We start from the raw sequence: 72,089 nt of genomic DNA, 5'->3' as shown, positions 1-72,089 counted from the left end.
CGACCTGAGGGCTTGCAATGGCCGTCTCCCGTCGGATATATCTAAAAGACCTACTTTTGCAAGAAACAACTCAAAAAGTAATTTAGACTTTATAATTGTGTCTTTGGATATTTGGCAACACATGATTGATCTAGAGGTCAGGGATAGATCAGAGAGTGATCATCGCCCATTGGATTTATTATTTGAATCATGTATGGTCAATGGGATTGGTAGTGCTAATATAACAGATGACCAAAGCGATTCCCGTGATGAAATTCTGGTTAACAATAATAGGCGCACCTTGAAATGGTCTCACCTATTGGAGCACGGTGAAACTCTTGTAGAGATTTATTTATTATTTTTCTGCCTTTGCGAATTCACCGGTGGAGGCTGACAACCCCGATAATTTTATTAAATTACACAATGAGTTCTTTAAAACTTTAAAACTCCTGGTCACTAAAATGCCAAAAAAGAGCCATCAAAAGTTAAATAACTTGTCCCATAGTAAGCCATGGTATGGCAAGACTTGCAGGCAGTCCAAAGAGCGCCTACTGTTGTCACTAAAAATGAAGTCCCCAAAAGATGCCAGATTGGCACGGAAAGAATATAATCATACTCAGGCGGTTGCTAGAAAAGCCTGGGAGGAAGATAGCTGGGCCGACCTGTTGGCAGCTGCAAAGGCAAAAGATAATGTAGGGTTTTGGAGATTAGTGGCAAATGGGAACCACGTAGGAAGAGTAGTCAAGGACGTTTACCTTGACGAACTCACGTGGGTTAACCATTTTACCACCTTGTATAAAAAATATGAAACCAAAAACGTTATTAGTGAAGACGCACCATGGCTTATTCCCTCTAGTGCTAAACTGGAATTTACTGTAGAGGAAACGGAAATGGCCATTAATGCCGTTAAAAATGGCAAAGCACCTGGCCTAGATAAAATCCCTGGTGACCTCTACAAACATGAGCTAAACATTTGGGCACCATACATAAACTATTTGTGTAATGTATTGGCGTCTGGTGCAGATTTCCCAGAAAGCTGGCGGGGAGCAGAGAACGTTTTAATATTTAAAAAGGGTGATCGGTTTGATCCTTCAAACTATCGCCCAATTAGCCTAATGGATATTCTCCCAAAAATGTATTCTAGGCATATTTTAGCTCGGGTAAACCTGTGGATGGAAGATAATTCGGTCCTCACTAAGTTCCAAGCAGGGTTTAGGAGCAAAGTGAGCACCATAGACCAAGTCTTCAGATTATGCTGCCTCTATTGGAAATATGTCCACATTAAAAAGGGACATCTTTATGTCGCTTTTGTAGATCTGAGAGCGGCGTTCGATCTTGTGCCACGAGATTTGTTATGGAAGTCCCTTTATATGATGGGGTTACCTAGTTGCTTGTTGTACCAGATAATTGGGCTACATGCAAACATTTTTGCTAGAGTGAGATGGGGCCCAAATGGGGAATTATCCGAGAATATACCAATAGAGCGCGGGGTCCATCAGGGCTGCGTGCTCGCCCCCACTTTATTTTCACTGTTCGTGAACGATATTCCTACCCATTTGGCTGGCTGTAACAATGACTCCCCTAAACTGAATGGGGCGAGGGTACCCGCGTTACTATTCGCGGATGATACCATTCTAATTTCCCAAACTACCAGAGGTTTACAGGCACTCCTTCATTCGTTCTATGGCTATTGTAACCAAAAGGGATTAGAAATAAATACAAAGAAAACCAAATGCATGGCTCTAAATCCCTATAAATCACAAAAAGTTTGTCTAACATTAAATGGCCAGAAATTAGAAGAGTAAGTTAATATTTACCCAGAATGCTATACCGATTCTAAAAAAGCACAGTGCAAGTACTAGTAAAGCTGTCTCACCAGCGTTAGAGCTATTTAAGTTCAAGGTTCAGTCCGCAGCATTGTATGGCGCGGAAATTTGGGGGCCCATGACCAAGAATGCTTTCTCAATTAGTGAGAACAAATTTCTGAGAAGTATTGCAAGGGCTCCAAAAGGCACTCCTTTAGTACCACTATTGCTGGACTTAAATGTTAAAAGAACAGACTACTACACCAGCTTGCGGCCCCTAATGTTTTGGGTGAGACTTTGGCTGACACCAGAATTGCTAGACTATAAGAATGGGCTAATAGAAGTAATGTGTCTTGACGTATTAAAATCCAACTTATGGTTAAAACATGTTCGATTCTGGTTAACCAAAAAAGGCTTGCCCCAGTTTTGGGATAACCCGGAATCTTTACAGCATAATTCAAAACATTTGGTAAAGCTCGCTTTCTGGGGCTACATTAAAAGTACATTGTTCAATGAAAATAGAGGTGGAACTTTAACAAATAACTTCTTGACCTTCAAGGATGAGCCCAGTTTTGAGAATTTCCTCGATGAAGTCGAGCCTTCCCTAGCCAAAACATTATTCATGAAACTAAGGTACGGCAATCTCGTGACTAACTCAACCTTGGCATGCTGGTCTAGGAGGGTCAGAGATGACCAAACGACTAGCGAAATTTGTACTATGTGCCAGGGAAATTTTAAAGAGGACGACCAGCATATCCTTTTCTTCTGTACGGCCTATGTGAAGGATAGAAGAAAGTGGATCAAACCTCTTTGTACTCTTTTGGGCATAAGATCATGTAAGGAGGCATTGAGAATTATTAAATCTGACACAATTAGAACAATAGTATTCAGTGTCAGTAGATTTCTGCTTTCTATCTACTTTGTACGCATGAAGAAAGGCTTAAAATTATAAGGAAAATCTTAAAATGATCTAATCCTCACTGTAATCCTATATTTTTCCATTTTTAAAGTTGATCTCAAGTGTTTCTTATTCTGTATGTTAAATGGAAGACTGATAGATAGGCTTATTTTATCTGTATATATATGACTTTTTAATCTCTCAGTTCCCTGTCCAATCGTCTTCCTGGGATTAGTTTTGTAACTCTTAATCCAAATGTTTATCCCTTATTAGCACTGTACTTCTTTTTAACCATGTTTATATACCTTGTATCAAAAATGGTTTATGATTTATGAATGTATTATTGTTCTGTAAATCTTTTCTGGCCAAGTTGTGCCGAAATAAAGATGAATGATGACGAATAATCAAAATATTATCCATCACAGGCAACCAGATTGAAAGAAAACACAGAGTTAGTGGGTTTTTATATGATTATATCTTTATAACTAGAAAGACTGAGAAGAGACTACAACCATGGCACAACAAAGAAGACTTGATATAACAAAAACTAAGAACAGTAACGTCTTCTGAGCAATGGGGATATAGTTTTTTAAACTAAAGTACTAAACTTACAAAATCTTTGAGTAAGGAGGAGTTGAGTCAGAGTCAATTGTGGACAACATTAATCATTCACGCAACACAAGGCCTGAATGCTTATGTTGACAAATGATGTTCTTCTATATCTAAAATATGGATCACCTTTATACCTGGGTGAGTAAAATAAAATGGGGCAAGTGGGCTATTGCTCAGGTAATAGAAGATCCTGCAGTGAGTAGGTGTTGCTTATATCTCATCCACCCAGCCAAGTATGTGATCTATTTATGGTATAAATTAAGTAACACCTCAATCAACCACACAGCCCGGGGAAGAGAGTTAGGCATCTGATGACGGCTGAGTAGCCAGAAACCGGTCCCAGGAGTCTTGTTTCCAGTCCAGGGAAGTCATGGCTTGGCAGTTCAGGCTGGACTGTTCCCATGAAGCACAGGGTCAGACTGATTTACACATGGCCATCTTTGAACTGGGGTTGCGGAGTGAGCTAAAGAATGATGATGGATTAAACCCAGATGCGTTGACTGGGGATGAATGCTTGCAATGTTCAACACTCCATCCATCATCCCCTTTGGTTTTGCTTTGTTCACACTAAGTTGGCAAGGTATGCCCAGACGTGGGTCCTTTGCTCACTTTGCCACTGGATTCAAGCTAGCCTGGCTGATGATGGCTGATTAACCAGAAACCGATCCCAGGATGCTTATTTCCGGTCCAGGGAAGACATGGCTTGGCAGTTCGGGCTGGACTGCTCCCCTGAGGCACAGGGTCAGGCTGATTTGCACATGGTCATGTCTGAACTGGGGTGGCGGAGTGAGCTGAAGAATGATGATGGATTATACTCAGATCAGTTGACTGGGAATGAGTGCTTGCAATGTTCGCCACTCCGTCCATCATCCACTTTGGTTTTGCTTTACTTGCTTTCATCTACCATGAATTAAGTGTGTCAAACGCCAGGCCCAGATAGCAAAAACTCATGACTTCCCTAAGCTGTTAGTCTCTCAATGTTAGTACTGATAATGCTTTCTTTCCAGGACCACATGCAATTATATGAGATTTCTCATTATTGGTTTTCATATCTAATATATTCATGAAGGACACAAATGAGTCAACCAAACTATGCAAGGCGTCTGGTGTTCTAGCCATCAATACCGCATCATCAGCATATAACAAAGTCGGGATGGCTACGTTATCAATTTTGGGCATATCTTTAGCTGACTCTGCTAAACAAGCTCCCAAATTATGTATATACAAGATAAATAGCAATGGTGCCAAAACACACCCTTGGCGCTCATGGCTCGCTAAAATAAACTTCTCAGAGACTTCTACTGACTAGCCTTAGCGTGCATATTTTCATGGAGGTCATACAAAAAATTCACCAGCACGAAATCCACTCCCGATTCCCTCAACATCAGCCATAATTTAGTTCTATTTATGCAATAAAATGCAATGGAGAGGTCCATAAAGGCCAGGTATAGTAGACAGCACCTGGTGACAGTATACTTACTTACTATCAGATGTATGTTCAGGCACAGATCCACTGTACCCAGCCCAGGATGAAAAGTGAGCTATCCACCAATGAGATCGGCATGTAGCATTTTGGGGACCCCATCTCCTTTCTTCAAACAGGCACTATTATAGACTTGGTCCAAAACTCTGTGATTTTGTAACACAGAGAATTGTTAAAGATGTTTACCAAAAGGGGACCCCACATGTCGGGATTACATATAAATAGGTCCATGGGAATCCTGTTGGGACCTGGTGCCTTACCAGCTTGCTCGAATGGCGATGCCTACTTCCTGAAAGATGAACTGCAAAGGAGTAAGTGCAATAAAAGACTACTTCCATATAACCTCTTACTAGCTGTCACAGTCTAAAGAGTAAATGCCATTGAAATGCTCCACCCAGTCCTAACCAGAAATATTACAAGTTAAGAGGGTGTTCAGGGTAGGTATCGTGCAGGGAAACCGTATGTGCTGTTTCCAAAAACACCTTAGTACAATTACGCTGAGCATCCTGCTCTAAGACCTCCCAGTCCTTGACAGTGAATGCCTCCTTTCTATAAAGTTGGTCCTAAAGAGCTGTCTAGCCTCCCGGATCACCCATATATCTCTGGGGAAATCTACTAACACCTTTCTTAGGCTGTAGGACAATTCTTATCAAACCATTGTGGATGGACTATCACTGATGATTTAAGGGGTTTTAATAGGAAGTTCCTTTTAATACTACACACTTGCTGATAGTGATCGAAAACGTCTGCAATGGTTCCATAAGACAAAAAATTAAAAACTGGGAGATACTTCTTTAGCAAATCATTTAATGTGGCTAAGAGTTTTTTAAGATGCCAAACCACCCTTAGTCCATTCTTAGAGTGGTTATTAATACCATCAAATGATAAAGGACCTCTGTCCCTTTCTAATAGGAGAACAAACTCCTTCAGCAAATAGGGTGGTATGGTCACCCCACGGAGTTTCTAATACAGATATGCATCAACACCACTGCAGGAAATGTTTTGAGGCAAACACATAATTGTGAATTGAGGCTTGCCACCCCACCTCTATATGTTGGTTTAGCAGGACAATCAACCTGAAGACAGTCTACCACATTTTCAAGGTCTAATCGGACTATTAGGTCCCTTGAGTCTCCAATAGCATTGTCTGTGCCAAAACATTGAATGCCTGAGTAAAATCCTCACTAAAGACACATTCAATGCCCCTTGTGGTTTTAAAGCCACTACAAAATCAAATAACTCATAACATAAATTAATATGGGACTTAGTAAAATCATACCTATAAAAATTAAGTAAAAAAAAACTGAAATGACTCCGACGATCTTTAATTAGCAAGACCTGGAATGCAGGATTACCTGTGTTTATTGTTGATACATTTAGTCTGAGGTTAAGCTTAACCGAGATGGCAAGACCTCCTGTGGCTCTTCCAGAGTGGGATTCCATAGCCGGGCATGAATAACATGAAAAACCATTTCATATTATGAGGGATCCTGCCCAGGTTTCCTGGAGAACAAAAACATTGAACCGGTTTATAATCAGGCCTGGGTGTAGTTTTGCTAAGCAGAATTCCGCTCAGTTACAAAAAAATCCATGGAGTTCCGCAAGTGGCGGAGTGCAGTGCGAATTGCAGTTTGTGCTGTATTCCTGCTGCTCAGATAAAAATGTTACCCGAGCAGCAGCTCGCGCTCGCAAACTTACCGTTCGCGATCGTAAATTTACCGTTCGCGAACGCTTGCTGGGAAAAAACTGCGCTGCACATCGCGAAGTAGAGTTTTCTGCACTCCGCAAGCTCCGTGGAGTGCGGAGTGCAGAAAACTCTGCAAACTCCGCAATTGGAGCGAAGTTCACCGCCTATGCCTATTTATATTGGCAAACCACTCTGGGTTTGTTATCTTATTTTTAAGCCCAGTCTCGATCCAACTAATCACAGTGTAACAGTTGTAATCACGTGGAACAGCCACCTGCGATTCCCTGGATGATGCTGAAATAGTGTCAGGGTTTAACAGGCTGGTATCATTCATTGCATCCATGGTACCCTTTATAACTAGGGCAGGGGTACTTACCGTACTTCTCTTGGGCTGGGCAACCAATTCATCAAAACCCAGAGATAGTTCACTAACAATGACTTACCTCTGTCATCTGGGAGACTGCAGGTTCTCAATCCTGTTCATCCAGGCTGGCTAGTGGAGCAAATCAATTTGCCCATCTAATGCAATTCTTGGGGCAATTCTAAAAATGATGGTCTGTGAAAGAAGTTAAGTGGAAATATATGAACATCACCGCTTGTAGGGGACTGTAAATGCCCTACAAAATTCTCCTCGCAACTATTGGGTGCCTAAAATTCACTATGATGAAATCCCCTCAGATTGTCTTGGGGAAGGTCCAACCCAGGCCACACAACACGTCATTAAAATGTTATGATAATCCTGCACATTAAAATTTGAATTTGTAGCCAGTCAATGACAAACCTAATTTTGAAGCTGGTTGGGAGACTCTTGGGAAGGATTCAACACTGGGGGAATACCCACTCAATCAATAACATAGGGACAACTTGCAGCAAGTAGATTAATAAGTTACACATCATCGACATTTACACTCTTAGACAAAAAAGAGATCCCCTTTTGAGGGGCTTTCTGTTGCACTAGGCAACTTTCTTATTCTGACTGCTGTTGAAGTGGTCCCTTCCTTGGTACTTCCATTAACCTCAAGACTCCAAGTAATAACAAATCTGTCCAACTCCTAACAAGAATGAGAGAGATTAACCTATAGTGCACTGCTATTGATGAACAAGAAGAGAAACACTGAGTAATATTTTGTGTAGCTTTTTGTTTGTTAATAAATGGTCTAGAAGGTCTCTGAAGATGAATTTGTCATCCAGTTACTTGAACAAAAAAAACCAGAGTAGACCCAGCAAGCAAATTTTGCTAAGTGCGAAGGGGAAAGGCCAATCACCTATAGGAAAAATGTTCACCCATCATTTGACAAACATTTGCAAATCATCACAATCAAGCTTAGAATTATATTTGGACACCTTTCTAAACTATCAGCCACCACATAAATAATTCATGACTCACAATCACTCATGGGTACAATATATACCTGTTCCAATCCAAGCACGTTGGTACACAATTGTTGTTCCTCTTTGATGCATGCAAAACCAAAACACATTGGAGCAGTCTTCGTTAATCAAAGGTACTGGGGCAGTCAAGTAGGGTAAACAATCTCTCAGAATGATTGTAAGTTTGTTCAGCATTGAGTTCCAAGAGGAGTTCTGTGTGGCACCTGTGTCGTTTGTAGCGCCTTGACTAGGCTCCAAAGACAGAGGTGGGGAAATCCATTCTGTCATTAGCCTGAACTTTTGCTTTTGTTTCAAAGCTGGTGGGTTTACTACTGGTGTGATGGGCTAGGATTTCTCACTTAGATAATGGACAGCACCTCTGCCTTAGTCCTTGCTCTGAGATGGAGTCTCAGAGACTAACCCATCTATCACATGCAGAGCCAGGCTCACAATTTCCCTCACCTGTGCGACTTGGTCTGGAGACGAAATTACTTCAGTACTCCTCAGTGACAGATTCTCAGCTAAGTTGATCTCTGCTGGGCTGATCAATCTCGCAACTGTCATCGAAACGTTAAGCCAAGTGCGTACATAATGTGATGAGATCACATGTCTGTCTTCAGTTACTTACAACAACAGGCCCCTACCTGACCCAATCGCATAATAGAGGAGTTTCAAAATTGAACCAGCACACACAGTCAGCAGCATTGTATTTCCCAAATTAATGCATTTCCCAACAGACCACAGCAAGTAGTCCTTATAGATTCCTCATCATGTTGGTTTCCCAGAATTTGATAACTTCCTTCTTCTGGATGTTGTTGAAGTAGACCCTCCTTTAGTCCTTCCATTATCCTCAAGATTCCTAGTAATGATGAATCTGTCCAACTCCCAACACAAATAAGAGAGCTCGACCTGTAGTGCACTGCTGTTGATGAACAAGAAGAGAAACAATAAGTAATTTCTTGTGCAGATTTGTGTTTGTCATTAAGTTGTCTAGAAAGGTCTCTGAAGATCATTTTGTGATCCAGTTACTAGAGCAAAGAAAAACAGAGTAGACCCGGTAAGCAAATCTTGCTAAGTGTGAAAGGTGAAGGGCCAATCACCTACAGGTAAAATGTTTACTCATCATTCCACAAACATTTGCAAATCATCACAATCAAGCTTACAAATTATATTTGGACACCTTCTTAAACTGTCAGCCACTCAATAAATCATTCATCATTCACAATCACTCATTGGTACAATATATACTTGTTCCAATCCAAGCACGTTGGTACACAATTGTCGATCCTCTTTGATGCATGCAAAACACATTGAGCAATCTTTGTTAATCAAAGGTTCTGGAGCAGTCCTGCTAGGGGATTAAAGTAAGATTGGCACGAGACAGAGACAGGCATTTTTCTCCAATATCCTTCAAAGAAATGGAGGGACGTCTTCATTGCACACTGGTCCAACTCCAATCCGGCCATACATGAGCCTAAAATGGTGGGGCTACATCTCAGTCGCACACAAAAAAGCAAAATAACTATTATAATGTTCGCTTAGCTATATCATTTTTTTTGCTTATCAATTCTGAAATAAAGGTTCTATGGTGGGCTTTTCAGTCAGGGAGGAAGAATTTGTCCTAAAACTCAGGCGGTTAACCCAAAATTTGGCAAGCTAATACACCCCGATCTGAGTGTAAACAATCACCCTCATCCTCCTCCTGTGGTGTATCAGGAACTGTATGATTTAGTAGTATAAATTGTTGGTTCATTTTAATAATGGTCAAACTCTCAACGTTTTTGAGGCAAGAGACTGGTCCTTCTCACTGTGAAGACTCTGCCAGCTGCATTCAACACACACTCAGAAGGCACACTAGCTACTGAACAGACAAAATACTTTATTGTCAGCTTGCTGAGCTATGTCCATTGGATCATCTTCGCATACCATACACCAAGGGGATTTGATCTACAACAACCTCTCCTGGGCCATCCAGATACTCATTGAACACCTTCTCAATTCTCACTGATAATGCCAATTACTTAACTTGTTTTGCCTTCACCTCTGCACTGCATTTAAGCCCTACCAATCTATAACAAGCCAATGCAGAGATTGTGGACAATTCTTGTGTTCCTGTTGGTTTTGTTGCTGCCAGTGTTCTTGTTGCAGGTGTTGGCTTCTGTGAGACAACAGTACTGCCCTGCCTGCAAGTTAAAGGCAGCACCCCAGAACGTCTTTCAGTGAATTGGACTCTATGACCCAGCCATTCTTTTTCCAGGACTCTGGCTCGCTCACCAATCCACTCCTTGTATTCTGAAACATCCCATTCTCAAAAAAGGCAGGAAAGTGGCCATTATTCTTTTGTAAAGTGGATCCAGTATTGTGGCAGAGATGTACTTTTTGGATGACACAATGCCTCTTTGCTGCCTTATATTCTCAGTGAAGTGAAGGATTAAGCTCTGAATAAAGTCATACACATCTTCATATTCATCGCCCACAGCTGAGAAACTGTTAGCCATATTTTTAAACTGCTCCTTTAACAGCTACAACAATGGGACAGCTTGGCCCATCATACCGTCCTCCTTGCTGATTTCCCGAGTAAACTCCTTAAAAGGAATAAGCATCTCTGTCAGGCATTTGATTAGTTTCTATTTGTCCATACCAAAAGTCAAGCTTTTACCTACATCCCCTCCTCTTTGCATGACATCTTCACAGATTGGTTTGTACTGCTCAAACGGATGTTGTAACATGTAAGAGCATTTTTCTAAAACTTTATTAGCATTTAAAACACACAACAACATGGCCCAGCACTCCCAAACAAACAACAAAAAAATGGGGAGAGCAAGAAGACTGGAAATGGGGAAATAGGGGAATAGGGGAAAGGGAGCGATGGCAGGACTCCTCATCAATGTTATCACTGTATCATAAAAGAGCAACCCCTGAAATATCAATGTGACAGCAGCACTCCATCAAGCAATTAATGACAGGACTTAATGAATCTCGTGCCCCATCAGAACACAGCGGTGTGCGACATTGTGCCAAGGTAGGGTCATAGAGGACAGGATGCTGTGCTCTCCTTGAGCATGCAAGCACACTTAGGCTGTGGTCACTTTAAGCTTGGAATCTCGTTGTCGTAAGTGCAGCAGCAATGGTTCCCACATGTCCTTCTGGTGAGGTATTTGTGGCATTAGTTCCCAATAGGTGGCAAATTGCTTTTACCAGTGTCTCGCATCCAGCAGCCACGCCTTGACCCTGGGCGGAGATCGCCTCCTCCAGTGCATAGCAACTCAGTGCATAGCCAATAGCTGGAGCAGAGCAATGAGTTGCTGATTGTCAGGGGGATGTCTCTGACATTTCCTAGTAGGCCCACCAGTGGTATCTGTGGTATGGGGTGCTCAGTAATCTGCTGAAGGGTGTGGCATACCAACTGCCAATAGCTCTCCACCTATGGGCAGTTCCAAGCAAGGTGCTCAAAGGCAGCCTGGTGCAGCTGACACCTCACATAGCTGGCCTCTGCCAGTAGTGCCATGCACTGCAAATGCATAGGTGTGCAGTACAATTGGTGGAGAAACTTCTGGTGGATGAGTCTCATTCTATGGTTAGTCAAAAGAGCTGCTGTCTGTTCACAGCAGTATGACCACTGTTCATCTGTGATGAGAGACAAAATGGCGACTTGTCACCAAGGAGGCTCTAAATGACATGTAGTGCTTCCTCTTTGGTGAATGGATAGTCTAAAAATAGGTGGTGGGTGCCGTCCATCCAAAACAACTGCATAGTGTTCAAGTAAGTCTTGAGTTCCTCCTCACTAGATATGACTATGGCCCGGTAGAGGTGAGCAAAGAAGGTCATTGTGGATAGCAGTGCTGTGGGATCAATTTGTCTCACCTTCTGATTATCAAGCAGTTCCACTATATAGTCTGAGGCTTGCGGCTTACGGAGCATAACTGCAAGTGTTTGGCCAGGGCACTTGCCCTTGCCATAGCGCCACAGGGTAAGAAGTTTAACTCGCACATTACCTCATCATCATATTCAGTGAGTTTTTTGGCTGAAAGGTACCATAACGGCTGAAGCTTTAGATTCACACTACTCCAGGTCGAGGGCTCGGAGTTTGCACTCTAGCACCGCCAGCTGTGTTCTAATCACCTTCAGCACTTGTGTTTACATCACAATGCACTCACCTCGGATCACAGCTTAAAGGCTTCCCATAAAATCAATGGCAAGGAAACAGAGCCCTCATTTGTGGTAAAGTACTGGATGATCATTGTCCGGATCTTGGTTCTAAAGACTTAATCCAAGAGGGCCATGGCAGGCAATCGCTGCATGACTCCCCCAGGGAATGTCAATGGTAGTGATAGTTCCAGAAGTACATGAGTGTGGTCCGACAGTGTACAGGAGAGGTGTGTCACAGCAATGGTCCATTTGAGACATCTCAGCTAATCAACCAATAATTAACATGCGACCATGCGCCACTCGCCATCATAATGCAAGTGCCCTCCTCATCGCAACCGCTAAGTAATGTGTGTAGTTGTGTCGCTGTGTTAGGGTGCGGGTGACGGGAGGTGCCTGAGCGATCAGCTCTTGGGTCAAGCACTATATTAAAATCCCCTCCCCATATGAAAGCTCCTGTTCTCATTCCAGTTATTTTTCTCCATACGAACTCTGGGCAGTTGGGATTGGAACCATAAATAGATGCTGGTATGACCGGGTGCCTGTGAAATTCACCAGCCAGGAGGACATATCCTTTATTGTTGCATATGGCCTCAGTTACATGGCAAGGGAGACCTTTGCATATAAGTATGGCCGTCCCTTGTACATAGTTGTAGTAGAGCAATACATGCACTTAAATCCACCCAAAGGTGGGAGCATGTCAATGGCATGAGGTGAAGTTCCTGAGGGAGACAGATATAAACGTGATGTCTAGTAAGATAAGCATGTGCTAAGCAGGCCGTACTCTGATCATGTAGCCCATGGACATTCCAAGTCAGGCACTTAGTTGCTTGCATCATGGCATCTGGGTCACAGGAGCCTGCGGTTAGGGGCATTGTACAATAAAGCCCAGACCAATATTGTGGGTAGTGGATGAAAGAGGCATCCCATCCGATATTTGAATGAGGATATAGTAAAGAGTGTGCTGTGAGTCACTGACTGAAGGTGCCAGACTGAAAGTAAGTGCTGCGTGGGGGACCTGCCCTAAGGAGAAAAAAACAACAAGCAAAAACTTATACAGAGCAACCCGCCACAACCCATTTGAACCCACAAAAGCAATTTACCTGGTACCTCACCCCAATTACCACCCCAAAAATAATCAATGAGACTGGGAATCACCCTGAGGGCAGTATCAGATCAGGCAAACGCCACGGCCAAGAACATGCTGGGTGGCCAAAAGGGCACAAGACACCCAGAGTAGTGACCAAGTGCTCCAATGTCTAGCTAAGGGAATCTAGTGTTATGGCAGCTAATAGGGCTGTTTTTCAGGTGGCAGTGTTGCTGCTCAGAGATATCATAGCGAACCCAATCTCAGGTGGGATGAATCCACTTTAGAGGTGAGGGTCAAGGCTTGAACAGTGAGTCGTTATCATCAAGGTGAGCTCCCTCCTGACACTGCGTAGATGTCAGAGGGTATTTCACTCTACCATGATACTCCTGGCAAATTAAAGAGTGGTCTTTGAGTGAGTAAAGTGGTGAGATTTCCATTCATGAGGGACGCACAATTTTGTGGGATAGAGAAGAGCATAGTTGATATTAGCCTTCTGCAGGAGTCTCTTGGTGGGTTAAAATTATCTTCCAGTTGCCTGTACTGCCAGGGTAAAGTCAGGGTAAAAGGAGATTGTATTGCCGTGATGTCGTATTTTGCAGCTCTCCTGGGCCCAGGGAAGGACCCTGTCCCAGTCCTTTTAGTTTAGGAGTAATCGACTACAGGGCAGGCAGGGGCACTCGGAGTTGGCCACGGCCCCAGAGAGTGATCGGCCCGCTATTTGACGAAGACTGAGGCTAGGACCTCCCTGAATAGCTCTTGCAGCAAACATTCAACAGAGTTCTCCATTCTAACTATGGTCGTGGATTCAGGAACTCCTGCAATTGAAAGATTATTGTGCAGCAAGCACGCTTTCAGATGTTTGTTTTTGGCTTTGATAAGTTTGAGGACCCTATATATTGGTAGGCGGTTTTCACTTGTCGTGGTTTGTGGGTCATCTGCATCTGAGATCCTTGTTTCGAGATGGCCCAGACAATCCTTGTGTTTATCAACTTGCTCCTTCACGTGGTATAATCGAGTAGCCATAAGATCTAATTTGGCATCAATTGCACAGAGGCTGTACTTGACATCCTTGGGAATTTCTTTGAGGTAATTGTCAGGTACCTGGAAAGGGAGTTCCTGGTCCGCCTGGTGGGTATGTGGCTTGCTCTCAAATGGGAACTCTAATTGACATACATCTTATTTTCCCATTATGAACTGTGGACAGTGGTGCTAGAGTCATCTGGGGGCTAACTCAGTGTCTATTGATTGTAAGGCCTAGCTGGGCAATTGCTGGTGTGTTGATCCGCAGGGGTAAGATATCTGTAATGAATAGTGAAGAGCTTGTGCACCCAGGTCCCGCCTCACCCCAAGTTATGTGCCAGCTGTGGGAAACACGAACAAACCCAGTGTTGAGGAGGGGCCTGTCCAGTGAATGGCTCCAGTCCCAACAGCTCCAGCAGAAGTGCATGTCTGTAACAGATATTCAGCACTGTCAAAATGCCGATCTCTGATTGGAGTCTTTTGTGCCAATCTAGCTGAGGATGAAGGACTATCTCATCAGGGAAATGTGATTGATGTAAAAAAATAACAATAAGAGAGGAAGTGCTAGACACTGAACATGTGTGGTTGGGTCTGGGGACCTTGGTCACTCTCCTGGGAAGGCAGCTGCAGACGAGAGACCGATATCACATCCGGAGGCCCCATCACACCCAGGGGTGGCCTCCAACACCTGGGGGGCTTAAGCAGGTCTATTATCAGGGCACAGATGAGCTAGAGGGGGGGGCTTGGACCAGGGTACTGACAAAGCAGGAACCAGTGTATTGGCAGTCTTAAGGCTTAGAAATAGAGTGAGAGTTCAGTCCTGCCTTGGTAGGCAGTAATGGATGGCCTGCAGTCGTCCAGTCCTTGGTGGGGAAGGTCAAAGATAACAGTCTGCGTGGCAGCAGTCAGCCTGCAGGAACAGGCCAGGCCCAGTCACAGCAGTGCGCCCATAAGGGAAGGCCCTCAGACTATGCCCAGCAATCAGGCTTGGAAAGCTGGTCCCGCACCACTCCCACAGTTGCAGCTCCTGTGGCAACATCCATACAGCAGCCACCATATTCTCTATCCCAGCGCAGGCCAACATAAGGACTCCCCAGTTAAGGAACACTGCGCTGGATCTGCATCGCTGGCTGACAAGCCTGATCTGATATGTAGCACCAGGAGATATTTGCTGGGGAACTCTGGCAGCGGCTACATCCCGCCTACAGCCAATCGGGTGCAATGGGGTTGGCTCAGTCCAGTCAGTGCAGGTAGGTGTCAGACAAGCCGCCACTCAAGGTTAGTAGTTCTGATTTGTGCGGTCTAGGCGTCAGCAAGGCCAATTGTGGCACAAGAGTCTATATTATAGCAGAAGCCCGTTCAAAAATACATAAGGATTCCCTGCAACACTAGGGGTGAAATCAATGGACTTGCTGCCAATTTGGAGCACAATGACATAGGATAGGGGTTGGATCGTGCTTTTGGATGCAGAGCCCCTCTACAGAATGGCCATCTTGCTGGCCGTTTTGGCTCCGCACCCCAACATGTAATAGGTTGAGTTTGGCACCTCCTGTATGAGAGCTTTAACTGTTAGTCTAATAGCACAATGCATGATCCTCAACTGCTTCCGGGATTTAATGGCTGAAATGAGTGCAGACTCTTCTGCAGATGGTCAATAAGTTGCCGACTAGGACTTCTTTTTTGAGAAAGTACTGCACAATGCACCAAACGCAGGACCCAGCCACCATTTGTTATGGCTTTGACTACATTACTGCCATTATCTGTGGCACCAAATCCAATTCAAAGACCTCTGGGTCACAACCATTCAAACACCTTGCTGTTAAAGTCTTACAAAATGTTTGAAGTTGTACGGGATTTCTCCATGGTAAACATGGCTACTGCAGCATGTTGCACAAATCCCTTAAAAGTGTCTTCACTGCTGAGACCTGTGGATAGTTGTTGCCTAACCCCCACATAAGAGATCAAGTGTGCAGTAATACAAATGTAATCTGCGGCTTCATAACTGGCCCACAAGTCTGTTGTCGGGTGGACAGTATGAACACCATTCTGCTGCAAAGCTTTTCCAACCTGTTTGCTTTGTGTCCAATGCATGTACTAAGGGAGAAACCTGTGGCAGTAAGGGAGGTGCAGAGGAAAATGGAATACTTAAACAATGAATACTGGTGTGTGTTGTGCACCTATGGCAGGCAGGGTGTCCCAGGGAAAATAGAGTAATCCTTAAAAAATGAATGATGGTGTGTGTTGTATGCCTTTGGCAGGCAGGGTGTCTCGGGTAAAATGGAAAAGTACTTAAAAATGTAATGCTGGTGTGTGCTGAAGGTCCGGGGGAAAAAGGAATAATTATTAAAAAATGAATGGCGTGCCTATGCTGGTTAGGTGGTGGATGGATGGTGGAAAATCTTTAAACAAAATATTAATTGTAAATGTAAATAAAAAATAAATAAATTAAGAAAAAACAAATAAAACGTCTACATAAAAAAATTACAATAATTAATTACTGGTGTACTAGGGGACTGGACTATGAGAAACCCATTGGGAGGCAACAGGGTGCAGGTAAAAAGTGCAAAAAGCATGTGATATAAAACTGTTTATAAATATACAAATATTACACATTGATCCTGAAACGAAATATAAACTCTTAGGGAAAAGTAAAAAAATTAAATACCAAATACAAATAGGCATAGCCCTCTCCTATCAATCTCTCTATGAAACCTTGAAAAAAGGATTGCTGCACAGAATGGCCGCCAACCACATGGTTACAACAATAACCAGTAAGGAGGCATGCAACAACAAAGAACACTTGCAGGCCATAGCAAAAGAACACTAGCTGGCTTGGTCAAGCAACAACAACCAGCGAGAAAGAGGCATGACCACCACATGGAACACATGCATTCCTATGGCTAAAGGACACTTGTTGGTAGTGGCTACAAAGAAATAGTCATATGGTCGAAAAACAACAATCAGTGTGGAGGCATGGCCACAACAAAGAACCAGCAGGCCTATGGCAAAAGCCCACTGGTTGACAGTGACTAAACAAAAAGGTAACCAGCCAAATGGTCAAACACCAACAACCAGCAAGGATTCATGGCCACAACAAAGAACACATGCAGGGCTACGGCAAACCCCCAGTGGTTGGTCTAGGTTATACAAAATGGCCACCGGCGACATTGTAAAAAAACAACCAGCAACGATGCATGTCCAGAACAAAGAACACATGCAGGCCTAAGGCAAATACACACTGACTGCCTACACAAAATGGCAGACAACCATATAGTCAAACAAGCAAGGAGGCATGAAAAACAAAGATCACATGCAGACCTATGGACACTGACTCTACAAAATGGTCTCTGTTCACATGGCAATGGAAACAAAGACAAATGGAGGCCTATGGAAAACACACTCATACACTTACCAGACAAAGGAGACATTGTAGCACAGGAGAAAACAACATTCATTCAGCGATACCAATAACTAAAGCCAACTGGGCTGTTGAATTTACATTAACACACATCCTCCAAAGGCTTAAAATATATATTACCCCACCTACAAACGTTTACAGAAAAAAGTGTGAAATACTCTCAAGAAACACATTTTGTAATTTACTCCAATGCCATCCATGGCCAAAATTATGTTTCCGTTCAACAGACACCACAGAAACATTTGTTTCATGCACCCATGACAAGTACTGGACTTAGTGAATTGAAGGCCCATTGGCAGTCTAGGCCACATAGGGAATTGAATTAATAATGCAAATGTATCAAAAAAACATAGAGAAAATCTACTGAAATGTCCAGCAATTTTCCTTTATAAAACAAGAAAAAATGAAATGCAAAAAAATAACTAGGGCCCTACTAAAACTGCAGGCCAACTACCACAATACATTTTAAAAATTAAATAAAAGTAGAAATAAATCCTGGTGAATGCCCTCTATCAAACAAACAACACCCTTCAACAAAATGTTTTGTTTTTACTCAAATACAAAGTCCTTAAATATATATGCAGCAGCCAAAGAGAGTGGTCCTTCCAGGTCCAAATCCAATGGAAAAGTAATCAGGAAATGGCAACGCAGTGGGAGGAGCCTACTGGACAGGTTGAAGAAGTTGTAGTCTCTGAGGCGCTTTATCCTTGTTGAAAAATAAAAGCAAAATAAAGAAAGGCTCCTTGCACTAAAAACAACTAGAGGAGAATTTTAGCTCAAAAACATCTTTTCAGGTAGATTTAGTAGCTTCTTGAGTAGAAAATCTGCTCGAGGATGGAACTGCAGTTAGTGGCTCTCTTGCACTTGCTATTGTCAGAAAAAAGGTACAGGATGTCCTCAGCGTAGCCTAAAGGCACACTAGCGGCAGGCAAGTCTCACTGGTGCTTGCAGGTGGTTGTCAAATCTCGCCGGCACTTGTAAGCACTCAACAGGACTCATTGCGCTCTCCAGCACACCAAAACATGACTTGAGCGCATCAACAGAAAAAAAATTAATGTATGAGGCAGGGTGAGAAGTTTATCTGGAACTCTGCATTCCCCGTGGAGTCCCCAAATTCCACAAACTCTGCGAGCTGAGCAGAATATTTCGCTCATGCCTAGTGACAAGCAGCACTATATAAATACTCCTTACATTGCAATACATATATTACACTACAAATGAAGGGGGAATTATCCAGACTCAGATATGGGGATAGGACAGAGACTTCCCCAGCACTAAGGCTGGTACCAGGCATAAATATTGGACCTCCAGAGCCAGTCATCCTAACACTCCTGGACCTGTGGATATTACAGAAGAAGGAGTGCCCTGCTCCAAGACGACTGCCCTGCTGCTGAGGACTGCCTTGCTGTCTGACAAGGAAGAACGGACCTGCTTACCTTCATCCCAGGCTAACTGGAGTGACTGCAAGTGTCAGTAAGCTGACCTCCTGTGTGAGCTTCAGGGACATAATAAGATCCAGAGAATGCCCTGCAAGTGCCCATCTGATCTACTGCACTGGACCTGCCTGAACCCTGTTGGCCTCTGCTAGAGTGAGTTCCTGAACCCCAAGAGGTGCCCACTACAACCTGTGCCCTTGGCTGGCATCTTATTGAGTTCCAACAAAAGAAGAAGAATTCCAGAAGTTTGTGCTTGTCGTGACTGTGAATGGGACCATTCACGCTGAGACTCTGCCTTCCTCTGTGACTGCCAACGTGAAGCTCCATTGAAGCTTGCTTGACCGGAAATGTGAGGTCTGCACTTTACAGAGAAGACAGCCTGGGATGCCCAGCCTGCTCTTCGTGCCACAGTGACGCCCATCCACAATGCTCTACCTGGTCCTCGCGGCATCCTTTACCATGAATGTAAGTCTTCGTGCCAGACTCAGAAGATACCTTTTCAATGGATCTAACTTGGTCCCTATATCGGGCCCATGCTCCACTACTGCCATCCTGAAATTGTGACTTTTTCCTGATCATGCATGGCCAGATGACAGCAAGTGGTGCTTTATTCTTTTAGGTGCCATTTCCACTAAAAACTTTAAAATTGCATATCTCTAGTTCTACTGATTGGGTTGCTGTTGTTCTGGTACCATTTTATTTATTGAAATGTATCCTATTTTGTTTAAAGTGGTTTGGGATTTTACTTGTATTTTATCGTCACTTTATTACAGTCTGTGTGCTGCATAAATACTTCACACATTGCCTCTAAGTTAAGCTTGACTGATTTGTGCCAAGGGGTTAAGCACAGATTTTGTGATTTTTGCGGTTCACCCTGACAACATTTGAGGTTGTTGAATGGATGGGGCTTCCACCCCTCACAAACAATAACCTGATTACTTTTAAAGATGACAAGTGTAGATTCCTTGAAGACAACAGCTGTAATAATCCAACTCAAGAATGAAAACACACTAGATTAAGATGTGAGAAATCTTCAGCCATTGTTTTGTACAACTTGAAGAGACACTCCTCTACAACACAGATAGGAGTAAATGGCATCCTTTGGGTAAATCGCTCATCAGGAATATTTCTAGATCTAAAGGAATTTAGTAGTGAGCAGATAAGCATTATTGCTGTATATCTAAATACAAAATGACTTGTTTTGTGAAACACACACCAGAGTCTCCTAATCAGATTAATATATTCTTCAATATCTAGTGTGAAGAGTTCAACCTTTATGTCCTAAAAAGTGTCCCTTTCATATCCCACAGTCTTTACAAAGGCGTTCCTAGGCTCTTCAAGTTCATTCCTTTAAGACATTGCAAACACTACATTTGCACACCCGTTCAGTCCCATATCACCTCCCTCATTACAATGCTCTCGCTCCTCCTTTGCAAGATGGAAATCGCTACTGATTCAAAACTGGCAGCTAAAACAAAGGTTTGTAAATCTTCTATGAATCCTAGATCAGCAGTATGCCTTATTCAGGTTTCCTGCCCACTTTCCTTGACACAGACAGCACTAAATTGATCCATGCTTTTTCTCGGGGTGATACACTTCCTCTACCTCTGAAGTTCAACATTACAATGCCACTTATGAAACTGGCCACCAGGCAATCAAACTTCCTTGTTTCAGCAAATTCATGAAGATAGAAGTGACAAGACAATTACAACAGTGCATTGCCCTAAAAACAACTTTGCTCCAAACCTTTGTCTCAGTGTGGATCCAGACATTAGATAGGACACTGGAATTACCCTGGAAAACATGAGGGAAGAGCTCCTTCCCTTCCTGTTCCATGAATGCAAATCACTGTTATACTCCTTAAACCATCTGCAGTCTAAGACCCTAATAACAATAGACTCCTTCTGGAAATATTCCCAGGGCTGGCATATCAGAATCTAACATACAAAGAGTCTAGTATTTTTCTCACTGACACACATGTCCTGTATGACAAGGCTACCATCAAAGCTTGACCCTCTGATTACTTCCGGATTATATTTCACATGCTGCCACTGCAGCTTCGAGACCAACAGAAGTCCAGACATTCCAGGACCTATCTGTAAAAACAGGCGTGCTTGCAAATAATGGGAACTTTATAAGGAGTTGCCTGTCCCCGCCCTTTTCATGGCAGTGAGTCCAACAACAGGACACCCTGCCATTCCTGGGCCTGGGTGTGCATTTGTGGGGGGGCACATGTAGTGCGCACCTGGTTTTGCACCCCCAGTTTCTGCATGATGTGGTGCACAAAGGTGTGTCCAGCACTCTGAGCATGGCGGTTTGCATGTCACACTCTTCAATGAGCCTGACCGACTGCTGCCTTAGACCACTGGAGAAACACCTGCCAAACCAGGATTTAACTCCTAATCAGGCCTACAGCAGATGGTGCTGTAAGACTGCCAAAGTTGTAATAAGGCCCTAAACCATGAGAGATGTGATCTGCTCTTCAAATGCAGCATGCAAAGAGTTGACAGTGGGGAAAATTCTTTATTGTATAGTTAATTAAAACCATTACAATGTTCCGAAACATAAAATACACCTTCACGTGCTATAATAAATTAGCAATAAGCTATTGATACCACATTTTAAAACATATTTTTAAAAACCAAGTGAAAATTGTTAAATTATAACTGTAACCTATATTCTCCTTTCAATAAATTCTCAAAATTGGTTACAAATTTGATTATTTGACAAATGAATTGTGGATCCACTGAGTCCAGAGTTTTTAGTATTGCTGATCGACAGGTGCGAATGCCTTTTTCATTGAACTTCCTCCTAAGTAAATTCCGGCGATCACACTCTAACACCGGGCAGATGCATATCAGGTGCATAAAATCTTGAACTGCTGCTCCACATAGGTTACAATCCTTTGGGCCCGGGGTCCTCCAGTCAGGTTGATCGGCATTTGTGGGCAATTTCCCCATGCGCAGCTCCAAGTACTTTGATTTCAAATGGGGGTGGAATGCAAGGCCTAAGTAAACTGCTGGCTCCAGCCTTGTATAGGATTGTAAAACCATCCATGCTTGTGCACGTCGTCTTAAGGTTGTTTTGTCTTCAATCAATGAGTGCGAGTTAGCCGCCTTTTTCACAATCTGCGTGAATGATAATACTGGTAGTTTCCTTTGCCAAACATCTGTCATCTCGGTGATTTTCAGAGAGGCATTTTGGTACTTTGCATAGTGTGATTTAGGATCGTTTTGCAAGGCTGCCCAGAGTGCCGAATTAATTTCGAAGTCACGATTGAACCACATATTGTATCAGAATTTGATTGACTCCTACCTTTTGTGAAGTATTTGGTGCTGTAATCCAAACTTGAGATGTACCTGAGCTGGTGAAGCATCACACGGTAAGCATGCAAAGAGTTGCCCAAAATGAATTTCTGAGCTACAAAAATTCTATAGGGCCTTCATCTTCACTAGAGCTTTTTATCAGAGTGAATGAACATGATGCACGTTCAACACTGCAAAAGCTGCATTTCTGCATATTGCTGTGAAGCTAGAAAAAAATAGAACCTCACTTTATGTCTCTGAAGATCAATGACAGCAGGAATACATTAATGAAGTACTGCAGTCAACAGTGCAACCACCTTTCAGTCTCTTCCAGTTCCTACTGGGGGTGAGTGTAACTTGCATAATTCCGTGCAGCGTAATCACGTAGAACTCCCAGAAAATTCCACAAGGTTATGCGAAATTACTCAAGAACAGTAATTGCCCAAAACTTCTGCAAGATTACATGGAATTAAGTGTGAATAATAATTCAGCATTTAGTGCTATTTATCCTAGCACAAAAGCTGCCCCCTCGCTTTCAAAATGGATGCGAGGATCCATTTTGCACTAAGGAAAAGAGCTAAATGCAACAGAACATAAATAGTGTGCGCAAGCATCCTCTCACTTTCACTAAAAGTGCACTTGGAGTAGGATTTTCTTCCAATTTACCCCTGACATTCAGTGCTATTTTCCTTATGCAAAATGAATCATCAAGTCGAAATGGATACAAGGATGCATTTTGCACTGGGAAAATAGCACTAATACAACGGAAACAGATACAGCAGCATGAGCAACTGCTGTCACTTGCTAAATGCTCTCTTGCACTGGGATTTTTCCCCCCAAATTACTCTTAATTACTCCAGCGTAAGTAATTACATTATCATTGGTTTTTCTGCGTCAGAGAAAAGCGGAATTGCAGAAATTACTCTGGTTACTCCCGCATTATTGAAAATCCGCCAAGGCCTATTATTAACCTCCAACACAGCACACATTATCTAGCTCGTCTGCGGTCCTTACGCCACCAAGAAATCCGTCACAGCATTTTATAACCCCTCTGCAACTTGAAACTCTCCCATTATCCTTGTCATATTTAGCGATGAAACGGCGGTGCATTGTCAGAGCAGGTGAGGTACTTTGGTATGAATAATGCACTGCGGCGCCCACGTTGGAATGCATAGTATTAAAAGTCATCCTCAGTAATTGCAACACTATTCAATTAAATGTACACATTATTTTCGAATAGTTCTCAGTTATTTTTAAGCGCCCAAAGACATTTCAGTTTTGGTGCGCCCTGTGTAAATGGCCAGTATATTATTGCTATCATGAATACTGCTTGCAGTTTGTACACGAAGACAATTTGGGAATTTTACAGTCAAAACACCACTTTGATAACACACCTTTATAGCACTTGCCTTTGTATTTTGTTTACCACAACGAATAAGGTCCCTGACCAAATATAAAGGCATTTTAATTTCGGTAAGATTCTTGTTTCCTCCCACGTTGAGCATTTGCTGAGTTCGTGAACCGACGATACATCAGCGATGCAACTCCTTTTGTAAAATGTTAAATATGAATTTCTGCGTATTTTTGTGCATTGGTTTGTAGGGATAACAAGGGCCTCAAAAATGAAAACTGATTCATCACTGCAATAAAACAGTGATGCAACAATTTTCACTGCGCCCTCCTTGCGACACAATGGATGCGTCATATTTAATGTATGGTGCTCCATGTCTCAAAGAATGATAGATACATCGGGAATCCTGACATATCTGTTGGCGCAAAAGTCACGCATTGCTGGAGGTGTGTCGCAAGCATGACGTAACTCCAGCAATGCATGGGGTAGGCCTATTCTATTGCACTCAATCAATCAATCAATCAAAGAAATTTGTAAAGCGCGCTACTCACCCGCTAGGGTCTCAAGGCGCTGGGGGGGGGGATCCGCTACTGCTTGAACAGCCAGGTCTTGAGTTTCTTGAAGGAGAGATGGTCCTGGGTCAGCCGTAGGTGGGTGGGGAGGGAGTTCCATGTCTTGGCTGCCAGGTAGGAGAAGGATCTTCCTCCGGCGGTGCATTTGCGAATTCGTGGGATGGAGGCGAAGGCAAGGCTGGCGGATCGGAGATGGCGTGTGGGTGTGTAGAATGTGAGGCGGCTGTTGAGGTATTTCGAGCCCATGTCGTGGAGAGCCTTGTGTGCGTGGGTGAGGAGTCTGAACGTGATCCTCTTGCTGACGGGGAGCCAGTGCAGGTCTTTCAGATGGGCAGAGATGTGGCTGCGATGAGGGATGTCCAGGATGAGTCTTGCAGAAGCGTTTTGTACGCGCTCAAGTCTTTTCTGGAGTTTGGCTGTGGTTCCAGCGTAGAGGGTATTCCCGTAGTCCAGTCGGCTGGTGACGAGGGCCTGGGTGACCGTCTTCCTGGTTTCGGTGGGGATCCATCGGAAGATCTTTCGGAGCATGCGCAGGGTGTTGAAGCAGGATGACGAGACAGCGTTGACTTGCTTGGTCATCATGAGGGGGGAGTCCAGGATGAAGCCCAGGTTGCGTGCATGGTCCGTTGGTTTGGGTGCGGTGCCCAGGGCAGGGGGCCACCAGGAATCGTCCCAGGCAGAAGGGGATGGTCCCAGGATGAGGACTCTTACACTTACGGCTGCCATGAGGTAGGCGTAAGGTTTTGACGCACTGGTTTCCTAAAAGTGTTGCAGTGAAATCTCATAGATTTCACTTCAACACTTCTTGGACCATTTTATACGTGGGAACGCCTACCCTGCATACATTATACCTGATGCACATAAAATGTGGTGCAGAGCTTTACAAGATGACACATCTGCCTATATGCGTCACCTTTTTAAATATAGCGCAACCTGGCATATTGTTTACGCTGCCACTGCGTCACAAAAAAGTGATGCAATGACGGTGCAAAAGTGTCACAAGGCCTTCATAAATAAGGCCCCATGTTTCTAACGCATGGTCTGTATTTGGTGCTCTTGAGTTGGTTGTAGTTCCCAAAGTGATAACAATCATGGAACAAAAGATGGAGCTGTGAGAAAAACTTCAAACTTTGAAAGAATATAGCATGTCAAAACGCATGTTATTTCATCAGAACTTTTACAATGCGATTGTTACAAAAAACGTACTTAGTATGCGATACCTTCACATTGCAAGTCATTAGAATGACTTGCTGTAGGGGGCGCGATTGACTTAGGAATAGTATCATTTACTATTCCTACTCCAGTTTGCGCAACAGTAGGGAAGGTGTTGGAATTCATTTCTAATACCTTAGTGCCTCCTACAGCAAGTCCATCTATTGACTTGCGATGTAAAGATATCGCGTACTAACAACACAGGTTTTGTAACAACCGCATAGTAATAGCTCTTCAATGTGTTGACAGCGTTGTAAATGCTGTTTCTCACCTTGAAACCGAGGCTCTAGGCTTAAATGCCCAACTCTGCTCAATAGCATGCGATGGTGGGCAAATCACTTTGGGCCATATGTATGAAAGTTACATTTTGCGATTCTCAAATAGCGATTTTTAGAGAATCGCTATTTGAGTATCGCAAAATGCTATGTATGTACGATTTGCAAAAAATCTTGCGAATCCTACATATTCCTTAATTGCGAATCGCAAATTGCAATTCGCAATTAAGGAATACCTCCCCATTCATTCCAATGGGCCGAGAGGCCCATAGGAATGAATGGGAAGACATTCACAATTTGCGATTCTCAATTAGAGAATCGCAAATTGAGAATGTAATTTTAAGGGTGCCAGGGTGTCAAAAGGACACCCTGTTGCACTTCTGAAATGTGCATGAGTGCCCATGTGGCACACATACATGCCCTAAGGGCATATAAGTGTGCCACATGGCACTTTGAAAAATGCAAAAAAGTGCATTTTTCAAAGAAATCACAAATTACCACCAACTTGAAGTTGGTGGTAATTTGCGATTCCTTAGGCCAAATTGCACTTTTTCTGGGCCTCATACATTGCATTTAAGGAATTGCAATTTGCGATTCCTTAAATGCAATCGCAAAATAGGGAATCGCAAATTTGCGATTTCTAATTTTGCGAGGCTGTATTGTTTACATACATGCCACTTAGCTATTTTGCGATCGCAAATGCTGAAATTCGGCGAATTTCGGAGTTTGCGATCGCAAAATTGCCTTCATACATATGGCCCTTTTATCTCCCCATGCCTTAAAAAATAAATAGCATAATGCCTGGTTCTCACGTGAAGCTCATTCTATATGAAAATGTTTTAAAAAAACATTTTTTTCTGCTGTGAGAAAATACAATTTTTATAGTTCAATCCACAGAATTCTCAAGTGTAAACAATATTTATTTTTTAAACATACGAATCCGATTCGCGAAGGTCTGCTGCTATCTGCAGCCCCGGTGTAGGTATCAGATGGGATGTCAGCTCACCATGGCACACCCCATGATGTGCCGCCAATCAAGACAGGATTAAAGCAGTGCTGTGTATTTTATGATTAAGGAAGGTAGGTAATCTATATATATCTATGTATATTTACTTCTTCTATTCTGTACGAGCTGACATACTGACGATGGCAACAGAGCGTTAAGTCACAAAAGACAGACAGGGATGGGAGCATATGGCAAAACAGTGGAAGCAAAGGCACCTGCACCGTGTGGAGGTGAGGGGAGCAAAAACGAGTTTAGCAGTGCTGTTCAAACGTAAGAAGCCCGATGATTTCCAACAAAGCTAATAACCATAGTTAATGGCAACATTTGTTTTAAGCTATGCTTCAGTACTAGATTGGCATGTGGAGCCATCTTTCTAATTACTCCTTTATTCAGACTTCACAGGAGCAGGGGGCGATATCTCCCTGTATCAGCGTTTGGCTCAAATAATTCATTTTGCAACTAATAATTTTCTATAACACAAGGCGAAACTGTGTAAACATATTTATATAATTTGGATGTAGAATTATTGGTGTCTTCCAATGTGACAGATTGTGTGAACCCACAAGGCAGCCAACCTACCAGAGTAATTGCCAGGGGAAAGCAAGAAGGTCATGAGAAGGTCAACTCCCCCAGGGATCCTACAAGCAGGAGGGGTCGGCGCCAAAGACGCTAACGTTTAAATAGCAAATATTATTGATCTGATGCAACAATTTTATATGCAGCTCCCTCCCTAACCCGTAATGGTTGGATGGCCAAGCAAATAAATACACTTGCCACCAAAACTCCCACCATTCCATATTGGAACCCTTTTTCAGCTTATTTTTTATTGCAGTTGCAGTGCTTCATCTGTCTCCCCTTGCTCCAACTTCATCAATTGGGTTAATCCTTTTTGAGACAGAAGAAGGTTTATAGTCACTCAGCACTGCGGAAACATCAGGTACAGGTGCAGTAAAATCACTACTGTCATGTCAGAAGGTGTGTACCGATACCGTGGGAAGTAATTCATGAATGTGCCTCAGATACAGACACCACTGTAAATGCTTGCCAAAACTGGGAGCATTTGGAATAAAGTATATGATTTCTTTAGTGATTTTAGTCTTTAATGGCAATGTAAGCGAGGTTAGGAATTAGGGAGTGGGAGCAGCATCCTTCAATGAAAATAGAGGTTTCATGAGCCTGAGCAGAACTTTGTAGTTGTTATGTACTATGAGTTTATGTGGGGTCTTGATCGGTGTAAAGCGTCGCAAAGTACTTGGTCAATTTACTTAAAGTTAAAAAGGTTTATGGGTGTAACACAAAATTGAGCGGTACCATGTGAGTTCCCAAGTAAATCTAGGTTCAACTATTTGTGCGAAAGTAATCCTGACATAGAGATATGAGATGGATTCCCATTCCACGCTGTATATTATCTTTTTCTGGAGAGGAAACACAGTACTTGATACCAGTATTTTGCCTTATTAAACAGACTATGGTGAGGACAGTCAGGGCTCTCGAGACAAGCAGGCAGTGAACATAGTATTGGCAACCCCACACAAATAGGCAGGGAAAGGAACAGCGTAATACAGTGCTGGAAAATCTAGCAATGGTGTGGGTGGGCATCTAAGAGGGTACCTGGGACCAGCAGAAGAAAATGGCTCAATTATCCTGTTACATCTGGAGCTCAATAACGTTTTAAAAGAAACTTAGCAGCCTACTCTCCTGTTCATTAATATTCTCAATAAAAGTTTAGTAATTACTTGGGGCAAATAAGTTACCATCGCAGTCAGACAGTATTGAGAAAATAGGGCCTACTTTAGGCTTTGGTGGGTGGAGTACAGTTCATCAGGGTGGACTACCATTATCCAGATTTACAGATGACCGGTGATCTTACAGTCATCTCTGTATGTTGAAATGAACCGCTGTCATGGCAATTCCCTTCAAGGTACCGAAGTTCTGGTGGACGGCCATCATCAGTTGTGCAAACTTTTAAAAATCTTGGTTTTCAGAAACTAACTCACAAAGTTTGAGTTTGGTTTGAAAAATAAGACAGTAATGACCCCCACAGCTTGGAGCCTTTCCCTAGGGTGTGGGGGTCATTATTGTTTGTGTCCCTCACTGCCAGGATTTTCGTGGAGAAGATCTAGCTAAAAAAGGACAGCCCATTGTACACAATTGATAGTGCAGATGGTGTAATGCCCTTCCTCCGACAGCCCTACACCATCAGGCTGTTAGAAGAAGCTTTCCATTGACAGAGTCAATAGGCGCTCTGTTGATTAAAAGCTTGGGCTCCGCCTGTCTTCAGATGAGGTGGGAGGACTGAAAGGGTCAGACAGGGTACTACTTTGGGTTTGCAATGAAGGGTCTGCCAAACTCTAACTCAGGCCCCTAGTTTATTTTATCACCTTTTATCACATGTGCTCCACAACATACACACTTCTTTGACTATGGTCAACTTTTAGCACTAGGGGTAGCCAAGACGTTTTTGTTTTGCTTTCAATCAGCCCTCCTCATCCATTGGTCTGTTATTTTTTCATATTTTTATTCCACCAACTACAGCATGTAGCATGTGGCAATAGGTCAGCCACTTCAGCCACTGGCTTATTTCACTGAGTGATGGCATTCTACCCTTTCACAAGGAGCAGGTCCACACTCAGGCAGTTCCCCATAGGAATTATTATGGCAATGTGTGCTTTTTGAAGCCCAAAATATTTCTGTTTTAAGCCATTTTTCAAAGATTGGACAATGGTCCAGCAACTTCTTCAACTATAAAGATTTGCAAAAAAAATGACTAGAGTAAACAAACGCTGACAAAGCCTGCAGGTTCACTGTCAATGCCAGATTTATTGACTTTGACAGTGCTTAATAAACTTGACCTATAGGAAACCTCACTATTTGGTGTATGTTTCTTTGTACTTGATATATCTGGTACATTGCCCTTCTTCTTTTCAAATGTACACGTCCTCATTTCTCATCAATCGAATTCATTGTTAAAGTGTTACTTTGTGAGCTTTTTAATTAGATTGTAACATATGTTTTGCAAAACCTTAGGGCCTCATTCGCAAAGGTAAACTTACCTTTTGTGTAGGAAAAGAAAGTGTCTACCTGTGGTAGAAGCCTGCTTTTCCTCACAGGTGGTAGTTTTGGCTGTGCAGTTTTGGCATCTATGGCGTACTTTCACAAGACATAGAAAAGTGCAGCATAGCAGTCATCTTAAGGAATGTTGGGGCATATTATCAAGAACAGGCGATAAAATTATCGCTGCTTTATCGGCAGGAAACTGCCTCTAAAGCCGCAATAATGGGCTTGATAATATGCCCTTGTGAAGTCCCATAGCAGCCCAGGTCAACACCAGAACCTGGGCTGCTATGGGAATTCACAAGGGCATATTATCAAGCCCATTATTGCAGCTTTAGCGGCAGTTTCCTGCCGATAAAGCGGCAATAATTTTATCGCCTGTTCTTGATAATATGCCCCGAAATCCTTTTGAAAAATGCTCCACTCCTTGTAGCAGTGACTGTTTTGCATCAAATAACCGAAACACAATACATACCAATGATAATTTGGATGGGTGCATGTTGGCAAAAGTGAGAGGGTTTATGATGGCTACCCAATGAAGAAAGCTAAATGAATTCTAATCATGACATACCGTAAGACAATGTGTAAAATTCTTTTGGTAAATAGAGGAATGTTAAATGTGTTCTACTCAGTCAAAATATAAGCCGTTGAGCTTCTCAAAGTCTTGTTTTGTGACTTTTCCTTTAGCGACATTGTCAGGGGAATGGCCGGCTAACTCGTACGGTCATCTATCACCGCCAGTAAGCTCTTTTGGGAGGGAGCTGAAAACACAAAGAATGACAGAAAAAAAATCATACAAGTTTTTATATCACATATTTCCAGCGTTTGACAAAGCAGGAACTGCCATTTCTTAGGAGGTGACCTTGGTAACTGAAATAATGAAATGTTAGTGTACTGCTTTTGCGAATGGCAATCAGCCTCCAGCTAAGTTAGCTTTACCCTGCTGTTCCTAGCTATTATTTTGTTTGGTTTGTGCACGGACTTTTATGCATGTAGTGTTAGTAAATAGGCTTAAGAATGAATATTGTCACGATAAAGCATTTATTTTTTTGCAAGATACCCTTGAAAGACTTTTTAATGCTCCTTTTCTATTCATTTGTAATGTTCAAAATGGCAAATTTCCACGTTTCACGTTGCCTAGTATGAAGGACGCCCCTCAGCTGCTGCAACTTCTACGGCTCTTTTTAGTACATCATTTTGAGATTAAGGTGAACCCATTGCAAGGTCCAAAATCACATGCAAGGTCCACATTCTGTTTCTGTACCTCCTTTAGAGTGTTGGCACCTTTATTAAGAGCTACGAAAGATTACTATGTATGTAAGAAAATAATTTGAGCCTCCACTCAGTTTGTCCGGAGGCGTAAGTTGCACATGTACTTCTCCATGCAGACAGATGGAGTGAAAGAGAGGACAATGACAGGAATACACTGGGACTGGGAATGCTCTGCCAGTAAACATTTCCTCTGTAACTGTCCTGAATTATATTATTGTGGATTCAAATAGCTAACATTCTAGTGGTGGGGACCATTATCTCTAGCTAGTGCCACAGTATCAGGGCAGGACTTGCCATAGCGGGCACTGGGTGCATTCCCGGTGGGTCGGAGGGGCCAGATTTCTGGCCTTGGGGGCCGGTTTTGTCACTGGGTGCTGGTTTTGCAGCAGTGCTGAAATAGCGACCCCCTGTAACAAAAGCAGGAGCATTGCTTTTTACTAGCAACCCCCTGCACTCCCCACAATCCCAGGGCCAATCGAGCAGCAATCAGCCAGGACTGGTTCCTGTTCCCAGTCCGGCCTTGCACAGTATTGCCAGAGGATGTGTTGGTAAATGATACAGACGTGCACCATAGATAGCGGAGTGCGGCCTTTGATGTGCAGGCTTGTTTCAGGAAGTAGTGCTTGCTTATGTCTTCATCAAAATTATGGGCAGCTCTTCCCATGTAAATTTTACCAACCCTACTTAGTATTTCTCTACCTATCCTATTATGGATGTCCTTGGGGAGTATTCCTCTATCTTTAGTAGGGTGGGCAATTTATGCCAGGTCATTGAGCAAACTGCCTTCAGTCCTGAACTTTTGATTTATAAATCCTTAATTCAGGTGTGTTTGACAAATAAAATCCAACAATGAAAAACCAGACTACAACTCCCAGAATGCATTAAGTTATCACACTAAAGTCCAGGACTGGAAACAATTTCAATAGAACACAAATAGTGAGTGGGAGCATCTGTTCGTGCTCTCTAAATGTACTCCTGAGGTAGGATTTTCCCCGTCATACTCCCGACATTTAGCGTTAATTTCTTAGCAGAAAATATAACCTTGTATCCAAAATGGACGTGAGGATGTATTTTTCTGTTAAGAAATGGTGCTAAATTCAGCAGAACACAGATAGCAAGCACGAGAAGCTGCTCGCACTTTCTAAATGTGTTCTTGTTGTAAGATTTTTCCTCCAAATTACACATGCAGGAGTAATGGCATAATTATTGGTAATCCCTCATCAAAGAGTAACATAGAATTACTAAAACTCAGGCCTAATTGAAATACCGCCCGGGCTTACTTTTCTTATTGATTACTCTACCTACCAAATTACATCTCACTTAAAATGTTAATTCCTGAAAAGTTGAAAACATACAACAGCCCCAATGCTTTATACATATACTAGCAGCGCGTCCCGGGTATGAAATAGAATGTGTGTAATGTGTTTATTTGGCAAGGGCAATTTATTTTAAAATCTCGCAGTAGACAACATTTTTTGTTTCATTAGAATAGGGACGGATAAGGCCCAGCTTCAGCCCTGGTTGATGTTAGCAGGCGCATGTAATTGGTGTAGTGATCCACCGCCTGAGCCCGGCTACAGCCCTGGTTGATGTTAGCAGGCGCGGGTAATGTCGTTGAATGAGAGAGTTATCAGCCGAAGGTAAATCCGTTTAATGAGAGAGTTGAGTGACAGCGAGTAGGAGAGGCTGCAGTAATTGTCCCCGCAGACACGCTCATCTGCGTGTTCCCCCGCTTGAGGCCCTGATGCAGGCCTGTTTGATGTTAGCAGGCACGTGTTCCCCCGCTTGAAGCCTAGCTGCAACCCTGGTTGATGTTATCAGGCGCGTGTAATTAGTGTTCTGATCCGCCGCCTGAGCCCGGCTAGAGCCCTGGTTGATGGTAGCAGACGCATGTAATTTCGTTGAATGAGAGAGTTCAGTAACAGCACGCAGGAGAGGCTACAGTAACGTTACTTACCAGGCCTCCAGGTGAACGCGTCTGTCACGCTCCCAGCAAGCGGCCACAGCAGACGATCTTCTGATTAATGTACGACCCACATGGCATGAAGGGCGGAACGTAGTACACGCCCCCAGCGTTTCTCACGCCCCCAGCGTGCCCCTTGATGCGGCGCAATTGCGTTCACATGGCATGAAGGCTGGACACATGCCCCCAGTGTTTCTCATGCCCCCAGCATGCCCCTTGATGCTGTGCAGCAACGTAATTGGCGCTTGTATGTACGACTCACATGACATGAAGGGTGGACACACGCCCCCAGCGTTTGTCACGCCCCCAACATTTGTCAAGCCCCAGCACACGCCCACAGCCCACAATGTGATGGCCGTACCACAAGCCCCCAGCGTTAGTCACGCCCCCAGCCCACGCCCACAGCACAACGCAGACACGCCCACAAGGGACTACTTTGTTGGCACGGTTCTTTTACCTTTTAAATGTATAGAGGAGTTGGCCTAACGGCTAAGGCGCTCGACCTCGGACCTGGGGATCTGGGTTCGAGTCTTGGTAACGACGCCAAACATCCTGTGATTCTGGGCAAATCCCTTAATCTCCTCGTGCCTAACAAAAACGAATGTGTGTCCTCATGTAACGTAACTGGTGCTATGTAAAGCGCTCTGATACCTGATTCAGTTCGGGTCAAGTTCGCTCTATATAAAACTCTGCAAAAAAAAAAATGGTGGCCGTCTGCATAGCCTATGTCCTTCTGCTGCAACTGCCCTTTCCAACGCTGTATTGGGTGTTGTGATTGGTGCTGTGGTTACTGAGATTACCCGCCTCAAAGGTTTGGGCTCTCTCTTTATAATATTAGTAAGGATCTATGTATACATGCATGTATGTATTGGTATGGTATTTATGAAGTCCAAACCTATCCGAAAGCAAGTAGGGCACAATACAAGGTCAAAGACAAGGATAAAGCAAACAAGTAACAGGAGAGGCAGCTGGGTTATGAGCAGTTAATCAATTGTGATGTAGTATACTAAAGCAGTGAGTCTTAAACTCTTTCCTAAATTGGAACATAAAAAGGGTGGTCCTGATGAATACAGGTACCTTGTTCTAGATCCTGAGTGCCTAGATGAAAAAGGCTTTATATGTTTTTTTTTCTTTTTTACACTTCTTAGTCTCCAGTCTGATGGTGTCCTAGCTGTTGATGTTCCATAAGATGGGGATTGGTGGTTGTGATGGCTTTCTAAATGATGCAGGTGATTTTCAAGATTGTGCAGAATGCAAGGGAGGCCAATGGAGTTCTGTGAGAAACTGGATTGTTGGTTGGGGGTTGGGGGTGGTGGCGGGGTGAGTCTTCCATAAGCAACAACCACAATTCTCGTCAGGGTGACCCACCAAAAGTCACTAAATTAAGCTGTGCTTAACCCTCTGGTAGCTTCGCACAAAAGCTGTCAGGTTTAACTTGGAGACAATATGTAAAGTATTTATGTACACCTGGATTGTTTACACAGATGTTGTTTATAAATGTGGCCACTGTTTGCAGCATTTATGCACCACATTGTTTTTTTACCAGTTACATTTGCCCCGATCGTCGTACTGGTGGAGGCTTTCTATGATTACACATGGATTGATTGTACAGATTATGTTCATAGAGCTGAGCACTATTTTGTTTAGACATAAACACCGATGGCATAATGGTGATGGCATTAGTATTGTTGGTGGAGGCACATTCGTTATAGGCGGTTATTCAGAAGTTGCAGTATGATTGACAACGTAGTTGTAGGAGTGCATTTTACGACTTTTCCATTTGTTGTATTGAGTGGATATTTGTATTTATTTTGTTTGTTGCAGCATGCCCATGATGAAGGGTCTCTAAGACCCGAAATGCATTAAGATTTGAAATTCGCTCACCAATGGATTATTGTCAGATCATGCAATCATTGAAGAAGGATTGTCACTTTAAGGAAAAGTACTGAATGTCAGCAGATTGATGTGAATTCACTAATGCCAGCGGATTATTGTTGATTTATTATAAAATAAAACTAAATAAGCTTGAAAAGAATTTGGTTCTGAACTGCTTAAATATTATTTAGCCTTTGGGCACTTCAATATACTCTGCGTCTTTGGTCTGATTTGCAGGATCATACAATCAGCATTTGTTTCCAATTCATGGGACAGAGGACACACCAGGAGAGTGTGAACAGAGAAATTGAGCTGAGCTTTTTATGTGATAAAATCAAATACATAATGTAGGCTTTGCTTTACATGACATTATTAATGCATCACTCAAACTGCAATAAAGTGAAAACACAACACAAGAAAAATCCCACACCAATTTACCAAAATAGATTAAACTTAATTTTAATGATTTCGCAAGTAAATTGCAAAAATTCAATTGGTAGAACCTGAGATCTGCAAGTTTAGAAGTCATAGGAGAAATAGGTCTTAAAATGCACAAAGTTCCAACTGTGGATATCTGGTCAAGCCGGAACTGGACAAAGTCACAAGTTCAGGCTGACCGTGATGGAGCACGGGCTGGTACAGGCATCAGGTTAGGCCCACTGATAATTTTACCGTATGTCCTTGAGGCACTGAGTTACTTTGCGTTGGTTCCAATGGGCTGAGTCGAGATAAGTCATGCCTCATCAGTTCGGAGGAGAAGCTGCAAAGGCTGCAATGCATGGTCTGCAGGTGAGTTGCGCCATGTAGCCTCAGTTCCAATGATGTGCTTCAAGGGCTGTGATGCGAGGTCCACATTGAGTTGCATTGCACCTCGTCGGGTGCTATAAGGAGCCGCAACAACTACGTTGGGTTGCGTCACACTGTGTCGATTCTGATGGGGACCACAGATGGGCTGGCAGAGCATTTTTAGTCTCACTTCCAGTGGTCCAGTTTTAAGGAGTCACCATTTAGAGGTTTAGGACTCACTGCTGGCAAAGTCCAGGTGCAGGGCACAAGATTGTTGGAGCCCTTTCTGTTCATGAGGCCAGCCAATTAGCCCATGAAGTCACTTTGGGGGTCCTGGGTTCAAGGTGAAGGTCTGGTTCTTCTTACTCAGGCAGCAGGGCTGCAGAGCAGCACAGCGCCAAAGCAGCAGTGCAGCAGAACAGTCCTTCTTGCAGCAGAGCTGCATAGCAGTAGAGCAGTCCTTCTTCTGAGTCTTCCAAAGTTCCAGAAGTGATCTGAAGAGTGGTCTGAGGGTCCTATTTTTATTTCTGGTACATCCTTTGAAGTGGAAGAAACTTCTGGAGGCTTCTCCTTGCTGAAGTGTCTTGAATGTCCTGCCTCTTTGCCCTGGTTCCAGCCTGGCTACAGACACATAAGGCTGGAGTGCAGTTTTTTGCATGTGAGCAAGACCAGACCTATAGATGTGTAAGTGGGGCTGTGCCCTGCTCCATCCCCCATCCTGCCTCAGATGACTCACTATGGCACACTTAGTTCCTCTATTGTGTTACTATCTGGGAGAAATATACAAAGGCCAAATGCCACTCACACCTAGTCATATGACCTAGGAACAGGATGCAGGCATCAAATGGTTAGGACAAGAAACTGACAACTTTCGAAAAGTGCAATTTTCAGAATTGTGACTTAAAATCCAACCCTACGATAAAAGATGATTTTAAATTACAGTTCCTCGGACATCAAACTTGACCTCCCTACCTTCTCCCAAACAAAGGTTAGCACTTATTAAATGTAATAAGGTAGCCCAATGTTATTCTATGAGAGAGATAGGCCTTACAGTAGTAAAAAATGTGTGAGCCTTTCACTATCAGGAAATGTAAAACATAAAAGTACATGACTTTTGTAATAACAACAATGCACTCAGCCCTATCGGCTGTCTAGGGCCTAATTTGGAGGGGGTACTTACAGGTGGAGAAGTGTGGCTCACTGGTTAGAGGAGGCAGACCCTGATGCAGAGGTCAGACCCGGGACCAGGGTTCAATTCCCGACGCGGCAGGGTCTTGAGCCCAAATGTCCACGGACTCGATAATTCTCGCCTCGGTGCCTACTCGAATCATGGGTTCACACTCTGCAGCTCTGGGCAATAGCTTGCTTAATTTCTGCTACGGCCCCCCACGGCGGGATGCCTGGTCTTCACCTTGGGGATGCCCAGTAGGGGTAATCTCGCAGGGAAAGCCAGGACGGGTTCCCAAAAGCAAGCGCTAAGAGACCTGTCGGTGATTTGGCGCTATATAAATCGAAAATAACATAACAGGTAATAAACAGAGATTTTAAGACTTGGCAAGGGAGTTATTTCGCCAAGTGGAATTGGCAGTTCAAAATTGCCACAAGGGTGCAATGGCAGACACAAGCATGTTTAAAAAGGCTGCTAAAGTAGGCGGCACAATAAATGCTGCAGGACAACAAGTAGCATTTAATTTACCAACCCTGGGGAATATGGTATACCACTTTGCTCTGAACTTATAAGTAAATTAAATATGCCAATCAGGAGTAAGTCAACTATACCATGTTTTAGGGAGTGAGCACAAGCACTTCAGCACTGGTTAGCAGTGGTAAAGTGCCCCGAGTCCCAAAGCCAACAAAATCAAATTCAGCAAGCATAGGAAGGGGGCAGCCAAAACGTTTGGAAGGAGATTACTCTAAGGCTGACAGGTCTAAGAAGTTTTATCAGAATGTGGATGATGTGATCATATTTCTTCAGGGCCTGGATGAAACATGTTAGGATGCTCCTAAAGGGTCCCAGTATGGAGTCTGAGAGGCCAGGGATCCGGGCATTACCATCATCCATTTACTAGAGAACTAAATCATGAATTGTAGTTCTGAAGTTTTTTATTGGAAGAAATGGTTTAGCTTTTGCCTCATCTAATTCCTCCATGCACCTTTTCTCTAACTCACCTCATACACCTGAATATACTATGATAACTGTTCCCACAAAGTGTCCTTTTGCCAACATCTCCAGCATTTGATGCCCTAAAAATAAATGCACCCAATAAACAGCAGAAGATTCACATCTACCCGACCCAGTGACCCATTTCCTATTCATCACATCAATGCCGCCATTCTAAGATGTCAGAGCATTACCATCATCTATACACTAGAGAACAAAATCATGAATTGTAGTTCTGAAGTTGCTTTTCGGAAGAAATGGTTTCGCTTTTGCCTCATCAAATTCCTCCATGCACCTTATCTCTAACTCACCTCATACACCTGAATACACTATGATCACTGTTCCCACGACATGTCCTTTTGCCAATATCTCCAGAGGTTGATGCCCTAAAGATAAATGTACCCAATCAACAGCAGAAGAATCACATCTACCCAACCCAGTGACCCATCTCCTATACATCACATCAGAGCCGCCATCCTAAGATGTAGGTCTGTGGTCCCTAATGAAATTGTAATTTCTGACCTCATAGAAGACTATGGACTGTTCACCATTGTAGTCATGGAAACCTTGTTGTGCACTATTTTAACCCAACCTAAGCAATATCTACAATATGGCATCCTTCAAGTCCATTGAAAAGATAAATATGGTAGGTGGTTCCTATTATCTACAAGGTGCCCTTAAATGCAAACTGAATAACTCAGTAACCTCTCATCATTCCAATACCCAACTGTGGAGATTATATGCACAGCACCTATACAATCAAGGCTACACATCTTCAATTGCTCACCTGTCAGCAAGACCTTTTAGTGTTGGTTTCCTATGCAATAGCACTGATTGAATAGCCTCCTCTTGTAATTCGATTTTCATTGTATTTTTCATACTCTACAGGGAAAAGATGAAGACATTTAAACATCACTGTACAAATTCTATTGGACAACAACATATTACCACAAAATGTCCTCTGAAGGAGATGCAGTCAGACTAGGGTGTGAGAAAAAGTGGAAATTTCAGAATCCAAAACAAACGAAAAATGGTGTTGGGTTAACAGTTCCTACTCATACAGTCACTAATGATGCTTAGACCTTTGTTATGTGCTTGTATTTCTTCAAAATCATATCTGAGTTCCAATTAGAGAGAAAATGTTTATTTCGCTCTTGCTAAAATTTCCAGTGGGAAATGAATCACACTAAGAAAATATCATTTTATTTTCTCTTTCTCCTAAATAAGACAAAAAAATCCCAAGAGTTCTGCACTTAATTCCCAATTTATAAAGGGAAAAAGTAACCAAAAGATTTCTCCAACATTCTATTTGATAACTATCTAAAAAGCCTTTCTACTAGATAACTTAACAGTGTTATAATTTAAAAAGTATTAAAGGGCATTCACCGTTCTATTTATAAATTGTCAATATAATTTACTTTTTTGATGGAAATGGCCCTTTTTAGGGTGCTTTCCCTGAACTATTTGCTTCCTCCCCCTGGTTTTCTTTTTTTTCTTTTTTTCTTTATTTATTAGTCATTTTTTCCCCATTTATGGGTATAGAGCACAGCACATCATAAATTCAATCAAATAACACATTACATACAAAACAAGCAAAACAATATACCTTACATCCCGTGCTGTCTTAGCATTTTCGTATTATAGTACAGGTACATATTCTTGCACCTTAGCAATAGAAGGTGAATTATTAAAAATATAAGTAATAAAACTAAACATCAGTATTCTCCTCATTCCATCTTGTTATCGGTTCCCAGATTTTTAGTCCCAGCTTCCTCCCTTTCTTTCCTTTCCTAGCATATATTGCCTTTTCCAAACTATATATCCTGAGTACTCTGGCTAACCACTGCTGATATGCCGGTGCCAATGGATCTAGCCAGGCTGTGGCAATACATAATCTTAAGATTGCCATAGCCACGAAAACAATATACCCGCCTTCCTCCCCCTGGTTTTCTACAGATCTCTGTGCTAGCCTTAGGGCTTTGAGCACTTCTGACAATACCATTCAGTGCCAAAGTGCTGTGCTTGTCATATTTATACTGGTGATTGGTGTATACAAGATTGACTGATTTGAATTAGCTACAAGTCCCTTGTCTAGGGATAATACATATAAAGGGGGCATGTAACTCAAATGATCCTCCATGGGCATGCAGCACTGGCTGTGCCACCCATGGACATAGCTCTTCAAACATGCCAAGGGTTTGCCCTGTCAGGGCCTGTGTGTGCTGGCTACTGTTCCTCGGCTGGGCATTTAAAAAGCTACTTGCAAAGATTCCGCATGTCTCTCGCTAATTCAGAGTAATCCATGGGGGCTGGGTGCGGTGTCTAGAAGAGGCAGGGCATATGCGCTACATGCTCTGGTAGTGAATGGTACCGGATGGTGAGTTCGGAATGGTGGGGCTTGCTTCTTGCATTGATTAACATGGGCGGCCAGTGGAAAGGTACTGAGTAGTATTAACTACCTGCAGAAGAGTAGCAGATAGTGTTTGATATTGTTGAGTTAGTTATGGCAAACCCTCTCCGGCCGTGCAAGTGGATTCGTGAGTACTACTGTGGAAGAGCCACTTTGGGACAGTGGAAATTTCTCTGCTCGTGGCTCTGTGTGCCTGTCAGCCTGACTCCAATCCACATCTGGGTGCTGGGGGACAGCTACATCTGTGCATTCCTGGTAGAAGGACACAAAATAGGGGCTCAAGGGAAACTGCAGGCCTTCCTGGGACAGATAGGAGGGGGTGGAATTGGCATCTGCGTTCCAAGGGGCAGGTGTTATAAACCCCAATGTACCCCAATATAGGGCTAGGTAGTTACACAACCTTTTAACTACATTAATCCTACTATTGTGCTGCATTACAGGGTTTGGTGCTGACCTTTTACCTTGTTAGGTGCTGCAAAAATGTTGTTTGGATTTCTCCGAAAACTAGCCTCATTTATTATGCATGAGGATTCTCAGTATCACAGCAGGATTACCATCTTCCACATAATAACTCTGCATAAGCATCATCACTATCGTCATCTTTGGCTGACATGCCTACAGTACCATGACAGATCTAGGTAGAACCCCTGACGGTACCTTTCGGGTATATAAGCACTACCTCTTTGCAAGGCAAATCAGAGGAGAAAGACTTCCATGCTGACACAAGACGTTGTGCTCCCTGCATGCAGACACTCCAGCAAGCAGTGGTCTGACATCCCTCGCGGGCTGTCCACCTCAAGACCAATTTAGGGTCCTTTGTTCTCTCCCATCAGACAATGGCGTTGGCTCTAGCCCAGGCAGATTTTTGGCTATACACCTACATACATGCTAGGTACACGTAGGTACATCTAGTTAGGGTTTGCATCATAGGAGTACACATCATTACTGTCATGTGTCTATATGCCTGCATATATTCATTGTTTTAGCACCATGGTGGACTTCTACCTTTTATTTACTCTGTTGGTGCTCATAACCGTATATTTCTGTTTCTGTCTCATGGTTGTTGCGATGCAGTGCGCGCTACGAAATTTGTTTTAATAATTGAATTGTTTACTTACCTGTAATTATCCATATGCCGGTTTTTAGCACCCTCCACCCTGCCCCTCCCCCTCCCCGCCTCCCTGCCCCACCGTAACTCCCTCCACGGACCGCTGCTGCATGTGCCCATGTTGGAGATGTAGTTGGAGATGTGACAGTGACAGTCTTACAAAGCTCAAATATACCACCTTTAACCCCCTGATAGTACTAACAGCATATTTGAAAGCACTTTACTTTCCAGATTGCAAGCTATGAACTTTGTTTATAATTGATACATTTCTTAATCAGACACTTCTTATTTCCCTCGGTGACTAAGAAACCTAGGGTCATTTGTACAAAATTCTAGAATTGGGATTTCCTAATAGCGATTCTCACCAACTCGAAATTAGGGTTGCAACGCGACCTATCTCATAAATATTGATGCTATAGGTTGCAGTTTTCGGGATGGTGGCCTGCTAGTGTCAGCAGACCACCATGTCTGTGATTGCTTTTAAATAAAGCAATCTTTGTATTTATTAAATGCATCCTGCTTTCCATAAAGGAAAACGGGATGCATTGAAAAAAAGAAAATGAAACTTTTTTAACAGTAGTCAGTGGTCCATATTTATGTTCAATATTCTCAAAGACGAATGGGTCTAACGGTAACACCTTCCATTTCCAAACGGTTGCCACCTCCTTCAAGCTGTTGGCAAAAAATGAATGTTTTGGAACTATAATTCAGTCAAAAAACATCAATGCATAGCACTATCTTTCCTCATTTGGATACACACCCCTTCCAAATAAGTTTCTGATTCGTAAATTGGCATATGTACATTAATAAATGCTTTTTTGCTGTCCGAAAGGGGCAACTGGCTGCAAAGAAGGGTTGTACATATGCCTGCTAGTCTGGAAAATACGAGGTGAATGATTAAAAAATCCAAATAGTACCAGAGAATGCCAGCTACAATCCCTGAACATACCTCTACCAACACTATTTTCAATTTTTTGCTTTCCCGCATCAGGAGCAAATTATTATATCATGAACGGTTAGAAACCTATATGGAAAACTGAGATTTCCTCAGAAAATTAAACTGCTAGAATGCTGACAGAAACTACTGTATACTAGTGCTAGTGGCATGGACAAGAAGTATATTTTTTGTCTTTATTGAGTGAGATTAAGTGGATGGGTTCTAATGGTCTGATGGCTCAAACACTATCAGGCAGTAACAGTGAATAATTGCTACCCCTCCTCAGTATGTGTCATCAGGTTGACATTTTTGGAGGCAATACAGCATTTTTCATTTTTTTTTCAGTCCACTCAGGCATAGCATATATGGTCCAGAAAATCTGAAGTGAAACAGGTATGTTACTATATTTTGTACAGCCAAGTAATCCAAGAGTAAACTTTATAACTACATGTATGCATCTGAAAAAAATATCAAATTAAAAAATAGGGAATATTTACAATGTAATTAACAAAATGATAGGGACTATATATAGATTCGATTGAATGGAAATGGAGAACCATCAAATAACAGAAGGGATCTGTGGTGTTTACCACTTAAATAAACTGAGATAAGTTATTATAGTTAAACGAGGTATGGTTTATTAAACCTCACCCACTGAATGCACAAGCTCAACTGCCAGGAATCCAGCAGGACGTTCCTAACATTCCATGCTCTAAATAGAATCATCATGTGGAAAACAACTAGAACAGCTCAGCATTACACATCTTTCTTCTTAACAAATAAAAGAAAATAACATTTCATGAAAAAATCCACTTATCAGCTTAGCATTACACATCTTCCTTCTTAACAATTAAAAACATTGCTGAATCAAAATATTTTTTAATAAAACCTAAAGAAAGAAAAGCAAAAAAAATAACTATTCATACATAGTCTTTCATGTAAGTTGGTGTCCTGCGTAACCTTTGACTCCTAATGCGAACAACAGTCGGACTACTGGAATTAGGTGAGGGAAGACTGGCAGGACTAAATAAGTGTACATCAGTGTCACTATCACTTAGACTGCAACTCTTGGACCTCACTACAACCACACGACTTTTGTTCCAGATTCTCCCATCATTGGTTTTGACAGCATTCTTAAACTTTTTTATTACAGATCTTACGTTCGTGTATTTGGACCAAGATTGACGTCCAACAGGCGCTTTTATTTTGACTAAGTCACTTATATTGACTTCTTGAAAATGAACATTTTTCTTTTTATCAAAATACAATTTCCTATTAGTTTGTTTCACTAACTCCTTTTCGCTCCACGAACCAATGTGATTATCAACCAACCCTTTATTCACCTTCATCCAACCAGGACACCACATTGTATTGGGAATTCTCCCTCTGAATAACTCAAAAGGAGATCTCCCAGTGATGGAGTGAGGTGAACAACGGTAAGCCTCAATCCTTTCTTTGAGAGTTTCTTTCCAATTTAACCCACTAGCTCTCGCAAGTTGAATACTTTCTTTCAGCGTCTTGTTCACCCTCTCAACAGTACCATTGGTCTCGGGGTGATATAATGAAGATTTCTTGTGGATAACCCCACGAAGATTCAAATATTCAGTAAAAACAGAAGAACAAAATTGAGGACCATTGTCTGACAATATACTGTTAGGAAAACTTTCCCTTTTGAAAATTTCCTCCAGAAACTTAATAACAGAGTGAGATGTAATATCATTAACTGCACACACCTCAATCCATCTAGAATAAAAATCAACCACAACTATTAAATAAGGTGTGTCAGACACCCCAGGGAGAGGACCCAAGATATCAATGGCAATCTTGTCCCACGGATGTTTTGGCAGATTCCTACAGACCATTGGCATTTGCTTAGTCTTTAAAATGTTATCACTTGCACAACACTCAACACACTCTCTAACCATTCTCTCTATTTCCAAATCCATACCCGGCCACCAAAACTGTGTCCGTAACATCTCCTTAGTCTTTACAATACCCAAGTGTCCACAGTGTGCATGCAAAAACAACTTTTTTCGCAAGACAGAAGGAGGTATAAGTCTTACTCCTCGTGTCAACATGTCATCACTAATCGATAATTCATCAGAAACTAAAGACCAAGGTTTCTCTAAGCGTTTCTTTTCTTTCAACATATCCATGACCTTAACAAGTTCCTCTTCTTTTGTCAGTTCACGCTTCCACTCACTTTCCTCAACAACACCTTCTGTAACCTCACATACATTTATAACATCATAATCTTCCTCCACTACATTCTCCGCCATCACATTGTTTCTTTTAACCAGTCTTGAGAAACAATCCGCTGATTTATTGGCAACACCAGGTATGTATTGCACCTCAAAATCAAACTCTTGCAAAGAGATAATCCATCTCTTAATTCTAGACGAGATCGAATCTAAACCTTTTTTTAAAAAAACTTCATTTAAAGGTTTGTGATCAGACATGACAAAGACTTTAGTACCCCAGATTAAATTTTTTAATTTCCTCAAAGCCCAGAAAATCGCTAAAGACTCTTTCTCTATTACAGAGTAATTCAACTCCGGACCCCTTAGACACCTTGAAGCACAAGCAATTAACGAATCTTTACCTTGCTTACTTTGAACTAGTACAGAACCAAGACCTTTATCACTAGCATCAGTGAATAAATAGGTTGGTAATCCTGGAACAAAAGCTTGTAGACAAGGAGCTTTCTTCAATTCCTCTTTTATCTCAACAAATTCTCTCTTGCATTCAACTGACCAGTCAAAAATCACACTCTTAGCAGTAAGCCTTCTCATGTTCTTGGTTTTGTCAGCAAAATGTATTATGAATTTCCCATAAAATTCCACCATACCTAGAAAAGAAAGTAACTCCTCCTTACTTACAGGTTCAGCCATGTCATCAATGGATCCAACCAAGTCAGTTTTTGGAAACACACCATCTCTCTTTATACAGTGTCCAAGATAGTTCACCTCTTCCAAACCAAATTTGTATTTTTCTTTTTTAAGAGACAACCCAGCTTTACTCAACCTATCTAATACTGCACACACTCGACCATTATGCTCAGATATGTCAGCTCCATAAATCAATAAATCGTCCTGATAACACTTTACTCCAGGCAAACCTTTAAGAATGCAAGCCATTATGCGTTGAAAGACTGAGGCAGCCGAAATCAGCCCAAAAGGCATCCTTTTAAATTTAAAGGTACCCATAGGAGTAATAAATGCAGTTAAGTCTTGACATGACACATCCAACTCCACCTGGTGGTAGGCAGAAGCTAAATCTAATGTGGTAAAGTACCTCGCACCCTCCCATGTTCCTACAATTTCGTCAATATTTGGTAACGGAAATCTGTCCACGATAACTTCCTTATTTAAGGCCCGCAAGTCTATGCATAAGCGAATCTCGCCAGTAGGTTTCTTAGCTATTACGATGGGAGCCAACCCCTCTGTTGCTTCAACAGGTTCAATGATTTGATTCTCAATAAGTTTATCAATTTCCTTCTGAACCTTATCTTGTTTCCCCAAAGGAATCCTTCTTACTTTAGCCACAACAGGGATTGCATCACTCTTTAATTTTATACAATGCTTATATCCCTTTAAGCAAACTAATTTCTGATTGAAAACGGAGGGAAATTTTTCAGCAAACATGGAAGATAAATCCTCCACCTCTTGTATTTGTACCTGAGGTGAAGCATTTGGATTAAGTTTCACTCCTAAATCACGTTGATGTCTCCAACTGATCAGAGCATCACCATGTTTAGTTACATAAACCTTTCCAGGAATAATGCGACTTCCCAATTCGATAGTAGCTATGAAATAACCCAATAATTTGATCGGTTTATTCCCATAACCTAATGGTAAAATGTCACTTCTTAAAAGTTTAACATCTCTCCCAAAACTTTTGTATAACAGTGCCTCATCAATCATGGTGATTTGTGAACAGGAATCAAATTTAAACTCAATTAATACATCATCAACTTTTACCAAATGCGAAGGGTGTTCCAATTGTCCACCTTTAACCTGGAAAGTCACTGTCTTTACCTGAGGTTGAGACCATCTCCTATTAACATTTTCCCTTTTACTAATTTTAGTTCTACAACATTTTGAAAAATGCCCCCTCTTACCACAAGTATTGCATATAGATTTTAAAGCAGGACAAGTGGGAGAATTCGCCAAATGTCCTATGTTTCCACATCTAAAACAAGAAAACTTGTTATTAACATTTGTGACATTAGGATTGCTACTGTTCAATAGAGAATCATTTTTGTCCATGTTAGCTTTGTCTTCTTTCTTCACTTGACAAACAACTTCTTCCACTTTCGATTCGCTTTTCTTTTCTGTGTCTGATACATGTTCTTTTTCCCCTTTCAATTCATCTACAAACGTAAAACGTAAACGTGGTTACTTATATAGCGCACGTATCACCCCCGCAAAGGGGTCTCACGGCGCTTGCTTAGGGAACCCGTCCTGGTATTCCCCTGTGAGATAACCCCAGGCAGGGTATCCACAAGGTGAAAGCCAGGCATCCCGCCGCGAGGGGCCGTAGTGGAGATTAAGCAAGCTATTGCCCAGAGTTCGCAGAGTGTGAACTCGTGAGTTGAGTAGGCACCGAAGCGAGAATTATCGAGTCCGTGGAATTTTTTAGCCCAAGACCCGCCGAGGCGGGGAATTGAACCCTGGTCCAGGACCGATCTCAGCTTCCAGGTCTGCCGCCTCTAACCCCTGAGCCACACTTCTCCATACACATTTTGTCATATGCTCAACTTGTTTTGCAATCACTAAAACTTCTTCTAGAGGAGGTTCATCTTTTAACCAGAGTTCCTTCCGGATACTGTCATGTGCACATTTTAAAACAAACTGGTCTCTTATTCTTTCTTCCAATGTTTGACCAAATTTACACAAAGAGGCCAACTCCCGTAACGCAGAAACATATTCCTCTACTGATTCATCTTTCTTTTGGCCTCTTAAACCAAAATGGTATCTCTCCATGATGGTACTCAATCTCGGAAGATAATGTCTATCCAATTGTTCAATTGCTATTTCATATTCGTTTAAGTTCCTTTGTTCAGAAGCACTCAGTTCCGGTAAATGTTCTAAAACATCTTGACCTTCTCCTCCCAAGCAATGGAGTAATAAAGAGTGCTTCCTTTCTGCACTTAAATTAGTTCCACACACTCATGCGTAGTTTGCAAATATTTTTTTCCATTTCTGCCATTTCACGTTAGATTCTCCTGGACTAATAAAAAAAACCACAGGTTGTGTTACATTCTGCATTTTTTTTTTTTTATTGCTTCCTGTAGAGAAATTATTTTCCTGTTTTTAAATTCTATTTAAATAAATAAGAACTGGAAATTCAAAACACGAAAATTATAACCTTTTAATTTATAAGTTATTGTTGATTTGAGAAAGATTCTCTCATTTCTTGTCTCTTTTGTTTAATTTTTTTTTTCATAGGTCACAAAGCTCATAAACTTGAAGAAGATGCCGTTTACTTAATGCGCGATGTTTTTATGTTCAAGATACAAGCTGTTTACTTTGTGCGCACATTCACACATTCGCGCTGTCACTCAAGCGCTGAAGAATGTCTTTGCCGAAGTCTACTGTGACTTCACTGGAACGCAGACACGCTGTGAAGATAACATCATTGAAACGCGCGCGCGTTTACATTCGCGCTGTCACTCAAAGGGTGAAGAATGTCTTTGATGAAGTCTACTGTGACTTCACTGGAACGCTGACGCGCTGTGAAGATGATCTCACTGAAACGCAAGCGTGTTTTTTTTTTGTCAGCAGTGAAACGCATAGACGAGAGAAAGCAACGTCATTGAGACACACTGCGCTTTCGTTCTCACCGCGTTCTGAACGGTTATTCTTCTTTCCTCCAATTTTAATCAATTTGTCCCATTTACGGCCTCCCGCCACACTCCTCACCGTGATATCCTGAAGCTTGAGTCGTCTGTCAGCCGCTGGAAAGACCACGCTTCCGTTAGGATTTTACTGCCGCTGGAGGAGTGAAAATACGATAGATGGGCAGGCTTCGTCTCAATGATTGAGCAGGCTTCGTGTTAAGGTAGGATGAGTTTTTTCACGATCGTCGCCAAATATATGTGGTGTTTACCACTTAAATAAACTGAGACAAGTTATTATAGTTAAACGAGGTATGGTTTATTAAACCTCACCCACTGAATGCACAAGCTCAATTGCCAGGAATCCAACAGGACGTTCCTAACATTCCATGTTCTAAATAGAATCATCATGTGGAAAACAACTAGAACAGCTCAGCATTACAGGATCCTCAACCACACATGTATAACAAATATTGGCAACGCTATAAGTCTGGATTGGCTGCCAGCCATTAGATTGTGTCAATTCTTTGTTTTGTTTTTAGACATTTTTATTGGCTTGGAAAGCAGCTGGGCCTCGTTCAATTAAAAAATAGCAACATTTCTTTTGATCACAAACATCACACGGAGATACTCCTTGTGAAATCGCAGAATGCCCTCACTCACAGTGGTCAGCCAGCGGCTGAAGTGGTCTAACACCCTGCCCTATGCAATAAGCTGCAGTTAACTGAAGAAAAATGTAAATGACACAATAATGAACCAGTGGATGAAAAGGACTGGTTCAAGCCCCTACTAGTAGGTTTATTAGACATATAACTATATTAAAATCTAAAGGTCTTGGTTAATGCCGGACCTAAATATGATACACCGTTAAATGCCCAGACAGCCCCACTGTTTTCTCTTACGAAATATTGGAAACAAGTGGAGGGTAGATGAAACCTTATCAGGGGGCCTATGGTTAGCAACTGGTATTTTATCTATCTGTAAGAAAATATAATATAATATACTCAAATATTATGTGATATGATGGTGCAATTGTGTCTCATAATTATTATGGTTCATGTTATTAATCTAGATATGAATTTCGTTACTTTTTGAAGTTGACATCTAAGTGAAGTAGTGGCGTGCATGCTTTCATGTGAATATTTCATGCAGTTAATTTGTGTAAATATGTTTTTCTATAAGGAAGCTGTGTTTGCTCCACCACTTTTCTTCCTATAAAAGTAATTAGGCTTTCAATATAAGTGATTTGTGGGCAATCATGGGGTGCCAGTCAATGGTCAGCATTCTGTGGAAAATCTGATTGTTGTAATGTCAGTCGTTTATTTAGATCAGAATGCTGAAATAAATCAAAGCGCACCACAATGAATAATTAGAATATGGTTAATTAGGCATTGCTGCATCACGCTGTATGAACATTTCATCCCTGGGCTTGCAGCTGTTGCTTCCTGGGAGAGGAACATTACAGACATCCAACAAATATTAAAGGACACAAATATTAAAATTGTTAAATTATACAGGGCACAATAAGACAGCGTTTTTTCCACTTAAGTAATAAATTATATTCTTACCCTACTACATGACTGCTCCGTTCTAAAAGAACAGAGCCGTTTGCCAATTGAGGTGTCTGTTGGTCGCTCTTTGGGTTTTCCGTTGATTATTACAGCTGTCTCCTCTTTTAGGCAGAGGTTGGTAATGCGTCAACACTGATGGTTCCTACCTTGAACTTGTGACTTCGAGGCCTTAGCTTTGTCAGTGGTTGATCTGGTTCTTTGGATTTCTCTCTGTTTGACCTACATGCCAAACGAGAACCTGTGGCTCTGGAACAGCATTTAAAAAAAAAAACTGAATGTTCAAAACTGAATATTCATTCTACCAGTGTCTTATCATCCTAGTGCATAGAATTGTCCTAAGGGCCAGTGGTTAATGTGCAAAAAAAAAGGTAAGTGCAATGGCCTTCTCAGAAGGCCCCGGCAGCCTGACCCACCCATTTGCCCTGCCTGCGCTGCCAATGAAAGTACCAACTCCTACAAGTCTCGCAATTCAGACTATTTTAGGCCACACAAAGCTATAATAATGGCATAAGAAGCAGGTATTATTTATGTGAATGTATATTGACAATAAACAGGGTTGTTGTGCTCATCTCAAACTTAAAAAGACAGTGCCACCATGTGGTGGACTGTCACTAGAGCAGATGCTGAAAATTAAGTGACGGCGCGGAGCACAGGAACGCACCGGCTCAAATTTAGCACTGCTAAGGGTTCTTATTTAGATGGGATACAGTAACAAATGTGGCGAATTACCACTCTGCTTTATTACAAGTGTATTATAGTTGAGGGCACTTGTTATTTGCTGAAAGGGAATTCCGCCACATTGTGACAAAGTATCTTGCACGTTAAGCTCTAAACTAGACCCCGAGGGCCTGATAACTAATTTGGTGGTGTGGTGTCGGGTCCACCCACCAGATTAGGAGTTTCCTCCTGTCTACCATGCTTTTTTTTGGTGTTCCCATGGCGGTGCCTCTAAAAATGGACACCGCAATGGGAATGCCAAAAACAGTTCTTGCATGGCATGGACTGTTAGGTCCATGCCATGCAGGAACAGGTGTGCATACACACAGACCCCTTGTGCGCATTCACATAGCGTGAGGCACCACGGGGCCTTTGTTTCCTCTCCACCTTGGTTTTCTTGGAGAAGGAAACGCCATGAAAACCGTGATGGACAAGAAACTCGTAATATGCTTGGCGGGACCGCAGCATAGAACTGTTTTAGACTCATTCCTTGCAGTTTCATTTTGCTTAATCAGTCTTCACATTAGCAGTAAAATAATGATCAAATTTAAGTCACTTTGCTTTTCGAGAGCATTTGCAGTGCAGATGTTGGTGAATACTTGGCAAATATTTTAAAGTGTCTCCAAAGCATCAACGACATTTTATTGAAAGGATCAATAATTGTTCCTTCACAAAAAAGCAGGGTGACATTTTAAAAGTAAAGCATTAACTGCATATTAAATAAAGAGTGAACATTACATAGGCAGAGAGCATTGCAAGCAAACATGCTGTGCGCATGCGCGTCATGCTTTGATCTCAGTCCGGACTGCCACTCGATCGGCATGAGGACTTTGGTGAAGACGGGCTCTTGACTGGCCCTCTGCTTACACTGGCTAAAAGTTTAAGCAGTGTTTGCTTGATCTAAGGGCCATCCAATGAATATTTGGGCCCGTGCAGTAATAGTCTTGAGATCATACTTGTGATTTACACGAGCTGTGAATTCTAGTGGATGTCTTTCTCCCTTCCTAATTTACTTTGGGATCTTTTTGACTTGAACAAGTGGATCCTGCCTATTTTATGCCTTGGACTTAATATAAATTATTATTGGAATTCTATATTGGATGCTCTATTTTTTAGTATTTTCTGTCCTGATGATGACCACCAAATTCTAATGTGGTTGAAACGCCGTCAACACCTTCATGTGGCCCTGATTTTAGAGGACACAATCTTTCCTATGTTTTGTTTTTGTTTTGTACAAACTACATATTTGTAATTTTCCTAAGCCACATCTTCTTTTTACACAGTGTATTGTCTGTATGGTTGTGTGTGTAGCTTATTGAGCGCCATTGTTGTTTCTGTCTTATTAAAAAAGAAAATTCTATATTTTTCTGTCAATTTATGTAGGGGTATCATTTGTTAGAAAGCTATTCACAATTTTGATTTTCCAAAACTGTTTTCATTACTGTCTTGTATTTCTTTACTCTATTAATTCTGGCCTTAACTTATTTTTTACTGTTAATGTGTATTCTACGTTGGACATTTAACTTGAACCTTTGTTAGGATTCTAGTCCAATGTTTTGACATTTTGCATCCTTAGATACTTGTAAGGTGTGACTCTGAGAGGTGTGTACGGCTGAGTCAGTTACATGTCAGTTGAACATCGGACTCACCACTGACAGGAAACCAAAGTTGGGGAATAGTCACTCATGTGTTAGTGGTAGCTCTTACGTCTGGTATGGTGGTGGCAGAGTGAACACTTTATCAGGAGCATTTCTTGCTAGAATTAGGGATGGAGTCAGTCACATCAGGACATTCTGAGGAGGATCGGTAGGGATGATTCAGAATCAGACATTTGATAGGTGCACCAACCATTGGTAAGCAGCTATGGTTAGCAGTGTAAAATGGTGTGAACAAACTTGTTCACATAGTGACCATATGATCAGTCAAACAGAAGACCTTAAAGGAGCAAATAGGGGCTTGCGTCACCACATAGAATGTAAATCCTTTGGACAACATTGGAAATAACAAGGGAGGTTCTAAAATCCACATCTGTGTTGATACACGTGAGACTACGTAGCAGATTGGGTTGAAATAGGTTATAAACCGTAGAAGGCGCTATATTAAAGTTCTAAAGGGGTACTCCTGAAGCATTCAAACACTTGAGTGTCTGCCCACAGAAGCAACCCACAGTAAAGATGATGTGTCTGTGCCAGTACAGCAGTTTCGAATGTGCTTTAAGAATTTGGGGCCAGATGTGCGACAGATTTTTGCATGCACAAATGGGTTTTAGACCCATTTGCACATGCAAAAAAACTGTGGCCTATGTACCAACCCTATTTTGCGAGTCGCTAATTAAATAGTGACTTGCAAAATAGGGTTAGCGTCTTGCTATTAGGAAGGGGCATTCCAAGGGCGTCTCTTCTTAATCTTAATAGCGAGTCTGAACTCTATGTTAGAAGGTTTTGTGACCGCAATTGCGGTCGCAAAACAGTCACAGTTTACCACCCTCTTCCCCTTTTTAATGGATGTGCAGTTTCCCATCCTTTCCTCTTTTTGAATGGGTGTGGAAACATTTTTTCAGAGCAGGCAGTGGCCCCAGGGTCCACTACCTTCCCTTAAAAAAATTTAACAAAAACGTTTGATATTTTTTTTTAAAATGCATCCCATTTTCCTTTAAGGAAAACGGCTGCATTTCCCAAAAAAACCTGCTTTATATAAAGCAATCCCAGACATGGAAGTCTGCTGACCCCAGCAGGCCACAATCCCTGGGAGTGCCAGCCATTCCCAATGGGGTCCCAATTTGCGACAGCCTCATTAATATGCATGAGGCATGCAAATTGCGACCCCATTGGTAATCGCAAACAGTGTCTCAGACACTGTTGTACATTGGCAGTGGCAACTCGCAAATTGTGACTCGCAGTTACGCGCAATTTGCGAGTCACAAATGCCATTGCTCTAACTCCTTGCGACACCAATGATGCGTCATATTTACAGTATGACGCATCATGTCGCAAGGAGTTACAGATATGTCTCGCACCCCTGAAAAACCATCCCATCAGGCCCAGAAGCAAGAAAGCCTCCTGGATCAACGACGACCTCAAGAACTCCAAGAAGAACTGCCGTACCCTCGAGAAAGCCTGGCGAAAAAACCCGACTACAAACAACATGTCCGCACTCAAGCACGCCACCCGCAACCACCACCAGCTGATCCACACCACCAAGAAGTCAGCATTCAAGGATCGACTAGACAACAATGCACACAACAGCAAGGAACTCTTCAACATCGTCAAAGAGCTCTCCAACCCAAGAGCTGGAAACAACGACATCACTCCCTCACAAGACCTCTGCGACTCACTCGCCTCGTTCTTCCACAGCAAGATCGCAGACATACATAACAGCTTCGGCGAACAGACCACGCACCCAACCACAGAACCAACGCCCCCACCACCCTCCGCGCCTGGACCCCGGTCAGCACCGAAGACACCATCCACACGATGAACACCATCCACTCCGGATCACCAACCGACCCATGCCCCCACCACGTCTTCAACAAGGCAGACTCCGTCATCGCACCGCAACTCAGAGACATCATCAACTGCTCCTTCATCACCATTACCACCCGGAGAGCTGGAAGCATGCCGAACTCAGCGCCCTCCTGAAGAAACCATCAGCAGACCCCACCGACCTCAAGAACTACCGCCCCACCTCGCTCCTCCCGTTTCCTGTCAAAGTCATCGAGAAGACCGTCAACAGACAGCTTGCAAACTTCCTCGAGACGAACGGATCCCTCGACCACTCACAGTCCGGCTTCCGAGCCAACCACAGCACCGAGACCGCCCTCATCGCAGCCACGGACGACATCCGAGCCCTGCTCGACAACGGGGAAACTGCGGCCCTCATCCTCCTGGACCTCTCCGCAGCATTCGACACTGTCTGCCACCGCACCCTTGTACAACGCCTCAGCAACGTCGGTATCCAAGAGAAGGCACTGAAGTGGATCATCTCGTTCCTCACCGGAAGAACCCAGAGAGTCCGCCTCCCCCGTTCAGATCCGAGGCCACCGAAGTCATCTGCGAAGTACCACAAGGATCATTACTCAGCCACACCCTCTTCAACGTCTACATGAGCCCCCTCGCAGCCATCGCACATCAACACAACCTCAACATCATCTCCTACGCCGACGACACCCAGCTGATCCTCTCCCTCACCAACGACCCTGCCACCGCCAGAACCAACCTTCATGAAGGGATGAAAGAAGTAGTCGAATGGATGAAGAACAGCCGCCTGAAAAAGAACTCAGACAAGACAGAAGTCCTCATCCTTGGCACATCACCCTCTGCCTGGGACGACTCCTGGTGGCCCCCGGCCCTAGGCAGCGCACCCAAACCAACGGACCACGCACGCAACCTGGGCTTCATCCTGGACTCCTCCCTCTCGATGACTAGACAAGTCAACGCCGTCTCTTCATCGTGTTTCAACATCCTACGCATGCTCCGAAAGATCTTCCGATGGATCCCCACCGAAACCAGGAAGACGGTCACCCAAGCACTCGTCACCAGCCGATTGGACTACGGAAACACCCTGTACACCAGGACCACAGCCAAACTGCAGAAAAGACTCCAACGCATCCAGAACGCCTCCGCACGACTCATCCTGGACATCCCCCAACACAGCCACATCTCCGGACACCTGAGACACCTGCACTGGCTCCCCGTCAACAAGAGAATCACGTTCCATCTCCTCACCCACGCACACAAGGCCCTCCACGACCTGGGCCCCAGATACCCCAACAACCGCCTGACCTTCTACACTTCCACCCGCCAACTGTGATCGACAAGCCACACCCTCGCCGCGGTCCCACGCATTCGAAGAGCCACATGGGAGGAAGATCCTTCTCCTACCTGGCAGCCAAGACTTGGAACTCCCTCCCCATCCACCTCCGTCGTACCCAAGACCACCTCTCCTTCAGGAAGCAACTCAAGACCTGGCTGTTCGAGCAGTAGCGGACCCCCCTCCCCCAAGAGCCTTGAGACCCTCCGGGTGAGTAGCGCGCTATACAAATTTCGTGATTGATTGATTGATTATTTTTGACATATCTGTAGGCGCAAAAATGAAGCATTGCTTGAGTGTGTCACAAAAGTGACACAACACCAGCAATGGGTCATTACAAGTGGGCAACTCCCAAGTTAACTTTGCCTGCGTCAGTCTTACGCCTGCTATGAGGCAGGCATAAGACATTGACGCATTTGCATCCTAAAAGTGGTGCAGTAAAATCTCATAGATTTCACTGCATCACTTCTACGACCCTCTCTTGTGTCGTAACGCCCCCACTGCATACATTATACCTAGCGAAGGTTTATTGTGGCGCAAGGGTTTAAAAAGTGACGCATCTACCTAGATGCGTCACTTTGTAAATATGACGCGACATGGCACATTTTTTACACCGCTGGTGTGTCAAAAAAAGTGACGCACCGGCAGCACAAAAGTGATGCAAGGGCCCATAAATAAGCCCCTGCGTGTTTCAGTCCCTCTAATTCTTTCCGCTAATCCTGGAGTCAAAACTAACCTGATTTTAGAATGCTTGGATCAAGCAGATCAGCCTGCAAGTAATTTACATGGGTTAGAGCGAAGTATATCAAATGAGGTGCAAATATATCTTCTAGGAAAACTTTGTTACTCCCATCTGTTCATCATGTTTAAGGGACTTGTGTGCACATGCTTTATAGAATCCAATGTGTGAATGCACTCACTGGTATTTTTGGGTTACAGAGCTTTGTCTTAATTGATTGCTGTATTAACAGCTCACTCGGAAGTTTAAAGATGCATGATTCTGGTGCTTCTGTGAACTGGCTGTGTCGGGCTGTGTGGAGAAGTGTGGCTCACCGATTAGAGCGGCAGACCCTGAGGCAGAGGTCTGGCCCGGGACCAGGGTTCCATCCCTGTCGCGGCAGGGTCTTGGGCTCAATGTCCTTGGACCCGATAATTCTCACCTCGGTGCCTACTCTAATCATGGGTTCCACTCTGCAACTCTGGGCAATAGCTTGCTTAATCTCCACACCTGCCCTAACAACGCTAGGATGCCTGGCTTCACCTTGGGGGTGCCCAGAAGTGGACGCCTCACAGGAACAGGCCTGGAAGGGTTGTACAGTGCATAGAGACCCCTGGGTGATAGGCGCTATACAAGTGCAAATTACATTTACATTTTTATGCCTTCTTTCACTTCCATGACTAACATATACAATTTTTCTCATATCAACATATCTGTCCAGGGATTGTGGTTTAATGTAACATAGTGTGTCATGCCAGTAGCGGTCACTCATATTAAGAAGTGGTAGAGTGGAGGGAGGAGGAATACAAAAAAAAGAATAAAAATATACAAAAAACACACACCTGCTCCGACAGCCACCGCCTATCACCCGATTCTCGCTGCCTGGACATCTAGGAGCTGCTGCACACTGCGCAGGGTCCCAGATCCCAATCCCAGTGCTGCTAAGATGCTGGAAATACTATTCCCATCACGTGAACAGCACTGGGATTGGTCTGACTACCTCGGTTCGGGTGCTCAAACATGTACCGGGAGCCTGTGTTGGTTTCTCCACCCAGCTGTACAACACAGCTAAGTGGAAAAGGCTAAGTGCACTTGATGGTTTGGCCGGCACCAGAGGGTCGGCAAAATCATCATGCGCACAAGCCAGTGTCAACCCCCCTCCTCCCTGGTGCTCCAGTTGCCGCGACAGGATGGGAGGCTCTCCCATGGCTCCCAGCCTGCAGGGATGAAAATAAAATGATATTAAAAATGTTTTATTATCATTTTATTTTTTGGGGTTGCCTCTGCTGGCTTTCTGCAGGGGGGCAATGCTCCACCGCCATAACAGAGGACCCGCCCCTGTGCCATGCACAAGACAAGAATGGGGTGCACATTTGTTCTAGTTACTTCTTTGCATGCAGTGGTGTACACCTTGATGGATTGCGTTGAAATGCACATGCTCTGTTGAGCTCATTGCTCTTGAGAGATGGCTACAGAGATTAAGCAAATGCATTTCCACTCTCCAGTTGAACCTGTACGTATACTGACTGTGCTGTGAGGTATGAATGGCAGAGAGCACAAACAGAGGGAAGCAGATCATGGATTGTCACTCTGCAGCTTTCAAATAATGGAACAACAAACGCCAGGGGGAGGTGTTAATAGCAACTTTGGGCCAACTAAGGAACTCTTGAACAATTTCCAGGATTTAAAAATCATATCTTGGAATGTAGCCGGTATCAAGACCAAGATAACTGATCCTGACTGGTGCAAGCTAATGGATAGCTATCATTTATGCCTCCTGCAGGAAACCTGGGCAGTTGAACGTGTATACAGGGTAGGTTTTACCACATATAGCGTTGAAGCCAAACAGTCGTCAGCTGGTCGCCCAGCTTGTGGACTTTTAATCTGGGTCAAAAACTCGCTGGTATGTAAAATAAAAGTTTTAAATATTGATTCAGACAAGACACTCAGGCTAGAATTATCATTGGGCAAGGACCATGGGCAAGTGAGACTCTTCAATATCTATAATCCGGGGGAGGAGCTTGGCGGGCATCCGAGATGGCCGCGTGAGCACAGCGCTCCCCGGACCCCCGCCGCTCCTGGCTTGATATCCTGATTTAATCCTGAATTTTTGCGAGGATTCATATAGAGGACATTGGGCTGATCTACCTGGACTTTTCGTAAACGGATTTGGACATCGGGTGCCTGAATTATGTTCACTTGAACTTTTGGGCTCCGCCCTCGAGGTGCGCCCGGGACTGGGTGAGGTTTGGTGGCCGTCTTGGAGTTGAACAACAACGGCAGGGGGATTGGTCTTGTGAGTCCCCCTCTTAAGTTTCGGTTTCGTTTCTGCCTCAGACTGGGACGTTGGTGAGAGGGCTGGGCCAGAGCTGCGGCCGTGATACACGTAGGTTGTTTGGCCCTTGGCTGCACTGTTTCTGGAGTGGGCTGCCTCTATCCTGGTGCTACACCTCTTGTAGTCCTTTGGTCCAGGGGCCTCCATTTCTGGTGCCCGGTCTGTCGACCCTGGTGACATTGCTCGTGACGCATCTTCAAAATGGCGGGCAGAGGGGACCGAGAGACGCGCAAGACGAAGACACCTCTGCGCGGGGGTCTGGTTCAATCTAATGTCATGGATCGTTATACCCACTCTAAGGGGTCCCCCGGAGCGGCCCTGCCCGGTCCCACTGCGTCGGACCAAGTACTGGATGCGTCGCCGGAGCCCTCCTTGCAGGACATCATGGGCGCCATTTCTGGCATGAGGGAATCCATAGGCCACCAGTATGAAACTTTGGCCCACAAACTTGACACTGTGGCGATTGAGGTGAATTTGATTCGAGCCGATCTCTCCAAGACGAACGAAAAGGTGAAGTCGTTGGATATCAAATCTTCCAGCCTCACGACGGACGTCTCTGATATTCAGACGGAGATTGGCAATCTCCGCAGGGTGAACGATTTCATGACCCGGCGCTTGGAGGATTTTGAGAACAGGGCACGTCGCTGTAATGTTCGCGTGGTTGGTGTGCCGGAGAATCCAGAACCCCACTCGGTTGATCTCCTGGTTGAAGATCTTATCCAGAATCACCTTTCACCGTCTGGCCTTAGTAAATTTTTCACAGTGGAGCGCGCACATCGTGTTCCGGGGGGCCAGGGCAAGCCAGGCGCCCCGCCGAGACCTATTGTTGCCAAGCTTTTCCACTACAGAGATCGGGACGCTATCCTGCAGGCCTCGCGGGTGAAGGGCCCAGTAGCCTTTGAAAATGCCACTGTGAACTTTTATCCGGACTTTTCCCAACAGGTCCAGAAGCAGCGGATGGGATTTCGTGGTGCCAAGAAACGTCTTAGGGACTTGGGGATGCGTTACGCAATGCTCTTTCCGACCAGGCTGCGGGTGGAGTATGATGATCGAACTTTCTTTTTTGATCGGCCAGAGGCTGTGAATGACTGGCTGGACTCCCTGCCTAATCGACCTCCTGTGACTGAGTCCGAAGCCCACCCGAGCGGTGCTGAAGGTGGTGTTGAGAGCTGAACGTTTCGTTTTTGACTGATGCCTTGTTTTGTATGACTTTTCCAGGGATGTAAGCCTATGTTCCTCTACCTCATATGTGTTTTGATGTATGGTCTTATTCTCGTTATTTGTTGATCGGGGGGCGGGTGGAACGGAGCCTTTCCTCCTCCGGGGTCTTCGTGTAGAATAGGGGTTCTTGGGCGACAGGCACACTGCAGGTTGGGGTGGCTTTTTAGCTTTTTGCAGGGGTGCAGGGTGGGGGGTGTTTTCTTGTTATTTGGGGGGTGGGTGGTTGGGAAGTTCGTTGTTTGTGTGTTCTGTGTTCAAGGCGACTTTATTCTGTATTTGAATTGCTTTTTGTGGTCGTGCTCATTGATGGGGGGTTTGGGCTTTGTCGGGTGGGATGGGGGGTAGCGGGTTGAGATTTGTTTCGTGGAACGTTAATGGTCTGGGTGATCGTATCAAACGCAGTGTGGTGTTGAAATGTATACGACGTTTATCTCCTGACATTGTTTTCCTGCAGGAGACTCATTTGATAGGCAATGTCTGTCATGCAATGAACAGGTGGGGCTATCGCCTCGTAGCACATTCGGGGTTTACCTCGGGTTCCAGGGGTGTGGGTATCCTCATTCGGGCTTCCCTCCCCCTGGCTATTGATGATGTTATACAGGATGACCGGGGGCGGTATGCTGTCCTTGTGGGTCGGTATGAAGGCCGTACCCTCTCCTTATTAACTGTTTATGTGCCCCCCGGCTTGCAGACTTCCACCTTTTCAGATTTGGGCCGTGTCTTGTTGGACCTTCCTGATAGTACTCTCTTTCTGGCTGGTGACTTTAATTCGGTAGTCTCTGGCCTTCATGATCGCCACCCCCCTAGGGATACCCCGGCGGCTCAGCAGTGGTTGGGTGGCTTTTTGGATACCTTCGGCCTAGTGGACTGCTGGAGGCTTTTGCATCCTACGCAGCTGCAGTACACCTTTCACTCCGGGGCCCATGGGAGTTTGTCTCGGCTGGATTATTTCCTGATGCCTGCGGCACAGTCCCCGGCTGTGCGTGAGATTGTGCACATGCCCAGGGGTATCTCTGACCACTCTCCGCTCTGGCTTCGTTTTGAGGTTGGGGTGGAAGCAGTGGGCAGGGTCGCTCCCATTAATCCGTGGTACCTTACCTCCCCTGAGACCCGCACCCTTTTACTTAAGTCCCTCGACTCGTATTTTCTGGATAACGAGGGGTCGGTTTCATCTGCTGTGTCCCTGTGGGAGGCCTTTAAGACTGTGATTCGTGGGCAGGCCCTCTCCCTTATTGTTGAGGCTAAGAGAGCGAGGAATAGAGAAGTGGTTGATCTTGAGGGGGAAATTTCTGTACTGGAGGAGGGCTTGGAATCTGGTGTCATGCCTGAGAAGCTCCATGCCCTGGGTCTGAAACAATTTGCTTATAAGTCCTTGGTCACGGATGCCACCAAAGTGATGTTTCGGGAGCAACAGGGACGTTTGTATGATGTGGGTGACAAAGCGGGTAAATTGCTGGCGTGGCTGGATAAGAAGGAGAGGGCTAATCGTGTGGTACCCGTGATTCAGTCTGCATGTGGTGTGAGTGTAACGGACCCGATTGGGATAGTTGACCGGTTTGCCGAGTACTTCCGTGTCGTGTATACCCCTGTGTCTGTGAGGGATGTGGTTGACTCTCGCCTTCTTTTGCGTGATATAGCCCTGCCCATTGTTTCTGATTCGGACCGTGTGGCGTTAGACTCCCCCTTTACGGTTGATGAGATAGCTACTGCCATCCGTTCCCTCCGTTCTGGCAAAGCATTGGGCCCAAACGGGTTGCCAATCGAATTGTACAAGTTGCGTCCGGATAGGATTGCTCCGTATCTCCGCGCCATGTTTCTGGAGTCCCGGGAACGGGGTATTCTCCCTTATGATCAGAGACTGGCCACGATAGTTGTCATCCCCAAGGAGGGCAAACCACGCGATCTTTGTTCCTCCTATAGGCCCATATCCCTACTGAATGTTGAACCCAAGGTGTTGGCGAAACTCCTGGCCACCCGTCTCTTGACGGTCATTAGTGACTTGGTCCATCCGGATCAATCTGGATTTATCCCACATCGCAACACGGCTCTGAACCTACGTCGTCTTCATGGCGCGATCGCGAGGGCGGGGCTTCTGACGGAGCCGGCCATTTTGGCATCGTTGGATGCATCCATGGCCTTCGACACGGTGGAGTGGCCCTATCTTTGGGCGGCTCTTGAGAAATTTGGTTTTGGGCCTGACTTTATTGGTTGGGTCCAGTTGCTGTACGCGGCACCTCTGGCGCAAGTAGTGGTAAATGGTAGGGTCTCGGCTCCTTTCACCCTCGGCAGGGGTACCCGTCAGGGATGCCCCTTGTCTCCATTACTGTTTGCTCTCGCCTTGGAACCGTTGGCTGCCTGGCTCCGGTGGGAACCGTCTCTCAAGGGGATTCGCTGGTCTCCGGACTTTGAGGACCGCGTTTCGCTTTACGCGGACGATATCCTTTTATACCTCACCTCCCCGCGTAAATCTCTGTCTGTTCTGTTTGATGTTCTTGCTTCTTTTGGAGCCAACTCGGGCCTCGTTATTAACTGGACCAAGTCCTGTGTATATGTTCTCTCGGGGGTTTTGCCCCCCTTGCCGAGTAGACTTCCTATTCAGGTGGTCCAGTCGGGCTTCAAGTACTTAGGGATTTTTATTACGTTAGACCCGACGCTCCGCTTTGAGCGTAATCTCCTACCACCGTTGCTTAGACTGCGCTTGGATGTGGCCCGTTGGCGCAAGCTTCCTTTATCTCCGCTGGGCAGGGCGGCCCTGTTTAAAATGATGTCCTTGCCGCGATTCCTTTACGCGCTTCACAACTCCTATGACGCTATCCCTAAGACCTATTTCCAAGAGATTGAGAGTCTTCAACGGCAGTTGATATGGGATGGGCGACCCCGTATCGCACTCGCAAAGCTCACCATCCCCTGGTATGACGGGGGCATGGCGCTCCCCGATATCAAGCGATATTATTGGGCTTCCCAGTTGTCTGCCATTAATCATGTGATGTTTTCCCCGGGTCGTAATCCTGCATTCGAGATGGACAGACTCCAGCTTCCGGGTGGGGACTTTACTAGAGCACTTTATTCCCGATCGGCCGGGCGCCATCTTGTGGGCCCATCCAGGATTGCAGTAACGGTGTGGCGGGCTGCGAGTGTGAGTTTGGGGTGGGAGGATCGATTGACGTTGGCGACGCCGCTTTATGCATCCGAACGTTTGGGCGGGCTCTGGTCTACCAAGGGTTTCGACCGCTGGGATGTGATTGGGATCTGTAAGGTGGGTGACGTGTACTCGAACGGTTGTGTGAAGTCGTTCCAGGCCCTCCAGGCGGAATATGGTTTGAGTGGTAGGGAATTTTTTCGTTACCTGCAGGTCCGGCATGCCCTCGCCTCAGTCTTGGTTCCTGATGAGGCCCTGCCTGAATCTTCCCCCCTCGAGGACCGTGTCCTTGATGGGCATCTTCCCGATAGCACTATTTCTCTTATTTACAAGAAATTGATTAATAATCGGGCGGACTTACTGGTCCGACTTCGGGAGGCTTGGGTTTGCGATGGGTTGGAACTGGACGACGAGGATTGGCAATCGGCGCTCTCTTCTCCCAAGGAGGTGGCCATTCCTGCCCGTCTCCGCTTGGTTCAGCTTAAGATTCTTCATCGGGTCTATGTCACTGGTCCGCGTCTGGTTACGATGGGCTTTTCTTCGGATGGGCTATGCAAGCGTGGATGTGGCTTGAGTGCGACCTTTTTGCATATCCTTTGGGAGTGCCCGGTTGTAGCTGCTTATTGGACTGCTGTGCTTGAGGTGATGACTGCTGTTACGGATGTGGCCCTGCGGCCGGAGCCTCGCAGATGTCTGTTGAATGTGTGGGAGCCCACTGACTACTCGGTGGCCCAGACCAGATGGGCTACCCTTGGTTACATGATTGCGAAGCGGGATGTCGCGCAACTCTGGGGCGCTTCCAGGCCCCCTGAGGTCTCAAAGTGGGAAGACAATATGGACTGGTCCATGTTTCGTGAGAAGACGGTTTATGTGGCCAGGGGCAGGCCCAGGGCGTGGACGAAGGTTTGGGGCCAGTGAAATGATTATCGTGGGGGTATTTGCACCCCTCCCCTTGACAACACTGCTGAGATTGTCCTTTCTCCCTAGACTAGAGTTCCCGGAACCTTTCCGTAAGGTTTTTTATACTTCCGGTTCTCCCCGCTGCTCCCCTCCCCCCCCTCCCCGACTTGATTGGAGCCTCCGGGCTCTGGGTGTGTTCTCCTGATCGTGGAACCGTCCCCTCCGCTCTTTGGGCTGACCTTAAGTATCGCTCATTCGCCTTTTTGTGTTTGTGTTTCTTTTTGTAAAAAATAAAAATACAAATTGTTCTGTGATATCTATAGAGTAATGCTTTGTACTTGAGCTGTACCTATCCACGGGTGTACATTTTCTTACATGCACTGTGCCTTGTTATTAGCGGCCAGCCCGTGAGGTTGTAGGCCCATTCTTGTACTTTTCTATGCTTACTCCAATAAAGGTTTTGGAAAAATAAAATAAAAAATAAAAATAAAAATATCTATAATCCGGTTACTAGCCCCCACAGACCTTCAGTGACAATAACAACTCTGACTAATTATCTCGACTCAGCCATGGGGAGTCACCGACTGATAACCGTCGGGGACCTTAACCCAACTTTTGAACCGGTCGACTATATACAGGATCTTGTCTCGGAGGAGGACACAGCAAGGGGGATAGCTAAACGTACGATACCATCGATCAAGAAATGCACTAGTATGGCCCAACAAATCTTGTCACTCACCATTGCATATAGGGTCAGAGCCTGTAACGGCCGGACACACTCTGATAAAGGAGCGAGTCAACCTTTAAGAGGGGTGCTTCTAAGACTCAGATCTAGTATATTCTTGCAGATCTCAATCTTTGGCCTAGTGTTAAAGATATGGTAATTTTACTCCGGGATGACACCGATCACAACGCTTTGTCCCTCACCTTGACTGGTCTAGCCTCATTGTATGGCCCCCCTAGGAGTGAGAGTACCCCGGTCTAGGAGTGAGAGTACCCCGGTCATTACTACAAATAACAATAGAGGAGTAAAGTGGCCCCTTATTTTAGCTGATCCAACTGTGCTCCCCAAAATATACACAGAGGTGGAGCAGACTTTATTAGACCTGAGTACACCTCCCATAGGGCCGGAAGTCGTTATGAGCACTTTTTTAAAATTGATTACAAATTTAAGATCTCTTTTCCATAAAAGTTGTACTCGACCCTAGCGAGAAACACCTCCCTGGTTTAACAAAGCCTGCAAAAAATCTAGGGATGACCTATTTGAGGCAGTGAAAAGGAAGTCTCCTATAGTTGTACAAAGTTCCAGAAAGTCCTATAAAATGGAAAAAAATACGGCAAAAAGGGACTGAGAGACTGGAAAGTGGAGCATGCTTCTTGAAGCTGCAAAACTTAAGAACAGCCAACTTTTTTGGCACCTGCTATCGAAGGGATCATCAAATATAGAAATAGAAACAGACTTCCACATTCAGACCCATGTGTGGGAGGATTACTTTGGGGGCTTATTCGCAGATCAGGGGTTCCATTATGATCCAGGTACATATACGTATCTACAGGACCTTAAAATATTAGATGGAGACAATTTTACAGTAGATGAAACCATTCTGGCCATAAATTTGTTGCTGAGTGGGAAAGCCCAGGGCTTAGACAAACTTCCGGGTGACTTGTTTAAAGCTGAGCCTGTTATATGGGGCCCCCTGCTCCAAAAAGTGTTTAATACCATCCTGCATGGGGGAGCCATTCCGGAAACTTGGCGGGGCGCTGAAATTATTCCTATCCATAAAAAGGTTGACAAAGGGTCACCTTGTAATTCCAGGCCTATTAGCCTAATAGATGTTCCCCCAAAAATATATTGTAAAATCATTCTGACAAGAATTCATAATTGGATAGAGGATAATGATGTTCTGTCTGATTTACAGGCAGGATTTAGGGCTTCCACAAGCACCACTGACCAAGTTTTCAGATTCCTGCTGTTAATCTGGAAGGAGGTTACCATCAGAGGAGGTCATTTATATGTGTGTTTGTCGACCTAAAGACGACCTTTGGCTCAAATGACCGAACTAAACTCAGACTAGCCTTGAGCGAATTCAATCAATCAATCAGGCATATTTGTAAAGCGCACTACTCACCTGCTAGGGTCTCAAGGCGCTGGGAGCGGAGGGATCCGCTACTGCTCAAATATCCAGGTCTTGAGTTATTTCCTGAAGGAGAGATGGTCCTGGGTCAGTCGTAGGTGGATGGGGAGGGAGTTCCATGTCTTGGCCGCCAGGTAGGAGAAGGATCTTCCTCCGGCGGTGGCTCTGCGAATACGTTGGACGGTGGCGAGGGCGAGGCTGGTCGAGCGGAGCTGGCGGGTGGGTGTGTAGAATGTGAGGCGGTTGTTGAGGTACAGCGGTCCCATGTGGTGGAGAGCCTTGTGTGCGTGGGTGAGGAGTCTGAACGTGATTCTCTTGTTGACGGGGAGCCAGTGCATGTCTCTCAGGTGGGCAGAGATGTGGTTGTGGCGGGGGACGTCCAGGATGAGTCGTGCGGAGGCGTTCTGTGTGCGCTGGAGTCTTTTCTGTAGTTTGGCTGTGGTTCCCGCATAGAGGGTGTTCCCGTAGTCCAGTCGGCTGGTGACGAGGGCCTGGGTGACTGTCTTCCTGGTTTCGGTGGGGATCCATCGGAAGATCTTTCGGAGCATGCGCAGGGTGTTGAAGCAGGATGACGAGACGGCGTTGACTTGTTTGGTCATCGTGAGGGAGGAGTCCAGGATGAAACCCAGGTTGCGTGCTTGGTCCATTGGCTTGGGGGCGGTGCCCAGGGCGGGGGGCCACCTGGAGTCGTCCCAGGCAGAGGGGGATGATCCCAGGATGAGGACTTCCGTCTTGTCTGAGTTCAGTTTCAGGCGGCTGATCTTCATCCATTCTGCGACGTCTTTCATTCCGTCCTGGAGGCTGGCTCTGGCGGTGGCGGGGTGGTTGGTGAGGGAGAGGATCAGCTGGGTGTTGTCAGCGTAGGAAATGATGTTTAGGTTGTGTTGGCGTGCGATGGCTGCGAGGGTGCTCATATAGACGTTGAAGAGGGTGGGGCTGAGCGAGGATCCTTGAGGTACGCCGCAGATGACTTCGGTGGCCGCAGATCGGAACGGGGGGATGCGGACTCTCTGGGTTCTTCCGGCGAGGAACGAGATGATCCACTCCAGTGCCTTCCCTTGGATTCCGGTGTTGCTGAGGTGCTGTATTAGTGTGCGGTGGCATACTGTGTCGAATGCTGCTGAGAGATCCAGGAGGATGAGGGCAGCTGTTGTCGTCGGTGGCTGCGATGAGGGCGGTCTCGGTGCTGTGGTTAGCTAGGAAACCAGACTGTGAGGGGTCGAGGGATCCGTTTGTCTAGAGGAAGGCGGCGAGTTGTTTGTTGACGGTCTTCTCGATGACTTTGGCAGGAAAAGGGAGGAGCGAGATGGGGCGGATCCAGTAACTCGATCTTGTTGTAGTATCAAATTTATTTTTAAGATAATTGAATTTCACCTCACATTAAAAAACACAAGGGTGACCTTCTCTTTTTAAAATAAAATGTTTCCATGAACTCCTGAAACGTTTTGTTCATCATTTGGTGTGGGTAACCCATAATCTCTGGACACTGCATTCAATACCAGAGGTGCCTCAGGATGAGGCTGGCACCAAGCACGTATTGGAACGCCCAATGATAACTGCTATAACATCAATGTGGGGCGGATGAAACATATATACCGCTTGTTCCGATTAACATTGAGTTTTTGAGGACCTTTCAATTTCTAACCACTGGTTCAGAACTGTTACAAGTGTCCTTTTTTCTTTTGATTAATTTCATACTTATCATTGGGAAATAAATTGGACACAATCATTTTTCCTCCTCCCTACCAGTTGATTAATTATTATTTTATTAAAATATAACATAATTTGTTTTAGTTAATTCTAAGCATCACTTTTAAGTAAGGTAGGAATTTTTTATTTAATTTTTAAACAAAAGAATTACATTTAATATATTTCGATTAATTAAAGAATTATTTTCACATTTACAATAAATATTTTTTTAAACATTCACTTCCTTTTACCAACGGGAAAAGCTGTAGAAATGGCAAAATACTTTGGGGCATATTCACAAGGAGCTATGGCCAAATTAATGGCACATTATCACAGCCAAAGTCGTGACAAATATACCTCCCCATTCACAAGCTGGTGCTAACAGCCCACAGCACCAGTTTTCCAGCGATAGCAGCCGCAAAAAAACATCGCCACAGAGGCCCCCCCGCAACTATCGCTAATGAGAGGCAGAGTGGGTGTTCCCGTGCAAAAAGCTGCGACAACACCACACCTCAACATTCACAACGATCAGCCAGATCGGCGATAAGAACACAAAACATGCAATAAGGTGCGTTAGCAGCAGGAAATTTACACCTGCTCTGACCTGGTGGGACGGGAGCCTGCACCACAATAGGGATCCCAACCCAGGCCGTCATCGGAAGGGCAGCAGATGCCATGGAGCAACTGAATATGCAGCACGGACACCCAAGAGTGCCACAACACCCACCAACTCCACCTCCAAGACCACCCCTCCCTGGCACCCCTGACCAAAGACATGCAACATCAGCCACACTGAAATATATGCAAAATAATCTGTCTGATGTCGCACAATCACAACTGGTGACATGCATGTGTCGTCACAGCAATGAGCATCACACATTCACTTTCAAAGCAAACAAAGAAACTTTATTGAAATTAACACCGAAATTAAATGAAGACACATGACGGCTCCCCTCGACACAATCTGTCGGTCACAGCCTGCAAGACATAAAAAATTATGCGAAGGTGTGTCCTGCGCACCACAAAGGACAGAGAGAGAGTGAAGGAGATAGAGAGAAGAAGAGAGGAGCAGAGAGATAGATAAGAAGAGAGGGGGGCGAGAGAGAGAAAAAGAGCAGGGGAGCGAGAGAGAGAAAGAAGTAGAGAGGGGGAGAGAGAGAGAAGAAGAGAGGGGAGACAGAGAGAGAAGAGAGAGAAGAAAAGAGAAGGAGACAGGGGGATAGAGAGAGAGAAGAAGAGAGGGGGAGAGAGAGAGAAGAAGAGAGGGGAGAGAGAGGAAGAGAGGGGAGCGAGAGAGGGAGAAGAAGAGAGGGGGAGAGGGAGACAGAAGAAGAGTGGGAGAGAGAGAGAGAGAGAGAGAAAGAAGAAGAGAAGGGGATAGAGAGAGGGAGCCGACCCTGCGCACCCAGGCCACATAGCTCACCTGCTGCCACCGGTGTGTCTCCAACCACTTGCCGGTACGTATAGCAGTACACCAGGACACACATCTGAGACAGAGCCGTCAACTGAAACAGAGAGCAGAGGCATGACTGGCACAGTACACGCACTTGCACAAGACAACACCACCTGCCCACCCATGCAAACCCAGGCAGAGGCACCCCAGCCCCTCCCGTCACCCATCGGAGCATGCCCACCCATGCACACCTATGCAGAGGCATCCCAGCCCCTCCTGCCGCCCATCGGAGCATGCCCACCAATGCACACCCAGGCTGAGGCATCCCAGCGCCTCCCGCTGACCATCGGAGCATGCCCGCACATGCACAACCTGGCCTCACTGCTCACCTTCCACCACCGGCGTGTAGACTGTAGATCCCACCACATGCAGCTGCAAGCCACAAGCCCGGGCCCGCAGACATGGTACCCTCCACACCATGCATTCACGCTGCGTCGGCCACCAGGTCACACTTCTGGTGCTGGGACTTGATTACACCATGGCATAAGACAAACCAGGGCACCTGGCAACATCGCAGCCTGCACATCTGCTCAGCCCAATGGGTGCCACTAACTCTGTGAACCCGGAAGTGAGGCCCCGTGACGGTAGGCCCACGCAGCCCACTGGCACGGCCTACACTACGGTCTAGCAAGGCACACAAATCCTGAGATGTCTGGACCACCGGGGTGGGGCTTCATCGCAGGCTGCACCCGCTCAGCAGCTCAAGGTGCCAATGACTCACTGCACCCAAAGTCACTGTCCCGTTGTGGGGTGCCTGTGCCGGCCGCAATGCAGAGTGTGCCACAAACCCTGTTCAACCCCAGTCAGCGCCACGTGGTGGTATGCCCGTGCCAGCCTCCCGGCCTCGGGTCTGTCATCCAGTCACCTCCGGCAAAATGGTATGTGACTTCTTCGGCCCCTTATATTGGTGGGGTCACATGGCCTGTGACACCTGTGCTGGTTGGGTGTGGTGTGCGTGCAAGCCTGCCCTCAGGGAGTGGCTGTGACATGCTGACAACTAGACCAGCGACCTGCACACCACCAGCGACTATGCCTGCGATGGGTAGCAACGAGGTCCCCCTCGGAGCGTTAGCGGAGTGGTCTGGCCTGCCATATGCCTTAACAGCGCAGGGCTTGCAAGAATGTAAATGTAAATGTAAATGTAGGTGTACTTATATAGCGCAAACCTGTCACCCAAAGGGCATCCTGGCGCTTACTTAGGGAACCCGTCCTGGTATTCCCCTGTGAGAAACCCCGGCAGGGTGTCCACAAGGTGAAAGTCAGGCATCCCGCCGCGAGGGGCCGTTGTGGAGATTAAGCAAGCTATTGCCCAGAGTCGCAGAGTGTGAACCCGTGAGTCGAGGAGGCACCGGGGCGAGAATTATCGAGTCCGTGGAATTTTTAGCCCAAGACCCGCCGAGGCGGGGAATAGAACCCTGGTCCAGGACCGATCTCAGCTTCCGGGTCTGCCGCCTCTAACCCCTGAGCCACACTTCTCCACTCGTGGGCACTGGGCGTGTTTCGGTCCATGTCCGGACAAGGAAGTGGCTGATGCGTGTGTCCCTGTTATGGTATCCTTCAGACCCGTTACACAGGATGAGCATCATTAACGCAAGGGAAATCACTGTCCGTACATTCATCCAGACATACATACATGAATGATGAAAGACATGACACAGCAGTGCATCACTGGATGTTTATTGCATATCCAGTGCAGTTCTGCAGCTGGGGCGGTACAGGGCAATGCAGAGCACACTACACAATATGGGTCCGTGGAGGGCCAGCCAGAGTCCATCCATGGAAGACAAGTACTGCGGAAGAGGAGGGGTGCAGTCCGCAGTCTGGTCGCCGTGTGATTGGTCATCAAACAGGATGCGGCGGTCCATGTCTCTGTCCAAGGTGAGTGCATCTGAGTGAATCGGGGGTCAGTGGAAGGTCATGATGCCATGTGCGGGACCAATCAGGAACAGGTCACGTGGGGAAATGAATGCTACTGAGTCCTTCTGATCACAAGCCCATCCACCTCCTCGTCCCCAGATGTGTGTCCTGCCCCACCTGTGGGTGTTGCTGTACCGGCTGCAGCACTGTGTGCCACTAACACCTCAGGTGCCGGAGGTGGATTGTCGGCCGCACTGTGTGCCACTGACACATCAGGTGCCAGAGTGGTTAGGCCTGCCACACAAGGAGGCATAGACACAACAGGGGGCGGAGATGTGGATGGGTTGGGGGCAGCAACATTCAACATTGCCACGCCTTGTGGCAGCAATGCCATAATGAGGATCTGCAGGGCATGGTAGATCCAAGCTAGTTTTAAAAAAGGTTTGCACTGGGCAGAAGTGCTATTAATACATCTGTGCTAACAACTATATCATAGATATACAAACAAATAAATAATTGAACTGGATCCACGTGATATACCAAAATATATTCTGTTTATTATTCTTATAAATTTGTCTTTCTTTTTATTTCTTTGGTTTGTGACTATTACCAAAAAATCTTAAATGACATTACATGCAATCAAACGACAATAAAATTGGTTAAAGACAGAAGGTTATTACCCCATTTCATATATCAACTATTATGATGAGGTATGACCACACAAAAAGAAAAAACATCAAAAGATGAGAAAGAAGAGAAAAATATTTGTTGACAATAACAATGATGTATCAGTAGATCCTGGGATGTAAGGCTGGAATTAGATGTTAATATCCAAAATTACTCAGGAAACACTGGTGGAAAGAGATAGATGTCACCAACGCGTTTCAGTCTTGGACCTTCCTCAGGGTGATTGAACACTATCATACAAAGAATCCTGTGGACACTGTTATTGATATAAACTTTCTCAGTTTTTCTCCCACTTGAGGGTATGATACCTTCAATGGTGAAATTTTATAATATATGTATCAACAAGGACTAGCTATTCGTGACTTGTGTGTCAGAACGCTATGACATGTACATTGGCACCTATTGGGTGTCTTCATGAAGCCCTCACCCACAGGACGTACTGGAGTCGCTACCCCTCCAGAGAACGAGCTTCACTGTGATTGGTTGCCAACACTCCAAACCAGGAAGTGTTGGCAGCCATCTTGTGACTCTGTAGAACCAAGAAAACAGGAGAACAAAGGTGAAATAGAAGAAAAGGGGGCAGGGTAGAAACACCCTGACCCCACAGACCTGCTCAGGGTGTCCCACAAGGATCCCCTAGGCCCAAAAAAGCATTTTTGTGATCATTTTGGAGGAATTCGCGATATGGTAGCGAATCCCACCGAAAATAATTTCAAAAGTGAAGCGCGGGCTTCCGCACTTCATTTAAATGAGGCCGCCAGGTGGGCCAGGTCCAGGGGGTATTGCC

Source organism: Lissotriton helveticus, chromosome 6, assembly GCF_964261635.1.
Source record: "Lissotriton helveticus chromosome 6, aLisHel1.1, whole genome shotgun sequence".
Classification (NCBI taxonomy): Eukaryota; Metazoa; Chordata; class Amphibia; order Caudata; family Salamandridae; genus Lissotriton; species Lissotriton helveticus.
The sequence above is the reverse complement of the archived record's forward strand: the minus strand, read 5'-3'. Positions refer to the sequence as shown.